Source organism: Lepus europaeus, chromosome 5, assembly GCF_033115175.1.
Source record: "Lepus europaeus isolate LE1 chromosome 5, mLepTim1.pri, whole genome shotgun sequence".
NCBI classification, from domain to species: domain Eukaryota; kingdom Metazoa; phylum Chordata; class Mammalia; order Lagomorpha; family Leporidae; genus Lepus; species Lepus europaeus.
Window position 1 is genome coordinate 38,218,329 of NC_084831.1, and position 63,647 is coordinate 38,281,975.

At 47.9% G+C, this 63,647-nt stretch overlaps 2 protein-coding genes across 6 annotated transcripts; one reads left to right on the forward strand and one right to left on the reverse strand.

Annotated features, from left to right (window-relative positions):
- Positions 1–11,281: 11,281 nt before the first annotated feature.
- ATPAF1 (ATP synthase mitochondrial F1 complex assembly factor 1) lies at positions 11,282–48,105 on the reverse strand. Of its 3 annotated transcripts, none has more exons than XM_062191250.1 (9): positions 47,756–48,105; positions 46,078–46,186; positions 38,890–38,940; positions 38,232–38,294; positions 32,948–32,998; positions 30,683–30,730; positions 24,351–24,446; positions 20,887–20,994; positions 11,282–14,175 (listed from the first exon to the last, which is right to left on the reverse strand). In XM_062191250.1, the coding sequence occupies exons 1-9, from the start codon at positions 48,088–48,090 to the stop codon at positions 13,981–13,983; spliced, it is 1,056 nt and encodes a 351-aa protein (XP_062047234.1). In that variant the 5' UTR covers positions 48,091–48,105; the 3' UTR covers positions 11,282–13,980. The 3 variants fall into 3 exon arrangements, with proteins under 3 accessions (XP_062047234.1, XP_062047236.1, XP_062047237.1); XM_062191253.1 differs by lacking the exon at positions 11,282–14,175 and adding an exon at positions 16,596–17,149; XM_062191252.1 differs by lacking the exon at positions 24,351–24,446.
- Positions 48,106–48,373: 268 nt separating this feature from the next.
- On the forward strand, positions 48,374–59,615 carry TEX38 (testis expressed 38). Of its 3 annotated transcripts, none has more exons than XM_062193323.1 (2): positions 48,374–48,605; positions 58,817–59,615. In XM_062193323.1, coding segments are annotated over exons 1-2 (606 nt in total). In that variant the 5' UTR covers positions 48,374–48,604; the 3' UTR covers positions 59,422–59,615. The 3 variants fall into 3 exon arrangements, with proteins under 3 accessions (XP_062049307.1, XP_062049306.1, XP_062049305.1); XM_062193322.1 differs by lacking the exon at positions 48,374–48,605 and adding an exon at positions 57,040–57,147; XM_062193321.1 differs by lacking the exon at positions 48,374–48,605 and adding an exon at positions 57,403–57,497.
- The last annotated feature ends 4,032 nt before the right edge of the window (positions 59,616–63,647 follow it).

A 63,647-nucleotide genomic window follows, 5' to 3' on the forward strand; every position in this document is an offset into this window, starting at 1 on the left:
CCATCTCTCATTACCTCTCGGGGTACACATTAGCAGGAAGCTCATTCCGAATCAGAGGAGCCGGGTCTGGGACCAGGCACTCTCCTCAGGATATAGGCATTCCAAGTTGTTGTCGTTGTTGTATAATAAAGAGAGCGGGAGACAGAGTGCTTCCATCCACTGGTTCACTCCCCAGCTGGGCACGCACACATGCTGGCTGCTGGCATGGTGCCCAACACAGCAGGCCCACAGAACGCCCTTGAAGGAATGGGTGCATGTATGAATGAGCGCATGCCAGCGATGGGACTCATGAGCTGAGCCTCTGATCCCGCCCAATGAGTGCTCAAATCCCAGACTTCCCCTCCCCAGCAGGCCCACCACAGGCCGGGCTCTCTTCTCTCCTCACCCCCTGCCACTCCTTTCCTAACACCAGACTCTTTCCCAGCTGGGCCCTGTCTGGAATAGCTTTTTCTCTTCTTTCTCCCACCCAACTCCAAACACCTCAAGACCTGATCTGCTCTGCCTACTTTTTGACCTGGGTTCCTTCCCTGGGGGTAGCCATAGCCCCATAGGTGTTCGGTGCACATCGTGGTCCCAGGCCGAGGGACCCATTGGCCTGCTCTGGCTGGGATGGGGTGGAATGGGGAGGTGTTTTAGGTTAGGCAGGTCAAGGTGGATTGCAGAAGCTGTCCTTTGGGTGGGGGGGGGGGATGAGCAGGTGCAGGTAGGGGACACCTGGAGGCTGTAGGTGGGCACTTACTGTGGCCCAGATGTCACAGTGGGCTCCCCTTGGGTCTGGGCCTTCTGCCTGCTTCATGGCACAGGAACATATTGGCATCTGAGAACCCCGCTCATAGAGCTGAAAACCCACTCTTTTGTTGAGGACTTATTTTTGTCCCAAAGTTCTCTGCATTTTATGTAAATCTTAATCTGCACCAAATCCTCCATGAACACTTGCATATGGCAGGATCTGGAATCTGCTTCTACTTAGGGTGAGATCCTAATCAGGGCTGAGCGGGATTGGCTGAAGGTCATCCCAGCCGTAACCTCAGGTGCTGGCCCACCCCCCCCCCACCCCCCACCCCCCCGGCTAACACGAGGTCAGGGTTCTGCCATCCAGGAGTGAGGGCCGGGTTCTGGACTGCTGGCCATGCAAGCTGTAAGAGCAGGAGTATTTTCGGAATCTAATGGAGGCCCTGGCGATAGGTGTAGTCAGGCTGTACAGAACCCAGCCAGCGGAAGAGCACAGGGCTGGAGAGAGCGGTGGGAGGCTGTCCACAGCAGCTGAAGGGCTGGGGAGGCAGGCAGTGGTAGAAGCGGGTGCTAGAGGAGAGGGCTACTGAGCAGTGCTGCGGCCCAAGGTCAAGGGGCGCGTGTACAGGGCAGGACTGGAGGTAACAGAGGGGCCTTCCCTTCTTTTCTCTCCTCTCCCCTCCCTCCCTTGCTGCCTCTCTCTCGCATCTGGCCAGGTTTCCCCGTTAACTGAATCCTATCAGAAGCCAGGGCACAGCACTGGGTGGGGGATGGAGAGTCACAGGGAGGAGTAATGTGGGGTCAGGGCTGACCTCAGAGAGGAAATGACTTAGAAACTGCATGCGCGTTCCTTATCGTTCACGTCCAAACGGTTCAGCACCCTCAGTGTCATTTCCCCTAACTCCTGGATGATTTGGAAGTGTGCTCTTTAGTTTCTCAGCCTATGGGGAGGCTTATGTTTTCTTGTTGACTTCTAATTATATTATCCTGCAGGCAGAGATCACAGCTGGTAGGATCCTTTGGAACTTGGTGTGACTTCCTCTGTGGCTTTGCACATGGTCATTTTCTGTACCTCTGAGCTGGGCTGCATAGGATGGATGAGCGTTTATCTGGTGAAGAGCAAAAAGCACAGAATCCTGCGCTGTGGGAAACACAAGGGACTTTGCAAGCACCTGTGTGTCTGCGGGAGGCTGGCCCAGACCCTGACACCTCTGACCTCTGGGCTGGAGAGACCATTATCATGCACAAGACCCCGCCCTCTCTGCGGGCGTGTGAATCTACGGCACTGCACACCTACACGGCACAGGCACTTTCCCCTGCCACTGTGACCCGAGGGTGATAGGTGGCTCCAGAGGGGCTCATCACTGAAGCTTGGCAGGCATCAGCGAGGACCCGGGGGAGGATGTGCCTCCCTGCTGGGAGCTCCCAGTGGCAGGAGACCCGGGAACCCCTGCCCCTCTCTAGCCCTGAATTTCCTCATCTGCTCCACATCTTCTAGCCACACTAAGCGCCTGCCAGAGCCAGCTTCCTGCCTGCTCCCTCTGACTCCAGTGACATGCAGTGACTTACAGTGACTCCTCCCTGGGACACCCCAGCTCTTCTTATGCCAGGAAAGGTGCCCTACAACCATTCCTCTTCCAGAATGAGCTACTGTATCCCCAGGGCGCTTCCCTGGGCATCTGGCCCCTGTTGTAGCCTGATAGGGCCATTCTCTCCTCGCTGTCACCCAAGGAAGTTTCCATTGCAGACTGCTCCTCCCCGCCCAGCAGGCAGACTCTCCCAGCCAGGATCTTCCATCCCCACCCACTGAGTGAGAAAGCCGAGGGCACTTCCACGGCTGTAGGAAGTTTGGCTTCCTTTAGCTTGAAGAAGACGAGGGTCAAGGCAGTATGACTGGGGAAGGCAAGGTCGATTGTGTGATCTTGGCCAAGGTACTTCTCTTCCCTAAGCCCATTTCCCCTTCTCTCCTAAAATAAGCAAAACCACAGCAACATCTGGCCCACAGAAGAGCTGCAAGGAGCCAGTGCTTGTGAACAGCACACGCTGTGGCCAGTCTGCTCCAGGGTGCTGCCTTCCAGCACCCAGTGGGTGTCTGTGTAGCGGGGGGAGGGAGCTTGGCCCTGGGCCCAGGGTAATCAGAGCTATCTGCGCTGCTTCTCGGGAGGGAGATGTGCAAGAGATGTGTGGCGCAGCCCCCGTGGCAGGGGCTGTGGTCCCTCTGAAGCTAGCAGGGCCCCTGTGCCTCTGAGAACCTCAGATCCCAATGTCCTCCTCCCTCCCAACTCCCTGCTCACCCCTTGAGTAGGGAGGCACCGCCCTCACCCCTCCAGGGTTAGGGTCTTCTGTCTGTGGAAGGAGACCACTGCAGGCTGTGATGAAAGCCTGATATGCACAGGTTAGGTTCCCTTAAGATAATGTCGGGCCCCCCAACCTGGCACTCAGCAGGACTCTGGGAGGCACCGTCCCCTCCAACCCAGTGGCACCCTGGAAATGGAAGGGATGGTTGGCCAGGGTGGTTGGTGTCAGGCTCAGTTTTCCACGGAAGCCACCACATTGCACAGGAAGTTCTGTGCAACCCTACCACCGTGATGCCTCAATTTCAGCCTCTGGGGCTGCCTTCCTGGAGCACCCCCAAACACACAGCCCAGCTCAAGGCCCTTCTCCTACAGGAAGCCGCCCCAGAGTTGCCAATCTCCATGGTGCCTCCCTCCTTCCTTCACAGCATCCTTTCTCCAGGTAGGTTCCCCATACCTGCCTCAGAGTCACCCCAGGGGTGGGAGTCCCTGACAATCGCCAGCAGGTTGGGTGATATTTTTAGTGGTAGTGGTAAATTAGTACAGTTTCAACATCTTAGAAATGGCAGCACAGTGGGGTGGACACAGCAGATCCAATTCTCTTTGGCTTGGCCATTCATTGTCTGAGTGTTTACGAAAGGCCCCTTAGGTTTCAGGCACTGCATTTAGGCCATGTGCAGCTCCTGCCCTCACCTTTGTCTTCTACCAGGCCCGAGTCCCACCTCACAGTGCAGGTAGTGGAGGCTTTGAGGAGGGGCGGAGTCTTTTAAATAGGAAAAGTCCAGGGATATCACTCAGTCTGATCTCCCTGAAATCTATGGGAAAACTGGGGCCCAGGCAGGGAGAGGGACAGGCCTAATAACTCATGGCAATAAAAACCATTCAGAGGGGCCGGTGCGGTGGCATAGCAGGTACAGCTGCTGCCTACAGTGCTGGCATCCCACATGGGCACTGGTTCGAGTCCCAGCTGCTCCACTTCCGATCCAGCTCTCTGCTATGGCCTGGGAAAGCAGTAGAAGATGGCCCAAGTCCTTGGGCCCCTGCACGCACGTGGGAGACCTGGAGGAAGCTCTTGGCTCTTGGCTTTGAATCAGCCCAGCTCTGGCTGTTGCGGCCAACTGGGGAGTGAACGAGTGAATGGAAGACCTCTCTCTCTCTCTCTACCTCTGCCTCTCTGATACTCTGCCTTTCAAATAAATAAATAAATACATCTTTTTTTTTTTTTTTAAAGTATAGCCATTCCGAGAACTTTCTTGCCTGTGCTGCGGATGCAGTCTCATTTGTTCTTCTCTGCAACCCAAGTGGGAAGGACCGCTAAGCTTTTTTCTTGTTTTTTAAAGATTTATTTTGTTTACTTGAAAGTCAGAGGGAGAGAGGGAGAAAGGAAGAGGGGGAGAGAGAGAGAGAGAGCAAGCGAAATAATCCATCCACTGGTTCACTCCCCAAATAGCCACAACAGCTAGGGCTGGGCCAGGCTGAAGCCAGGAGCCAGGAGTTTCTCCCAGGTCTCCCACATGGGTACAAATGACCAAGCACATAGGCTGTCCTCTGCTGCTTTCCCAGGCACATTGGCAGGGAGCTGGATTGGAAGTGGAGCAGCCAGGACTTGGAACAGCTGCCCATATGGGCTGCCAACATCACAGGTGTGGCTTCACTGTTACGCCACAGTCCTGGCCTCCTCCTAGAGCTTTTTAAGTGGGCCTTCCCTTCAGAGGGAGGCATGCAGGGCCGGGAAAGGGAGAGAGCGCCGCCAAGTGCAGGGAGGGGACTGGACACACGAGGGTACCGCCCCCCACTCAGCTCTGCAGTGTGCTCGGGGGCCAGCCGGGCTTCATTCCCAGGAGATGGGAAAACCACGTCTGCTGTAGCACTGGGCAGCAGTTCAGGCAGAGGTGGGGTCTGCACAGTCCGGGTTCCACACAAATACAGCCATGGCTGCAGTTATGTCTTTTGCCTCCTCTGTCCCATGTCGCCTGAGCGTTTAGCAGATACACTGTTTAAGAGCCATCACGTATGTCCTCCAGGAAGTTAGACAGAGGACAAACCAGTTTGAAAGGGGGCTGGACTCTCTTCTAAAATGTTCTCCTGGGAAAGTAGATGACAGCACGGGTATGTGTGCCTGAATCCACGCTGCACCACATCAGTGGTCCTCAGGAACTTCAACACCACCTCCATTTCTCCCTCCCCGCCATTTTTCTTTTTAAAAGAAGAAGAGGAGGAGGAGGAAGGGGAGGAAGGAGGAGAGAGGTGGGAGACAGAAGGGGGAGGGAGGAGGAAGAGAGATCTTCCATCCACTGAGCCACTCATCAAATAGCCGTAGTGGCCAGGGTTGGACAAGGCCAAAGCTAGGAGCCAGGAACTCCATTTGGATCTCAGATGTGGATGACAGCGGCCCGTGCATGTGGGCCATCCTTTGCTGCTTTCCCAGGCAAATTAGCAAGGAACTGGATCAGAAGCAGAGCAACCAGGACTGGAATCGGGGCTCCAATACGGATGCCAGTGTTGCACGCGGTGGCTTAACCCACTGCGCCACAGCAGCGGCCCCTTCCTCCCTCTTCTGATGTCCTTGCAAGATCCACTAGGGCAGGTCGGCATCCACACGTTCTACCGATGGCGTGCAAGGGACAAACTGTTCAGTGTGAGCAGTGGGTAGGAAAGGAGAAAGGGACAGGCAGAAGGGCAAGTAGAGAGGAGAGAGGGGTTCGGGAAGCAGGGACTGTCTGAGGGTCATCTGCCTCTGGAAGAAGGCCTGAGGCAGGCGGCCTCCGAGAGGTCCAGTGCCTCTCTGACCTTGACGGCAGTCTCCTCTCTGCAGGGGCGCCCAGAGGACAGACTGAAAGAGCGAGAAGGTTCCAGCCAATCAGTCCCAGCTCCAGTGGGGTGCAAACCTCCCAACCGAGTGAGCACTGTAGCTGAGTTTCCATCAGTGCCCCCACCCCCCATCTCTGCCTGCTTGGCTCGCCATCTATCATCTCCCTCTGCTGGCTCACCACAGGCGAGCATGGAGAGCTTCGGCAGGCACAGGCCACACACAATTCCCCGCGCAGCCAATCCTGCGCCACTGATAATCCAGCCTTTGGTTGCAGGGGTCACGGCCCGGGAAATTCTCAGCTATCAAAATCAAACGAGATAAAACGTGTGGACTGCAAGTCTGGGGCGGCCTCTCTGCTTTCCTCTCTCGCCCCACGGAGACCTGCTGGTCTTACTCCAGACATCTTCGCTAAAGGCGGAAAATAATCAAGTCCTGGTTTCCAGATACTTTCCAGTGTGGCTGCAGGGAGGTCACCCTACCTGTCTTGGGGCCTTTTGCTTCAGCTGTAAAAGAACTAGCTCATTGCTGGGGTTTCTGAATCAGGCGGAGCTTCTGAACTCCATGGAGAGTTAAAAGAGCCAAAGAACAATGGCTTCCCAGGCCCTGCCCCAAACACATTCCTTACCTCAGTGATGGGGCCCAAGACTCAACAGCTTTGACAGGTTCTTAGTGTTTCTGATCCCCAGCCAGATAGGAAAATGAGAAGATTAAAAGGACTTAGTCTCTTTAAGCTGTAAAGTTATGTCAAATGAGTTGACAAGGAGTTAAAAAGAAGTATTTAACCAAGAATGACTTAGTCTCAGATAAAGGATCCTCAAATAATCAGGTCTGCACCTTGGCCTAGAGCTCCAGGTATTACCGGGCTCCTAATCCAGATGCCAGCTGGCAGCCTCTGGGCCTGCTACCTGCCTTACCTTTCCGCTTCCAATGCTAATTAACTAAATTGGTAAGCGGGGCTTACTTCCACCCCTATGATCTGCTCTAGGCCAAATCCAGCCTCCTCTTCTCCGTCCCTGTCTCCCAGCCTGCGAACCCAGCCTTGAGACTTGTACTGCTCCCTGGCCTGTTGTGGCTGCCACTGTTAATGCCTCTTCATTCCTGGAAGAGAATTCCTAAAAATGGCAAATGGTGCTGGAAACAGAACAGCAGAAACGCGTGTTCTAGAAGTAGAAGGGCTCTACCTCCAATGCATAGAGGTGTCTCTTGAAAAGAGGAGGGACTTCATCTAACAGCTACGATTTTGCACTTTCATGATGTGTGATGTGTACAGCTAATTGTTCTACATATACCATATCATTTAATCTTTCGTTAACACTTGAGATAGGACTATTTCATTCGGAGATGAGAATACAAAGGCTCAGAAAGATGGATTAATTTGCCCAAGGCCAGCCAGCCAATAACAGACAGACCTGGGATTCGAACTTAGGCCTGATTCTTCACATCCACAATGCTGTTCTCCCCAGTATCCTCATCTGTAAAATGGGAATAATATTAGCTTTGCAGTATTGTTTCGAAGGCTTAATGAAGAAACTTAGGTAGCAGAGGCAAACATCAGAGTCTTGTGGGATCACACACTAAATGACATGCAGCACAGCGCCTCAGTGCTGTTCCCGCTCCCCTGCAAAATCATGTCAAAATATGAGGTCTGTCTGCTCCTCCCCGCGTGATCACAGACAAAAATGGGAAATAAATGTGGGCTGGAGAAACAAGAAGGTAGGGTGGGATTCAGCCCAAATCGGGAATGTAGGAACAACGGCAACAAAAATGAGCTGGGATCAAGCGTGTCCCAGCAGGGATGGGGGATGTTCCCCAGGGGTGGGGAACTTTTTTGCCAAGGGCCATTTGGGTATTTATAACACCATTCGTGAGCCATACAAAATCATAAACTTAAAAATTAGCCCGCTCAGGCCGGCGCCGTGGCTCAACAGGCTAATCCTCCGCCTTGTGGCGCCGGCACACCGGGTTCTAGTCCCGGTCGTGGCACCGGATTCTGTCCCGGTTGCCCCTCTTCCAGGCCAGCTCTCTGCTGTGGCCAGGGAGTGCAGTGGAGGATGGCCCAAGTGCTTGGGCCCTGCATCCCATGGGAGACCAGGATAAGCACCTGGCTCCTGCCATTGGATCAGCGCGGTGCGCCGGCCGCAGCGCACTACCGCGGCGGCCATTGGAGGGTGAACCAACGGCAAAAAGGAAGACCTTCCTCTCTCTCTCTCACTATCCACTCTGCCTTTCAAAAAAAAAAATAAAATAAAATAAATTAGCCCGCTCTAGGTTTATTGAATTCGGAGTCCCGCAGACCAAATGATTCTGGAGGCCTTACATGGCCCACAGGCTGGACGTTGCTCGTTGATTTTAAATCAGAGCAAGAATGTTTTTGGCAAGTGGAGAACCTGAAGCGACATGACTTACCTATGATTACTGCTGTGGCAGGTGAGAAGGTGACCGAGAAGTGAATACCACATCTGTCGGAGGGACTCTAGTTCTGGACAACAGTCAAGGCTCAAGGTAAGATGTAGACTGAAGCCAAACAAAGGAAATAGATGTATGTAGGGACCCCAAATTTGAAAGTTCCGGGCAGGCAAATCCATGGAAAGACAGCTGAGGGTGGGAGGATGGGGGTGGGGAAAAGGTGGGTGGAGTCAGTGGGAAAATGACTTCCAGGTGGGCCATGCTAACTTTAAGGGAGTGCCACCCTGAATCCACCCTGATCACATGACAAGGCCATCGGGGCTCAATTCCGGGTCCCAACTCCGAGGTAAGACAGAGGTTGTTCAATCTGCTGAGGACTCCACGGCAGCTGGAGAGCGATCTTCACATATCATCAGGAGACACTGTTAGGTAGAAGGCAAGACTTTTCTGGGAGGCTCCAGCTATGGCAGGCAGCAGGACGGCCAGTGAGGGTGGTGAGAGGAGGGCAGATTTCAGCTGGGGGCGGGGCTGGGGTTGGGGTAGGAACCTGCCATCGCTCAGAGCTGTCTCAGGACGACACAGGTCAGTCGGCACGGTAGAGAGCTCCCAGGCCCTGAGAAGTTCTCAAGCAGTTGCTCAGTGGCTTGGGAATGCTGTTGAGAGGGCTGCTATGGTGGGAGGTTTAGACTAGAACCAGGGTTTTCTCTGTATTTCTTGGAAACCGTTTCTTCAAATGGCAGCTTGTGAGAAGCCCAGTAAAGAAAACACTGCTTGTCTGGCTGAGCTGGGGTTAAGGGTCAGCCTCCCAGGGTCTCTGCCTCTAAAGTTTTGGGATTTCCTGAAGCACTGTTTGAAAACTGTGGCTGGACAACTGCGGAGGTCTCTTTAATGTTAAGGCTGGATAAGCCAAGACAAGAGCTTGAATGTTTAGGCTGCCACTCTAAAATAACCGAATTCCTCCCCAGAGTCACCATCTGCCAGCTCTTTCTGCTCACGAGCCCTGAAGCTGGCTGCCTCCTCCGGTGGCCTCTGAAACCAGAGCAAGCAGAATGACCACTGCCTGGGACTGGGACTGAACCACAGGTGTCCGCCGGCTGGATCTGGGTGAGCGAGGGGCACCTGGGACTCAGGGCTTGGAGCTGAGTGGCCGACTGAGAGGAATTGACTGCTCAGAGAACCTCCCTCATTTAGAACGACCGGCGCTAACAGATGAGCCTGGAGATGTCACCGAGCACCACACCCTGCAGCTCTCGTGAGCTGACCCAAAGTGACCTGGTTCAGAGTTCTGGGAAGCCTGGGATTCCTAAGTAGTTAGAGCCCAAGTTTTCCTGACAGATTTCCCCATTCCTGAGACCTGACGCACTCAGAAGTAGCCCTGTTTGGGTGAAGGTGAGGAAAGACCCCAAAGATGACACCGTTAGGTCTGGTGTGCGGACAGTGGCTGCAAATCCTGGCTCGGCTCTTGATGCGGACAGCAGCCTCCAGGTCATCTCTTCCCTTTCTGTTTCCGGAGTCTGTACTTCAGCAGAACAGGGATAAGGATGCTGCCACCTTGGGGCTGGCGCTGTGGTGTAGCGGGTAAACAATTTAAAAACAAAACAAAACAAAACAAAAAACTGTGGGGGCCAGTATAGTGGGTTAAGCCGCCATCTGCAATGCCAACATCTTACATGGGTGCTGGTTTGTGTCCTGGCTGCTCCAATTCCCACCCAGCTCTCTGCTGATGTGCTTGGGAAAGCAGTGGAAGATGGTCTGACTGTAAGAGGAGAGCGAGTGCGCGCGCGAGACAGAACACACTCCCCTCTGCTAGTTCACTCCCCAAATGGCCACAATGGCTGGGGCTGGGCCAGGCTGAGGCTAGGAGTCCAGAGCTGCTTCTGGGTTTCCCACGTGGGTGCAGGAGCCCAAGGACTTGGGTCATCTTCCACTGCTTTCCCAGGCAGGAACTGGAATGGAAGTAGAGCAGCCAGGACTTGAATGGGTGCCCATATGGGATGCTGTGTTGCAGGTGGCGGCCTTACCCACTACACCACAGTGCTGGCCCCACTATTTTCATAGCACTACAAGTACTTATCTGTCTTCTCCATAAGAATACAAGCTATGGGCCGGCGCCGCAGCTCAATAGGCTAATCCTCCACCTTGCGGCGCTGGCACACCGGGTTCTAGTCCTGGTTGCCCCTCTTCCAGTTCAGCTCTCTGCTGTGGCCCGGGAAGGCAGTGGAGGATGGCCCAAGTGTTTGGGCCCTGCACCCGCATGGGAGACCAGGAGAGGCACCTGGCTCCTGGCTTCGGATCAGCATGGTGTGCCGGCTGCAGCGCGCCGGCCGCAGCGGCCATTGGAGGGTGAACCAACGGTAAAAAAAGGAAGACCTTTCTCTCTGTCTCTCTCTCTGTCCACTCTGCCTGTCGAAAAAAAATAAAAAATTAAAAAAAAGCATATAAACTATGTGAAAACAGGAGTTTTACTTATCCTTTTCACCGCTGTATTTCCTATTTTTCATAACAGTACTTAGCATATAATAGATGTTCAATAAATATGAATTAATACTCAATGCTAAATCAAATGACTGTAGAAGTGGGCATTAGCACTTCTCCAATACTGAAAAAAGATCAGTATTGTGGCAAATGCAAAACACAGCACACGTGGCTCCATCTTCCAAACCAACTAGAGAAAAAGGAAGTACCAAAACGAACATCCTGAGAATGAGGCAAGGCAAGCAGTGACCAGAGGCTAGTGGATGAGGCAGCGTCACAGACGAGAGGAAATCAGGCAGTGGCTGACAGAGCCTGAGAGCAGGGATCACAGCCTAGCATCTTCTTGCAGCCAGCACTCAACACATCAGCCGCTGAGCGGGTGCTCGGGAGCTGCTACGGAAACGCACCGAGTCAACTGTCCACCAACATAATGCCAGCAGAGGCGAGACACAGGCTCGGTCTTTAATTTGGCATCTTGGTTCGCAAATATTCCTACTCAACAGATTTTTATCTATGGGGAAGATTCTCTTAAATCCAGAGTATTTAGATGGAGGTGCACATAAAACCACAAGATTAATGTTTTGGCTAAAATCCATGTCACTTATTTATTCAACAAACAACTGAGTATCTTCTAATGGTCCAGGCTGTATCCTTGACACTGGGAACAGAGATAAATCCTAGCTCTCAAGGAGCTAACAGATCTGTGTGTGTGTGTGTGTGAGAGAGAGAGAGAGAGAGAATCCAAATAAATACATACATACATACAATTAAGAATATGGAAAGGGGGCCACTATGGGATACAAAGAGCAGAAGAACCAAATCCCAAAGTCAATGTCCAAAGGAAAGGAAGACTTGCTTAGTGGATATTTTGCAAAGAATAAATAAGGCAACAGTTCTCAAAGTATAGCTGACTGGAACATGGATGAAAAAGTAGAGTCCTTTCACCTCGTTCAAACATTCTCATTCAGCAGGGGTGGTGTGTGTGTGTGGCAGGGGCACGATGCTGGCACGGGACTCTGCATTTTAGAGTGCTCTGGGTAATTCTGCTACGTCGTAAACCTTTGAGAATTGTTAACCTGAAATGGTACTCTGTACCAGTCTTCATGGAGGGGAAGGGGAAGGAGAGAAGAGGCAGGCAGCTGACGTGACTAAGTTCTATTGTCTTCTCTGTACGTTAATTTAATTCTCACAAAAATCCTGTGAGGTAGATAATTATTACCCCCATTTTTCAGATGAAAAAATACGAATCCAATTTGTGTAAGTAATCTGTTCAGCATCACAGCACTAATGAATTTGCAACACTGACATCTGAAGCCAGATTCACTTGACTCTACAGCCCTTCCCCTTTCCATAACACCATGCAGGCACCTGGTCAGATTCATTAATTAAAATATTACAACTTTCTTTCAGTTCTTGGCCAGATCTCTCTAGGTAAAGAAACACAACGGACAGCCAGATGGTACTTCAGTCACAACCAATGTAATTACTCATGGATACATCCTTCTTTGGCAAACAGGGATGGAAGGCAAAGCTGGGAGGAATACAATGAGCAGCCATTTATTATTTCTTTTCTTATCATTTTCTTCCCCTCTGGTGGAGGTGTATGAAAATGCACTATGGCTGAGAACCGAGTCCATTTGGAGGGAAAAGCAAACATAACTGGATACATACGAAAGCATCCTCACTTGACGTCAAGGATTCCTGAGACGCAAAACATCCAAAAGGCCACAGGGCTTTTAAGGAAAATGGCAGGGCTGATAAGACTCAAGTTTCTCAAAAGGTGAACTGTCAGGACCAAGGGCAGGTCCAGAATGTGTACTAAGAAAACAGCTCAACCTTTACAGAAATTGTGGAAGGGTGGCAGCTTCCCCAGGTTAAACAAATACTACCTGTTTCTTTAAACACAGACTCAGAGGTGCAACAAAATAGAAACAGCTCAGAAAATAATGGGAAATACAATCCTATTTAAAAGCCTGCGATCAGGCCCAGCCTATAAAGTCTTGCGTAATGAAGAAAACACACACACACACACAAACTGCAAATACGCATTGACTTCCACTCACCATATTCGTGGTCATCCAAGCAGATCTTGGGTAGGAGGAGTGTGTTAGATCAAGAAAAGGAAAGGCAGAGTGCAGGCAGGCGGGCAGGCAACAACACCCAGGGCATCTGGGGCCTCGGGTTCTGATGGTCGCTGTGAGACTACCAGCTCTTCTGTCACTGAGCGTAGGGCCACAACAGAGACACTACAAACTAAACTTGGGCTTCTAGCACTGGCGAACAATTTTCTTATTTCTGGCATTTCAAGCAAATTCTGAGTTCCCAGATGAGTTTTAATAAAATTGGCTCAAAGCACTGAAACTATTGATAGCATATAACTTAGATTTCACTATTTTGTATAATAAAGGTTGTAAACCAGGCTTTATTTTATTGCTACAATTTCCACAATCTGGAAGCATTTGCTTCTCTTCATTTTTCACATAATGCTTAGAGGTTTTTTTTTTTTTAAATCAGGCAGATCTGGATTTGCTCCTAACAAGTGTTTTCATTTACTTATACTGCACTGATTCACCTCCTTCAAACACACAGCTTCCAACAGGCGTGGATGGAGGAGTAGGGGACACAGGCTACAGCTTCATTATATGCAGGCACTGTATCAGTTTATCTAACTCTACCTAAAATTTGCTGACCCCCAACAGCCACACTAATGGCAACTCTGAGGGCTTCAAGGTGAAGTCTTCATGCTGATGGGAATGATTTCCTGGTTGTTTTAGAGTCTAAATGGGACATACAGGTTATGTCTCTGGCCAGCTTACTATCACATGGGAAGAGTATACAAAGCCCATACCTAACTATACAGTAGGTCTTCAAGCTTATTATCCTGCCACAGTTCATAAAGATGAAGAACTGATCATCTGGGAGCTATGAGGTCAAAATGCACTGATGAAACTGTGGGAAACCAAGACAATCCTGCAGGTCCTTGGTCTAGTGCTGGGACCACAAACATGTAAAAAGAAACCTCAAGTATGCTGAGAAGTATCATCAGAAGACTTGGGAATCTCTGTTCCTGAATATCAAGTAATAGGGCTCATCTCCACGGTCACTTCTTGCAACAAGCACACAGGGAAGTCACTAGAGACTGCTCGTTACAGATGCTGAGTCCTTGAATTCCGGGGGTCATGGGCTCTAGACGACCCAGCGCCAGGCTGACTCTGAGAAGGGCTCACAACCAGATCTTGGGTAGGCGGAGCAAAGACAGCTCTAAGTCTTATCTTGGTTCTGGGCACATTTCAGTTCTGTTCCAAGTCCACTTTGCTCCAACTCAGCGATGACAGACATATATTTGAACTCATTTGGTCTGAAGTTAAAGGTCTCCACTAGCCCGAAGGTCTCCTTCCGATCAGTGGCATAGAAGAGCTGAACTTGGTTGGCGATGCACTGCGCCTCAGCAACATTCTGTAAGGTAGAGAGAGCAGTGAGGTCCTTCCCTGACAGGGCCACAAAGCTCTTTGTGCTCTGTGGTGAGTGGGGCCCTCACGCAAAGTCACTGCTTCTAGAAAGCTTCCCTGACCTCCTGAGTCTTGGTCAGGTTACCCCTTCTGCACGTAACCAAATCATCCTGTGCCCGCCACCACCATGTTACTTATCAGTGTACTGAACAAGGAGACTGCAAAACATTCATGGAAAATGGAATTGGAAGATAAAAAATTGAAATCCATGCCTAGTTTTTTCATAATATGTATTTTCCATGAACTTTTTGAAGACCTCCTATATTAGTCCTTTTATTCCTTTTTCTTTGTCTTCCTCTGTATACATTCTTCAAAGATAAAACACATACTGCCCATTGGTGAGTGCTGAATAAACTAGTGCATATGTCATAATTCCTCTCTTCGTTCAGTTCCTAAACAACTATTAAATAGATCTTACAGTGTATGTGTTTAATGGGGAAGCATAGCTACCCAACCCAAGAACTCACTTGTGGATAATTCAGTTCTTGACCAACCATACACTTGAGGGCTGTACTCAGCAATTTGCTTCTAACAGACAATGATGAAATGATGGAAAATGACTTCACTATTAAGCCATAAAGATCGTAGCTTCTTTCTAGAATCACTTGCTCTGGGTATAAGGACATCAGTGACTTGCCATGATGTAAGGACATTCAAGTAGTCATATGGCCTCTGCCAACAGCCATGTGAGTGGGGCTGGAAGTGGAGTCTCGAGTTCAATCAACCTTTAGATGACCTTAGCCCTTGCCAACATCTTGACAGTACCTCCTGAGACTGAGCCAGAACTGACCAGCTAAGCTGCTCTTCAATTATGGACTCACAGAAACTGATAAGATAATAAGTGCTTATTGTTTTAAGCCATTAACTTTTGTTATTTTTTATACAGCCATTTGTAAGCAATACACCATCAAAGGCCCAAGCAGAGAAAGAGCTCAGTAGCAGAGAAATGGTGAGGAAACGAAACCACTCTGTGTAACAGGGGGAGGGGAGTTGGGACTCAGGCTTCATTCTCAAAACCCTACCAGGGGCCAGCACTGTGGCACAGTAGGCTAAGCCTCCACCTGCGGTGCTGGCATCCCACGTGGGCCCCAGTTCGTGTCCTGACTGCTCCTCTCCTGATCCAGCTCTCTGCTATGGCCTGGGAAAGCAGTGGAAGATGGCCCAAGTGCTTGGGTTCCTGCACCCACATGGGAGACCTGGAAGAAACTACTGGCTTCGAATTGGCCCAGCTCCACCAAGGTGGCCATCTGGGGAGTGAACCAGCAGATGGAACACCTTTCTCTCTACCTCTCAAATAAATAAATAAATCTTAAAAAAAAAAAAAAAAACAAAACAAACAAAAACCAAACCCTACCAAAGAGACCACCTCAAACAACTCTGACCTGTGCTTCCTACCCTTTCTGCAGTTACAAATGGTCAGAGGCACCTACCCACTACCACTGTGTTCATATGGACATCAAATCCCAAAAGACAATGGAAAATTCCTACTGAAAACCAACTGTCAAAAGCATGCTGTCTGACTACAGAATGATGAAGAGGGGTTTATAAACACCAGCAGCTGTGCTTCACCTCTATTCCCTCCGGGAATCTTTCAAGTTATTTCTCACCAAGCAAGCTCCTAATCTCTGAGACCAGATCTTCAATCAAAAGCCTTTTCTCAAAAAGCTGGCTACTTCAAATTAATGGAACTTCAGAGCTGGAAGGGGCCTCGGAGACCACCTAGTTCTCATTTACTAGGCCAGGAAAGCAGGCAGATGAGGCCCAGGGATGGGCCCAAGGTCATGTGGCTGCCAGTGGCGAAACCAGAATCAGACCTCTAGTTTCCCAGGCTGATACGTCCCCTACTTCACCATGTTACCGTCTCTGTGAGCCCATACAGGGTAGACTGACCAAGGTTAATAACTTCATCAATTCCACCTTTCTTAAACTCCAGCATGCCTCAAGAGTAAACCATTTGTAAAGTAAGTTAAGTGTATTACCGTAATCAGAGACAGAAGCCACTTATCAACCTTTACTTTAGGATTGAGTGGTGAAGGCAGGGCAAGTTCAGCTGTGTTCACTCGAGAACACTTTACGAGCTCTATGGAGGTGCCTCAGGGCCCTGCACCTGTTTTATACCCTGGGAGTCACCTGATACGATTTTGTTATTGATACCACCTCATGTGGGAGACCCAGAGGAAGCTTCTGGCTTTGAATCGGCTCAGCTCCGCCTGTTGGGGTCATTTGGGGAGTGAGCCAGTGGATGGAAAACCTCTCTCTCTGACTCTACCTCCCTCTGTAATTCTGCCTTTCAAATAAATAAAAAAATCAATCTTTTAAAAAATGTATATTGTATGGTATGCTGTCAAATGTTAAAAGGACAGGATATTCTTTTATTTTTTTGAAAGGCAGAGTAACAGAGAGGCGCAGAGAGAGAGAGGTCTTTCATCGCTGGTTCACTCCCCAGGTAGCCACAATGGCTGGAGCTGAGCCGATCTGAAGCCAGGAGCTAGGAGCTTCTGGGTTTCCCATGTAGATGCAAGGGCCCAAGCATGTGGGTCATCTTCTACTGCTTTTCCAGGCGCATTAGCAGGGAGATGGATCGGAAGTGGAGCGGCTGGGACTCGAACTGGCACCCATATGGGATGACCGCCCTGCAGGTGGTGGCTTTACCTGCTACGACACATCGCTGGCCCCAAGGATATTCTTTTAATGATGATAACTGCATAGCAGATTGAGAATACCAGAAGTGAGGTGGTAAAAATGGCAAAAAGCAGAAAGGACCTCTTTTGACCTCTATGACTCACTTTTGGACAGATGTTACACTTTGCTGAAGATCAGACAGTATTGCAGGGCCGGCGCTGTGGCGTGCCTTCATCCCATATGGGCACCAGTTTGAGTCCCAGCTGCTCCACTTTCGATCCAGCTCCCTGCTAATGCACCTGGGAAAGCAGCAGAGAATGGCCCAAGTCCTTGGGTCCCTGCACACACGTGGGAGACCTGGAAGAAGCTCCTGGCTCCTGGCTTCAGATTGGCTCAGCTCCAGCCGTAGCAGCCATCTGGGGAGTGAGCCAGCAGACGGAAAACCTCTCTCCCTGTCTCTACCTCTCTCTGTAACTCTTTCAAGTAAATAAAAATAAATCTTAAAAAAAAAAAAAAATTGTACAACATCTATGTTATTCCCACAGCTAAATCAAACCTTGCCATTATCAGTAATCTCCAAATCTCAATTTGAAAAATATTTATACTTTGCCTACTATATACTTTTTTTTTTAAAACAACTGATAGTTTATTAAAATAGTTGGCTTAGGCATCTACTATGTTGACTTCAACTTCAACTCCTGTCTCAATACTGATGGATGTAATTCGTTTAACAGTCTCAGGACTGTGTGAGTCACTGTGTTGCTGGTGGGCTTCTTACCTGGATCAACCCCACATCTTAGTACCTTTACTTTTTCTTGATTTGAGAAATCTTGGCAGGCACTTAACTGGTCCTTTCACTTTGAGATTCTTTTCCTTTGTGCCTCTGATCAAGTTAGCACACACCTTCAGGAATTTTACACTGTGGCTTGTCAGGGTAATTACACTTTGGTGAGTTGCCACGTCTGGTTCTTTAAAAGCTGTGGCTAAGGCAGGGCCTCCTGACTGACTTGTTTCTAGGTGAGAGTGAACAGACTAGAGGGAGGAGCAGGAGCGGGGGAAATGCTGTGCAGCAGGTGCTCTGGCATCTTCCAGAGATAAGCCATATCCTGTGTCTTTCTAGTTCGCTCCTGACTCACAATCCTTCAACTCCACTGGGACTCACAATGCTTACTGTCTCTAACCTCCCTTATATAGTCACTTCCCTCTTTACCTAGCATCTATTCCATGGTCAACAATTAGAACGATTCCTTTGTGTTCATCTTTGACTGCCTTGCCCCTCAGTTACTTTCTCTTCCATACTACTAGACTGAATGGCAAAAAGTTCCTGTAAACAATAACTATTTTAGGCTCTGCAAGATACAGCCTCAGTTGCAAAATGTTGCAATTGCTTAATTCTGTTGTAGAGCAAAAGCAGCCACAGATAATATGTAAATGAATGAGCATGGTTGTGTTCCAATATTTAATGTAAACTATTTATTTACATATACTTAAATTTGAATTTCATACACTTTTCACATATCATGACATATTATTTTTTGTCAACCATTTAAAGATGTGGAAAACATTCCTAACTCATGGCCCTATAAAAACAGGTAGTGGGTTAGATGTGGCCCACCAGCTTATTTGCTGACCCATCTTTGACAATAATGTCATACTTTTTTTTTTTTTTTTTTTTGGACAGGCAGAGTGGACAGTGAGAGAGAGAGAGACAGAGAGAAAGGTCTTCCTTTTGCCGTTGGTTCACCCCTCAATGGCCACTGTGGCCGGCGCGCTGCGGCTGGCGCACCGCGCTGATCCGATGGCAGGAGCCAGGTGCTTCTCCTGGTCTCCCATGCGGGTGCAGGGCCCAAGCACTTGGGCCATCCTCCACTGCACTCCCTGGCCACAGCAGAGAGCTGGCCTGGAAGAGGGGCAACCGGGACAGGATCGGTGCCCCAACCGAGACTAGAACCCGGTGTGCCGGCGCCGCAAGGCGGAGGATTAGCCTAGTGAGCCGCGGCGCCGGCCATACATTTTCTTTTTGATTGAAGGGTTCTTCAATTTTATCTTCATTATTTCCTTGGTGATTATGTGAAGTCCCATGGCTGTAAGTACGATCTGTATGTTGACAACTCCCATATTATATCTTTTCCCTGAATCCAAGACTATTTATCTGTTTGTTACTTGAATATTTATCTAACAGACATCTCAAGTTTAACGGTTTGAAAAATAAGCTCCAGATTTTCCTCTAAATCTATTCCTTCTCCAGTCTTTTCTACTGGCAATTCCTTATTTCTGGTGAGAATTTTGGGTGACCAACAATTGAGTGCGATGAAAGAGTTTCAGTGGATGGAAAAATGAAAGAAATGGGATGGGACAGGCCGGCGCCGTGGCTTAACAGGCTAATCCTCCACCTTGCGGCGCCAGCACACCAGGTTCTAGTCCCGGTTGGGACGCCGGATTCTATCCCGGTTGCCCCTCTTCCAGGCCAGCTCTCTGCTGTGGCCCAGGAGTGCAGTGGAGGATGGCCCAAGTGCTTGGGCCCTGCACCCCATGGGAGACTAGGAGAAGCACCTGGCTCCTGGCTTCGGATTAGCGCGATGTGCCGGCTGCAGTGCGCCGGCCGCAGCGGCCATTGAGGGGTGAACCAACGGCAAAAAGGAAGACCTTTCTCTCTGTCTCTCTCTCACACTATCCACTCTGCCTGTCAAAAAAAAAAAAAAAAAAAAAAAAAAGGATGGGACAGTTTCAGAAATAACAGGAAGCAAAGTCCCCACCATGTCCTGGGCTTGGGCCTACTGCTCTTGCGGGGGACTAGCTGAATGACATCACTTATTCTTCTCCTCTAAGCAGCTGGTAAGAGAAAGCAAAAATATGTGGGTGCTAATGAAAAATATCAGAGGGAAGAGGCTCTCAGGTGCCCAATATTTTGAGTACATCCTGAAGTTAACCTGTGGCCAACAGATGAGACTGAAATGAGCAAGGACTAGACAAACAGGTTATGTGGTAATCATAAAACTGCTTTTGGTACCTGGATGTGCAGAGAAGACAACGGGACTCATTAGCTAGGAGCATATGGTCCATGGTCTGTCCTAAGGATTCTCAATTGGGAATGGGAAAAGGAGAAAAAGAAATCACTACACATGATGCATGTTATACATGTGTACAGTATGGAAAAGATAAAGATGGAGAATTATTTTAGACTTTGAACTTCTCCCTACACTTAAAAAAGCCATTTACTTGTTCAAGGAGTTTCTTTCTTTTTTTTTTTTTGACAGGCAGAGTGGATAGTGAGAGAGAGACAGAGAGAAAGGTCTTCCTTTTTGCCGTTGGTTCACCCTCCAATAGCCGCTGTGGCCGGCACATCGCACTGATCCGAAGCCAGGAGCCAGGTGCTTCTCCTGGTCTCCCATGCGGGTGCAGGGCCCAAGCACTTGGGCCATCCTCCACTGCACTCCTGGGCCATAGCAGAGAGCTGGCCTGGAAGAGGGGCAACCGGGATAGAATCCGGCGCCCCAACCGGGACTAGAACCTGGTGTGCCGGTGCCGCAAGGCGGAGAATTAGCCTGTTGAGCCACGGCGCCGGCCCATAGGAGTTTCATTTCCTACTTGAAACTCCTATGGCTTGAGGCTTGGATTCAGAATTATGGGATTTCAGACAAGTTATAACTATAAATACTGTTAAACTGTATATTATGCAGCTCCCTATAATCCAACATGAATATTTTCCTAACAAAATGCATACCAAAGGGGATTAATAAGGACTATAAATGTCCTACATCCATTTAAGCTATCAAATGAGTTCAAGTCAGGAGACGTTTTGTGACCAAATGAGTATGAAAAACTTTGTTTTCAGAGCTGTGGATTTCAGAATTGTTAATAAGTGACTGAGAATCTGTACTAACTTCAACTTGTAAGAACCAGAGCAAAACACAATTATTTTCAGCTTTAAGATAAGAAACAATGTCTATGGAATTTTACCTCATGAGTTTTGAAATAAGTGTTAACACCATTCAGAGCATTAGGTAAATCCGCAGAGGTGAACACTGATTCTTACCAGAAACGTGGAATCCATTTCTGCTGTCATCAGCACAATGCCCTTTTCTTCCTTAAGCTCAGGGTAGTGATATAAAATCAACTGGCTGGCCGCAGCATCCCCTCGGGTCTGCAAGAAGGAACACTAATCAAGGCTCCACAAGGTACCACTACAGCAAACTGCAATTTCAAAGCAATACAGAGTCTGGAGGAAATTCTGGCTTGTAACAGCCCCTTGGGTGGCTAGTGGGTTAGTTGGAGGACTGGTATATTGGGGCAAAGACAGTATTGCAAAGGCGTGGTAAAACTGACAGTCTGCTGTGTTATTTGTGTCTTCAATTGGAAAAGGTTTGGCTTTTTTCCCAGAAAATGTTTAAAGTAGGCAGTGAATCCTTCATTGTAGCCATACATTTTATTTTATTTTTTTTATTTTTAATTTTTGACAGGCAGAGTGGACAGTGAGAGAGAGACAGAGAGAAAGGTCTTCCTTTTGCCGTTGGTTCACCCTCCAATGGCCGCTGCGGCCGGCGCATCGCGCTGATCCGAAGCCAGGAGCCAGGTACTTCTCCTGGTCTCCCATGCGGGTGCAGGGCCCAAGGACTTGGGCCATCCTCCACTGCCTTCCCGGGCCATAGCAGAGAGCTGGCCTGGAAGAGGGGCAACTGGGATAGAATCCGGTGCCCCGACCGGGACTAGAACCCGGTGTGCCGGCGCCGCAAGGCAGAGGATTAGCCTGTTAAGCCACGGTGCCGGCCTATAGCCATACATTTAAAAACAAAATGACACAAGCAGCTACCAAATCAAGTTCTAAAGAAAGCAATGTGCTTGCATAATTGTCACTCTAATGGGCCAGTGCATTTCACAGCTGAAATCTACTCCCCTAGGCTGGCTCTGAAGGGTGAGCTCTTTTAAACTATAGCAAGAGCTGGAGTGTCTGTACATGGGCCAGATTTGGAATTTGCAGTTCTAAAATATAATCCGGCTGGGGGAGGAAATGGAGAAGAATGAAAATACAATCTTATGAAGAATGGTCAGGGCAGTGGTTACTAGACCTCAAATCTAAACTAGGAAGAGAGGTTGGGTTAAGTGCTAACTCCCTATATAGTATAGAGGGAAACTACATAAAAAAAAATTCCTGCATCTCATGTTAAAAATTTCAGCAATAAATTATCAAATAATCTAGCTATTAATTATCAATACCAGGGGCCGGCACCGCGGCTCACTAGGTTAATCCTCCGCCTGCTGTGCTGGTATTCCATATGGGCACCAGTTCTAGTCCCAGGTGCTCCTCTTCCAGTCCAGGTCTCTGCTGTGGCCGGGGAGGGCAGTAGAGGATGGCCCAAGTGCTTGGGCCCTGCACCCACATGGGAGACCAGGAGGAAGCACCTGGCTCCTGGCTTCGGATCGGCGCAGCACCGGGTGTGGCGGCCATTTAGAGAGTGAACCAACAGAAGGAAGACCTTTCTCTCTGTCTCTCTCATTTTCTATAACTCTACCTGTCAAAAAAAAAAAAAAAAAAATCAATACCTAACCACTGCTAGACTGTTCTTAATAGCTCAGCTTCTCAGCTCTTTTTAAAGATTTATTTTATTTATTTGAAAGGCAGTGTGTCAGACAGAGAGGGAGAGAGAGAAAGAGACAGAGAGAGGGAGAGAGTGAGAAAGAGATTTTCCATCTGCTGGTTCACTCCCCAAAGGGTTGCAACAGTCTGGACTGAGCTAGGCCGAACCTAGGAGCCAGAACCTCCCTCGTGGGTGGCAGGGGCCCAAGTACTCAGGCCTTCTTTCACTGCTTTGCCTGGTTCATTAGCAGGAGGCTGGATTCAAAGTGGAGCAGCCAGGACTGGAAACAGCACTCTGATATGTGATGCTGGCACTCTAAGTAGCAGCTTAACCCACTGCATCATAACACCAGCCCCTTCTCAGTTTTTTTTTTTTTTTGACAGGCAGAGTGGACAGCGAGAGAGACAGACAGAGAAAGGTCTTCCTGGAAGAGGGGCAACTGGGACAGAATCCGGCGCCCCGACGGGGACTAGAACCCGGTGTGCTAGTGCCACAAGGCGGAGGATTAGCCTAGTGAGCCGCGGCGCCGGCCCTCTCAGTTGTTTTTTTTAAGTAATAAGCAGGTAGAATTTTAATGACAATTAATACACATATTGCCATTTTTGTTTGTACTCTATTACAATTATTAAAAGTCTATTTTTTGTGGTTAGTCATCCTACATAATAATTCCTCAAACTTAAAAAAACTTAAATTAAATGAAAATGACAAGGGTCCATTAATAAAATAATTATTTCTGACTCTACAGCAACCTTTTAAAAACAGCTTTGTTGTATCAAAAATAAAATTAAAATTTTAAAGATGAGTAATACTCCCCGCCCCCAAAACCTTTTATTTAGGAATACAACTTCATACATCTCATAATTACAACTTCAGGAACATGGTGATTCTTCCCACCGTACCCGCCCTCTCATCCCTCTTCCTCCTCCCACTCCTATTCCCATTCTTATTTTTAACTAAGATCTATTTTCAATTAACTTTATATACATATGATTAACTCTGTTAAGAGTTCAACAAAGAGTATATTTAAAAAAAAAACCTCAGTTCTCTTGAACACACTTCTTACAACAATCATTTTGATCATAATTCTATCATTACACCCATCATTTTTATGATAATTCTGTTTCTGGATCTTTCTCCTACATTTGGGTATGGGCTTCATTAGCGTAGCGATTTTGTCTCATAGATCTCCAGGTCCTAGCACAGTTCCCAACACAACCACATAAAGGTTAAGGTCACAGACTTTGGTGTCAAACCCAGTTCTAGCACTTAGCAGCAGTGTGAGCTAACTTCTTCAAGCCCCCTTTATTCACTGTAAATACAAATAACAGTAACCACCTCATGACACATTTGTGAGGATTAAATTACAAAATGTATCTAAAACATCTGCTACATAATAGGTACCAGATGGCCTAGCAGTTAAGACCCATTCCCACATCAGAGTATGGGGTGAAGTCCCAGCACCAGCTCCTGACTCCACCTTCCTATTAATGTAGAACCTGGGAGGCAACAGCGATGGCTCAAGTAACTGGGCTCCTGCCACTCACTCAGGAGACTTGGATTGCATTCCTGACTTCAGACATTTGGGGAATAAGCCAGTGGATGGGAGCTCTATTTCTGCCTCTCAAATAAATTAAAAAATAATAATCCTAACTTAGCCATATTTGTTAAGTGAAGTATATACAGTAAGTGCTATAGAGGCTGGGCGAAGAGATGAGAGAGAGCCAAAAGTAATCAGAGAAGCTGTTCTGGGTCTTATCTAATTTCTAGGCATTGAGCAGGGCTTAGGAAACTAACTTAACATACCAAGTATGACAACTCATCATTCCCACAGCAAAAACTACGGGAGCTAGTATTCTGTGCACCCAATCCTCGGTAAGTTTCCCAGGCTGACCCTTCCTCTAGGGGAGGGAAGAAAACCACCTACCTGAATATTTATAAGAGCAGTAAAGTGGAGTTCAGTGCCTGTCCATTGTCCTACAAAGAACTCATAACCTTCCCTTCTTGGTAGTGCACACAGAAACTGTGGGAAACAGACATACAAGGAGGTTGGTGAATAACTGATGTTATTTGCTCTGAGTTTAAGCACCTCTATCATTCACTTCATTTCTCAATGTTTGGCTTTTAAAACATTTTTTGAAGTTATAAAACTAATTTATGATAACATAATACATCTGCATGTGCTTCTCAAGCCACCAAAGCAAGCAAGCATCAGAAATACAATTGAGAATCTCTGTGTACCCTATTCCAATCCCATTCCACAGCGACCATCTATCCTGCATTTGGTTTCTCATTCCTGGTCAATTTTTACAGTCAACTTTTAATGTATAAGTGTTATAATTTATAAATGTTATAATATAAAAATTATAAATGTTATAATGTATAAATATTAAATGTATAAATAGCACTGTTTGCATGACTGAAAACTTCACTTATCATACCATGTCTTTATAAGTTGCTTTTTTTACTTCACATTATGCTTCTGAGATTTATCTGTGTTGATAACTCTGATCCATTAATTTTTTTCATCATCTGGAATTCTACTGTAAAAATTTATTCTTCTCGATGACTATTTGAGTCTTTTTCAATTTCTAAACTTTCTAATGTTGCTGAATTAACTTGTTCCGATTGCTCTAATCACTTCATATTCTATCAGCTGAAGCTAATATTGGAGTGCAGCTCTAGACTAACTACCAAGAAACATTAGATTTTTTTTTGAAAAACAATTGAAGAAACTACATTTTATTTAGCCTCAATCATTAAATGGTGCTAGTATTAAAAAACAATACATGATCTTCACTAGAGTGGTGGATTTATTTATTTATTTAAGATTTTATTTATTTGAGAGGTACAGATAGTGAGAGAGATAGACAGAGAGAAAGGTCTTCCTTCCATTGGTTCACTCTCCAAATTGCTGCAATGGCTAGAGATGGGCCAATTCGAAGCCAGGAGTCAGGCGTGTCTTCCCTGTCTCCCAAGTGGGTGAAGGGGCCCAGTGACTTGGGCCATCTTCCACTGCTTTCCTAGGCCATAGCAGAGAGCTGGATTGGAAGAGGAGCAGTTGGGACTAGAACTGGCGCCCATATGGGACGTCTGCACTGCAGGCAGAGGATTAACCTACTGTGCCATGGCGCCAGCCCCAAGAGTGGTAGATTTATGTAAGCCTAGAATTCCATGTTTCTCCTTACTTATATGGCCAAGGTTGATATTTGAGCTCTCCCTTTGAGTTTTTAAGATCAGTGAAATTTTTTTCCCTAGCTTTATAACATAATGTAACCATGACACTACATGATTATATCATCATTTTATTTAGTACAATTTGTAACTGTCAGAACTGAATTATTTATTTATTTATTTATTTTTAATTTTTTTAACAGGCAGAGTGGATAGTGAGAGGGAGAGACAGAGAGAAAGGTCTTCCTTTTGCCGTTGGTTCACCCTCCAATGGCCGCTGCGGCCGGCACATCGCGCTGATCCGAAGCCAGGAGCCAGGTGCTTCTCCTGGTCTCCCATGCGGGTGCAGGGCCCAAACACTTGGGCCATCCTCCACTGCACTCCCGGGCCATAGCAGAGAGCTGGCCTGGAAGAGGGGCAACCGGGATAGAATCCAGCACCCCGACCGGGACTAGAACCCGGTGTGCCGGCGCCGCAAGGCGGAGGATTAGCCTGTTAAGCCACGGCGCCGGCCAGAACTGAATTATTAAAAGAAATACTACAGGGGTTGGTATTGTGGCATAGCAGGTAAAGCCACTACCTGGGATGCTGGCATCCCATATGGGCACAGGCCTGAATTCCAGCTGCTCCACCTCTGATCCCCACGAATGACCCAGGTGCCTGGGCCCCTGCTACCCACATGGGAGACCCAGATGAAGCTCCAGGCTTTGGCCTGCTCCAGACCTGGCTGTTGCTGCAATGCAGGGCATAAACCAGGGACAGAAGAACTCTCTCTGCAACTCTGATCCTCAAACAAACAAATCTTCTTTAATTTTAATTAGTTTTTAACAGATTCAATATAGTTCATAAACACAATTCTAAGAATATAATGATACTCCCTTCCTCCCTACTTCCCCCTCTCTCTTTTCTTCTTTTTAGTTTTTGAGATAATATCTTTTAAATTTATATTACAGTAAAAAAGGTTTAATGCTTCACCAAATAAGAAGTTTAACAAGTGAAAAGCAAAAAACCTCCTAGTTTGGTGAGAATACAGACAACAGCTACAAACAATAGTTGAATACAAAATGACATTTTACCCTTATATAGTAAATTTTAAAGTAATCACAGATCTATTTTGATTTAGTTTTTATATGTAGTGTAAGGTTAAAGGGAGTTTTTTTTTTTTTAAGATTTATTTATTTGAAAGTCAGAGTTACACACAAAGAGAAGGAGAGGCAGAGGCAGAGGCAGAGGCAGAGAGAGAGAGAGAGAGACAGAGAGAGAGAGGTCTTCCATCCACTGGCTCACTTCCCAGTTGTCCGCAACAGCTGGAAGCTGTGCTGATCCAAAGCCAGGAGCCAGGAGCTTCTTTCATGTCTCCCATGTGGGTGCAGGGGCCCAAGGACTTGAGCTATCTTGTACAGCTTTCCCAGGCCATAGCAAAGAGCTGGATCAGAAGTGGAGCAGCCGGGTCTCGAACCAGCGCCCACATGGGATGCTGGTGCTTCAGACCAGGGTGTTAACCCGTTGTGCCATAGCACCGGCCCCAGGTAGATTTACTTTTTAAGCACATAGATAGCCAATGGCTTTAGCACCACTTATTGAAGATTATCCTTTCCCCATTTAATCACCCTGGCACCATGTTGAAAGACAACCAACCAATGTATGTTGGTCTGCTTCTGCACCCTGTTCCATTGATCTGTATTTCTATTTTTATGCCAATACAACACTGTTTTCCTTACTATATCTTTTATAATAAAATCAGAAAAAATAAGTCCTCTAACTTTATTCTTTTTTGAAATTGTTTTAGCTATTCCAGGTCCTCTGGATATCAAATTAAATTTTAAAACTAGCTTGTCAAAACTGCCCATTGAAATTTTGATTGAGATTTTTTTTTTTTTTTTTGACAGGCAGAGTGGACAGTGAGAGAGAGAGAGAGAAAGGTCTTCCTTTTGCCATTGGTTCACCCCTCAATGGCCGCTGCGGCCGGTGCGCTGCAGCCGGTGCACTGCGCTGATCCGAAGCCAGGAGCCAGGTGCTTCTCCTGGTCTCCCATGGGGTGCAGGGCCCAAGCACTTGGGCCATCCTCCACTGCGCTCCCAGGCCACAGCAGAGAGCTGGCTTGGAAGAGGGGCAACCGGGACAGGATCCGGTGCCCCGACCGGGACTAGAACCTGGGGTGCCGGCGCCGCAGGCAGAGGATTAGCCTAGTGAGCTGTGGCGCCGGCCGAGATTGTATTCTAAGTAGAGATTAATTTGGGAAGAACTGATATCTTAATAATTCTGAGTCATCCAAGCCATGAAATGGTGTATTTTTCCATATACTTAGTATTCTTTATTTCCTGTCAGCAGTGTTTGGAAATTTTCTCGAAAACCCCAGTAAGCATTAGTGATACCATGTCCACTAGTCTACCTCACCCATTCTCCTTCTCATAGCCCTTACTGGAGGTCATTTCTCCAGTAACAATCTCATAACTTCTTTTAGGTACGTATTACCAAGATAGCATGGCTAAAACTACAAAGAAAACTGGCCCCCCAAAACAGGGCCTTCCAATGGGCACTTTTCTGACAGATAAGCCCTGTAACAGAGGGGCAGGCATTTGGACAGTGGTTTAGCCACTGGTTAGCACACCTGCATACCCTACTGGAACGTCTAGATCCAGTGTCTGCCTCCAGCTCCTGCCTAACTTCCTGCCAGCCCCTGAGGGGCCAGTGGTGCTGGTTCAAGGATTTTGATTCCTGCCACCCACTGGGAGACCTAGGTTGAATTCCTGGCTCCTGGCTGTGGTCTCCCTTCACCTTTCCTCAAAATCTCCAGCCATTGCGGGCATTTGGGGAGTGAATAGGAGCATAGGAGCTTTCTCTCTATCTCTCAACTGAATAATTTAAAAAAAATTAGGGACATTTAGGGCTGCTGCCTGGGGCACCGGCATTCTTCATGGGTGCCAGTTTGAGTCCTGGCTGCTCTACTTCTGATGCAGCTCCCTGCTAATGCTCCTGGGAAGGCAGTGGAGGATGGTCTCTGCACCCACGTGAGACCTGGAAGAAGCTCCTGGCTCCACACTGGCCCAGGTTCGGCCATTGCAGTATTTGGGGAGTGAACCAGCAGATGGAAGACCTCTCCCTCTGTCTCTATAACTCTGCCTTTCAAGTAAATAAATAAATCTTTTTCTAAAAGAAATTAGGGACATTTGAGATAGTAGTTAGGATGTCACTTGGGGGGCTGTTGATGTGGCGTAGTGGGTAAAGCCCAAGCCTGTAGTGTGAGCATCCCATGTGGTTGCTGGTTCAAGTCCCGGCTGCTCTACTTCCAATCCAGCTCTCTTCTATGGCCTGGGAAAGCAGTAGAAGATGGCACAAGTTCTTGGAAACCCAAAAGAAGCTCCTGGCATCATATGGCACGTTGTGACCATCTGGGGAGTGAACCAGTGGGTAGAAGACCTCTGCCTCTCAAAAAAAAAAAAAAAAAAAAAAAAAAGCCTGCTTTAAAAAAAAAAAAAATGGAATTTGGAATTAGAAAAAGTACCAGTATTCAAACCCAGGCACTCCAATATAGGATGTGGACATGCCAGATGATGTCTTCCTTTTTTTTTTAAGCTTCTTTTTCTCTTTTAAAAGATTTATTTATTTATTGAAAGTTAGAGTTACACAGAGAGAGGAGAGGCAGAGACAGAGAGAGAGGTCTTCCATCCTATGGTTCACTCCCCAATTGTCCACAACGGCCAGAGCTGCGCTGTGCCAAAGCCAGGAGCTTCTTCCAGGTCTCCCACACGGGTGCAGGGGCCCAAGGACTTGGGCCATCTTGTACTGCTTTCCCAGGCCATAACAGAGAGCTGGATTGGAAGTGGAGCAGCCAGGTCTCGAACTGGTGTACATATGGGATGCCGGTGCTTCAGGCCAGGGCATTAACCCGCTGTGCCACAGTGCCAGCCCCAAAAGCTTCTTGTTAATGTACACTAGTGGGGGGCCAGCGCTGTGGCGCAGCAGGTTAATGTCCTGGGCTGAAGCGTCGGCATCCCATATGGGCGCCGGATCCAGACTTGGCTGCTCCTTTTCCAATCCAGCTTTCTTCTGTGTCCTGGGAAAGCAGTGGAAGATGGCCCAAGTCTTTGGGCCTCTGCACCTGCGTGGGAGACACTAAAGAAGCTCCTGGCTCCTGGCTTCATATCAGCACAGCTCTGGCTGTTGTGGACAACTGGGGAGTGAACCAGCGGATGGAAGACCTCTCTCTCTCTCTGCCCCTCCTTCTCTTTGTGTGTAACTCTTTCAAATAAATAAATTAATTAAAAAAAAATGTACACTAGTGGGAGGGCAGGTGATGACTCAATTAGCTGAGTCCCTGGCCGGTGCTGCGGCTCAATAGGCTAATCCTCCGCCTAGCGGTGCCGGCACACCGGGTTCTAGTCCCGGTCGGGGCACCGATCCTGTCCCGGTTGCCCCTCTTCCAGGCCAGCTCTCTGCTGTGGCAAGGGAGTGCAGTGGAGGATGGCCCAAGTGCTTGGGCCCTGCACCCCATGGGAGACCAGGAGAAGCACCTGGCTCCTGCCATCGGATCAGCGCGGTGCGCTGGCCACAGCGCGCCTGCTGCGGCGGCCATTGGAGGGTGAACCAATGGGAAAGGAAGACCTTTCTCTCTGTCTCTCTCTCTCTCACTGTCCACTCTGCCTGTCAAAAAAAAAAAAAAAAAAAAAAAAAATTAGCTGAGTCCCTGACACCCACCTGGGAGGCTTAGATTAAGTTCCTGGCTCCCAGCTTTGGCCTGGCTCAGCTTCAGCTGTTGCAGGCAGGCATCTGAGAAGAGAAACTGCAGATGCAAGCATTTTTCCTTTCTGTCTTTTGAAATAAATAAATAACTTTTTAAAAAAATGATCTACATTAGAAAGGGCAGAGATGTGGTAGCCAGCTAAAAAGGAGCTTTCTGGGCGAAACACTTATAACTTCATAAGGCTGAAAAACTCACTTATCCATACAACAACATGCGAGCATCTTTCTTAAATAAATAGAGCTCTGTAATGTGAGAGTGTACAGAATACGAGAGGATTGGTTGGAAACATTCTTGTTTGGCAGTACTGATAAACAATCTTTATATGGTCACCAGATACTTACTGTTGGACAGGATTGAGCCCGGTTCCAGATCAAATCAAATTTCTCTTTCTGTAAGTTGGAAAAGAAAAAAATTAACACACAAGCAGGAAAATACAAAAAGCTACAATCACATTTAAATTGACCAAGACTGAATTCCAGAACTGTAATACCACCAAAATAATCTTTCCTGTTCTATCATTTTCAAATCATTCTTATGATAGAAAGATAGGAAAACCCAGTCTTATGCTTTCCTGATCATTGTCAGAATTATGTTGAAGAAGAGGTACTTCAAAGCTCTGAACTATTCGGGGAACTCTGACAAGTGGCAGAGGCATCAGGTCATAAGTCAGTCTGAGGGAGAGCTGAGGAGGACTGTTCAAAAAATGAATTAGTATCAGAGATCTGCATTCATGAAAGGTATAAATTCTTTGGCTGCTAAACTTAAGATGGGTAAGGGTGCATATGTCCAAGAGGTTAAAAAAAAGATAGGAGTTGGTGCAACAGGTTAAGCTGCCACTTAGAATGCTGGCATCCTGTCTCTGAGTGCCAATTTGAGTCCCAGTGGCTCTATTTTCAGTCCAGCTTCCTGCTAATGTACCTGGGAAGGCAGCAGAAGATGGCCCAAGTGCTTGGGCCTCTGCACCCACCTGGGAGACCCAGATGGAGTTCCTGGATCCTGGTTTCAGCCTGGCCAAGCTCTAGCTATTGTAGCAATTTTGGGAGTGAACTAGTGATAGAAAATCCCTCTCTCTCTTTTACTCTGCCTTTCAAACAAATAAATTAAAAAAACAAAAAACAAAAAAAACCAGTGATGGGGCCGGCACTGCAGGTTCATCCTCTGCCTACGGTGCTGGCATCCCACTTGGGCACTGGGTTCTAGTTCCAGCTGTTCCTCTTCCAATCCAGCTCTCTGCTATGGCCTGGGAAAGCAGTATAAGATGGCCCAAATGCTTGGGCCCCTGCACTCACGTGGGAGACCAGGAAGAAGCTCCTGGCTTCAGATCGGCTCATCTCTGGCTGTTACGGCCAGTTGAGGAGTGAACCAACGGAAGGAAGACCTTTCTCTGTCTCTTCCTCTCACTGTCTGTAATTCTACCTCTCAAATAAATAAAATTTTAAAAAACAAAACAACAGGGCCGGCGCCGCGGCTCACTAGGCTAATCCTCTGACTGCGGTGCTGGCACCCCGGGTTCTAGTCCTGGTCAGGGTGCTGGATTCTGTCCTGGTTGCTCCTCTTCCAGTCCAGGTCTCTGCTGTGGCCCAGGAAGGCAGTGGAGGATGGCCCAAGTGCTTGGGCCCTGCACCCGCATGGGAGACCAGGAGAAGCACCTGGTTCCTGGCTTCGGATCAGCGAGATACGCTGTCCGTAGCGGCCATTTTGGGGGTGAACCAACAGAAAAGGAAGACCTTTCTCTTTGTCTCTGTCTCTCTAACTGCCTGTCAAAAAACAAAACAAAACAACAACAATAACAAAAAACCAGTGATACCATCATAACAACCAAAAGACCTGACTTTTTCTACCCACATGTTTTACTCCTTAATCTTAGAGTTAATCATAAAAGTTCAGTATATATTTGTATGCTTGATATAAATTTAACCTAAGCCATTTCCTCTTCAGAGAAGAATAATGAAAGAATTAGTTTAATTTTTCAAATTCCAATACTTCAAATGCTTTCTTATGGTGGAGGTGAACAGGACATTAAGCCAGAGAAGCCAGCAGCATCCCCTCCCAGTCACAAACCTTAATGGTCAGGCAATGACTGGTAACCAACTCCAAGACAGCAATTTTAGGAAGAGGAAAACCCAAGAAAATGCCACTTGATAAGGGGCAACACCAGAGAAAGGAGAAGGCTCCAGGTTAGCTCTGGTATAGGTCCCTTTATAGACAAGAAGAAAGCAAGCTATGTTAGAGATGCTGTCTTAAATTCCAACAGCCTGTTTGGAAAACAGGGCTCCCCCCTCAAAACAAACAAACAAACAAACAAACAAACCAAAAACCAAAAAGCACCTGGAAATTATTCACCACATGAACTTATACCATTCTCCGCTGTCAGAGACTTGACTCAGAGACATTTCTAAACCAGAAAGAGGGAAAGCAAGAGCCATAAATATAGCATATGAAGCTTCCAACCTTTGGTACTTAGGGCATAATAAAAACCTTCAGAGTTGTGAAACCCAAGTTCTCAAGAGGCAATAAACACAGGAAAAGCAAAGGAACTGCCAGCTAAGGTAGGAGCACTGACCTCCATGCTGTAACACTTTCATTTTCCCCTCCAAACTACTTACAGGAATAACTGCGAAGACCGTATCTTTCGCTGCAAAATACTGCTGCCAAATCTGTAAAACAAGAGGCGGTGTCTGTGACATGCAGGTGATCTGTAACCCGTGCCAAGAAACGCTGACAGCTTTCTCTGCTCACAGTAGAGTCGCATTTGATACTGGGGAAGAAAAGCCCAACGCAACGCTTTCATTACTAGTACATGATTAGAAAGATCTAACACGATACATTCTTCTGGATGATTAAAATCTAACTCTTAATAACATATTCCTGTCAGAGAACTGATTCTATGACCTTTTTCATCATTCTCAATATGTGCCTGGTGTGTGATAAGACAACTTTTTTCTCCCCCATATCTTGCCTCCTCCCTCCCCAGCCAGCTGTGGGCTTCTGAGTGAGGGAGGGCACTGTCAGTAAAGTACAGGGTCTGTAGTCAGGTGGACCTGTATGCAAATCCCAGCTCTACTAGGTGCTACCTTGGGCAAATTACTAAGATGCCCCAAATAACATCAACAAAACAGCAACAGTCAACTTCATAGGATTGTCAGGAAGACTAGCTGAAATAATGCAGTCTTACGCTTAGCACAGTGCTTGGAACAAATACTACAAATAAAGTTAACTTTATTCGCTAATATTACCATCCTATAGGCAGCTTTTCAGATCTTGCTTCCAGGCCGGCACCGTGGCTCAATAGGCTAATCTTCCGCCTAGCGGCACCGGCACATCAAGTTCTAGTCCCGGTCAGGGCGCCGGATTCTGTCCCGGTTGCCCCTCTTCCAGGCCAGCTCTCTGCTATGGCCCAGGAGTGCAGTGGAAGATGGCCCAAGTGCTTGGGCCCTGCACCCCATGGGAGACCAGGAAAAGCATCTGGCTCCTGCCTTCGGATCAGCGCGGTGCGCTGGCCACAGCGAGCCGGCCGCGGCGGCCATTGGAGGGTGAACCAACGGCAAAGGAAGACCTTTCTCTCTCTCTCTCTCTCACTGTCCACTCTGCCTGTAAAAAAAAAAAAAAAAAAAAGACAGATCTTGCTTCCAGAATGTCTTTCATAAGAGAAAGAGATAAGAGTGTGTTGGAGTGGACTATGGTACATACTAATCAGAAGTCCTAACTATTTGGCACCAAAGAACAAGCAGGTCACATTTTGACTCTTATGATGTAAATATCAAAAGGTAAGGAATAAAAATTTATAAGAAATTAGAAAACAGGAAAAGGACAGAATTGTTCCTAGTTCTACCACCCTAACAGAATCATTATTATTTTTGATGTGTCTGTTTCCAATGCATATTAATAGTATTTTTTCTTAGACATAGATATAGCCTATTGTGGTATTGTGTCTTGCTTTTTATATCATTTCACTTATCATATGCATACTCTGTGTTCATATCTTTTATTACCATTACTTTGCCTTTTCACAAAAAAGTGTCACTTCCCACCTCTGATCCCCAAACTCTTCTTGTTGCTGAAGCTGAATTTATATCACTCTCCTTCCACACAGTCTCCCTTGACCATTTCAGTCAGAAGATTTGCTATGAATTGCTTTTGTACTTTATATTTCTCTAAAGATGCCTAGGATATGCCATTTCATAATAAGGTCCATTTACCAATGGATCCATCTCCCTCACTACTTTGCAAGTTCCCTGTAGGTACGGTGTATGCATATGTTTCAACGTCTTGCAACACCAAAAGTGTTCAGACATGCTGGCTGAGTGATAGATGACTGTGACACAGTAAGAAATATATATTTGGTCTCTGCTCTGGTTTCTTTTAGGTGCTTTTAAAAGAGACACTTAGGGGTGGCACAATGGCGTAGTGGGTAAAGCTGCCAACTTCAGTGCTGGCATCCCATATGGGTGCCGGTTCGAGTCCTGCTCCACTTCCTTTTTTTTAAATTTCCAAATTCTGCTCTGTAAGAGTTCATATACTTTTGTTAAAAAGACATTTATTTTTAAAGATTTATTTGAAAGTCAGAGTTACACAGAGAGAAAAGGACAAGCAGAGAGAAAGAGAGGTCTTTTTATTTATTCAAAAGTCAGAGTTAACACAAGAGAGGAGAGGCAGAGAGAGAGAGAGAGAGAGAGAGAGAGAGAGAGAGAGAGAGATTCCATCTGTTGGTTCACTCCCCAGTTGGCTGCAACAGCTGGAGCTGCGCTGATCTGAAGCTAGGAGCCAGGAGCCTCTTCCAGGTCTCCCACATGGGCAAGGGGCCCAAGGACCTCGGCCATCTTCCACTGCTTTCCCAGGCCATAGCAAAGAGCTGGATTGGAAGTGGAGCAGCCCGGACTTGAACCGGCACCCATATGGGATGCCAGCACTGCAGGCAGCGGCTTTACCCTCTACACCACAGCACTGGCCTGAGCTGCACTTCTGATCTGGCTCTCCACCACGGCCTGGGAAAGCAGTAGAAGATGGCCCAAGTGCTTGGGCACCCTGCACCTGGGTGGGAGACCCAGAAGAAGCTCTTAGCTCCTGGTTCCTGGCTTTGGATAAGCCCAGTTCCTGCTGTTGCAGCCATTTGGGGAGTGAACCAGCAGATAAAAGACCCCCCACCCTGTGCTTCTCCTCTCTGTAACTCTTTCAAATAAATTTTTAAAAAATCAATAAATGTTAAAAAAAAAAAAGAGGCACTTAGCTCAGGTTAGGCAAGAGTGACAGAGGAAGGGACACTTGAGCTGTATTCTGAATAGAAAGATGAACAGGTAGGGCAGGAGGAGATAATGACACATGTTCTAAGCAAAGAATAACAACATTAGCAAAAGCACAAAAGTCAACATAACACAACCAAAGTGACACCTGAGTGAGCTGATGTTGAAGAACGGGTGCCCCTTTTTTAGAGTTGCTCCATTTTGTAAACATACTCATTAAAATGTGGAGTTCCAGGGGCAAGGGTCTGGTAGTGGTTAAGATGCTGCTTGGGATGCCTGCATCCCTTATCAGAGTCTGTGTTCAGGTCACAGGTCTGCTTCCAATTCTAGCTTCCTGCTAATGCACACCCAGGGCAGTAGCAAGCGATGGCCCAAGGACTTGTGTTCCTGCTACCCACATGGGAGACCTGAATTGAGTTCCAGGCTCCTGGTTTGGCCTGGCCCAGCTCGAGTTCTTACAAGTATTTGAGGAATAAATCAACAGTCAAAAGACCTATTTTCCTCTCTGCTTTTGCTTTTCAAATAAATGAGTTAAAGAAAAGAAAAGCAAAGCTCCAGCTGAGGACACTAATTAAAGTGTGACCTATGTAACTAATACAAAGCACAAAAGGACTATTACTTTTTAGGACCTAGGCAAACCACCACTGCAGCCCAAGGTGGCTTGTTATTTTAAAGGATGTCTAAATATGGTCTTCTCATTTTAAAGACAGCATATTCTGATTATTTTAATTTATAATACAACATTAGCAGACAGCTTATAAATAAATTGACATTTATAAGACTGATAGGTATTTCTTAATGTAATATAGCTGACTTCAGTTACTCAAAAATTATTTTGGGGGCCAGTGTTATGGCATAGAAGGTAAAGCCACAGCCCGTGATACTGGCATGCTATCCCATATGGGTGCCAGTTTGTTTCCCAGCTGCTCCACTTCTGATCCAGCTCCCTGCTAATGGCCTTGGAAAGCAGCAGAAGATAGTCCAGGTATCTGGGTCCCTGCCACCCTCATGGGAGAACCAGATGAAGTTCCTGGCTCCTGGCTTCAGCCTGGCCCAGCCTTGGCTATTGAGGCCATTTGAGGAGTAAACCAGTGGATGGAAGATCTCCTCTAATTCTACCTTTCAAATAAATAAATCTTAAAAAAATATTTCAATGAGCATAAATATTTTAGGTCTAAGTAACACTTGTCATATGACCTCCTGGGCCTGGCTTGTTTCTCCTCTAAGACAACATGCTTGGTGTCCATGCCCCTGGCACTTCTTCTCAAAGGCCCTGAGTTCTCCCTGAGACTTTGTGTAAGCCTGTCTTACCAAAATTTAGAGCACTGTTTTGACCTTATTTGTGTTTGTGTTTGTTCTTCCACTAGGCTAAAACTCCTTGAGGGTAGAGGATTTTGTCTGGCACACAGCTGACATTTAGTGGGTATAGAATAAACACTCACAAAAATAAATGATATAACAACCAAAGGAAACCCGTGGCAACTGGTTTCACTTCCTGTATGGGTATATGACAGAGTCAAACAGACACAAGTCTGAGACCTAGCTCTACCACTGACTCAAGTACTTAATCTCTTTAACTTTCAGTTCTTCAAATAAACTGGGAAACAACAGCATCTACTTCACAGGGTAGTAATGAGAATTAATGAAGTAATATACGAAGCACTAAGCATAGATACCTGATACACAGGATGCTGCGTTTATTATTATTGTGATCCTCTCAGGATACCTCAAATAATTCATGGAGCAATAAAGAGTGCCAATAAACAGCTAACTACAGTCTACTGAGAGAGGAGAGAATCACAGACATGAAAATGTGAACAGCAACGCAAACCAAGGTACATGGAACGGCCAAACAGGCAGGAGAGACTGCGCCTGGAAGGAAGGGGTCCAGGAAGCTTCCTCAGAAAGCGTTAATGAAGTGGACTATGACGATCAAGAAATGGAGTATGAAAAGTCACTGAACGTTTCTGAGCAAGTTCCTTATTTTTATTCATTTATTTAAAAATATAAAGGTAGCACTTACTTTGTTCCAGGCACTGTTCTAAGTGCTCTGCAAATGTTAACACTCTTAATCTTCTAAATAACCCTAGGAGGTTAAGTATTATTATTATCTCCACTTTTCAGTAGAAAACCCAAGGCCCACAGAGGTTAATTAACTTGTCCAAGTTATAAACTAGTAAGTGGCTGAATTAGGACTTAAAACTGACAGTGTGGTTCTCCAGTCTGTTCTTAATGAGCACGCTATGCTTCTCTTAATGAAAGCAAAACTTTAAGAGGACTTAGCTGGTGAGGATGTGATAGGGAGAGTGGCAGAAATGGGAACAGGAGGAATGGGAGTGGGGATGTCTATTTGGAAAGGCTGTATAGGAATCCAGGTATAAAGTACTGATGATTTAAAGTAGGATGCAGGAAATAGGAATGGAAATGAAAGGAGAAACACAAGCTGATTAGACATACATGAGCAAGGCTGAGAAACACAGGTTTTTTCATCTCACTATTTTTCACGTAATTCATCACTTTTGTCATTTCTTTTACTACCTTTCATTTTGGCTACAGAGAGGTGTCAGAAAATATATGCTGTCTTCCCTCAGATTTGATTCAGAAAACACACATTTTTCACAAGTTCTGCAAACCCATTTTCATCGATTACCTGTTTTATTTCTTCTGCAGTTTTTTCTTTAACCATCTCAATGTTAAAGATTGAACTGAGAGTCTTGAAAAAGAAAATAAAAAAGCAATTAACAGCTATAAAAAACAAAACAAAACAGCTTAACTCTACCTCTAAGCCCTGTGACAAACAGTATGTTAGGTAGCTGAGTAAGGAGAGAACAAGTATAGGACAAGCTCAGAGACAGTGAGCCCCCAAGCCCAGGCAGGTTTTCACAGTTCTATTCCCGGGGAGTATCTATTAGTCACTCTGTACTTTCCCAAGTATTTCACTGTCACCCATGAGTCCCGAAGCATTTTGCAGCTAGGAGGAGAAATCTTTGTTATTTTTTAACTTAGCAGCTATTCTACTAGGGGTAGCAAATTAAATGATAGACTAAACATGCTTTATTTGACTTTCTAAATTGCTCCCTGTACAAAGATGGAGTGTTACTGCATTACCTCCAGGACTCCCAAGACCCACACTTTTGCGGGGGTTACATCAAGAACACAAAATTCATAAATATTGTTCATCTCTACAGCTGGAAAATCACAATACACAAAATCACTAAGCTGCAGCAAATGTGTTCAAATTCACAGCCTCTCGTTCCAGCTGTCCCATATGACGCCAGACTTGGATTTCTGTTTAATTAGAAACTTACCTTGTCTTTTGTGAATCCTCTACTCGTAGGCTGTTTCCCCAAGGCATCTGCCTAAAATATATGATGAGACAGGATATTAATCTACACTTTACTCATATGAAAAACACCACCAAACTAGACAAGGGGCCCAGTCTCATTAATTTTGCATTTGAGAACTTCCTTCTGTCCATTCCACAGTGACTGTGCACACTGTTTTAAGAGCTACTGTTCATGAGGCCACTTTCCTTTGATTGAGATTCGGAGCTGCAGAGATGAGGAAGGATTTGTCAGTAACTACCAGCTGTTAGTACTGAGATAAACACCTTACACTTGCCTTGGATATGAGGGATTCTGTCCCCAGATTAAGTCTGCTTGAAATTCCTATGCTCTGCTCTCTGACCGGTTCCACACTGAGCCACAGAGGTGGAAAGGGAAGGTCTTCGCCAAGGCTGCTGCTTACCCCTGACAGCACTTCTGATGACAGGCAGCCTCAGACTAGTTATTTATTTATTTATTTTTTAAGATTTATTTATTTATTGTAATGTCAGAGTTACACACAGAGAGAAGGAGAGGCAGAGAGAGAGAGAAAGAGAGAGAGAGAGTCTTCTATTTACTGGTTCACTCCCCAGTTGGCCACAACGGCCAGAGCTGCACTGATCTGAAGCCAGGAGCCAGGAGATTCTTCCGGGTCTCCCACATGGGTGCAGGGGCCCAAGGACTTGGGCTGTCCTCTACTGTTTTCTCAACCATAGCAGAGAGCTGGATTGGAAGTGGAGCATCCGGGACTCAAACCAGCGTCCATATGGGATGCCAGCACTGCAGGCAGCAGCTTTACCCACTATACCACAGCACTGGCTCCCAGACTAGTCTTTTTGAGAACTCAGTCTTAACATTGCCTTCATTAAATTAGATTTCTCCTCAAAAGAGGCCAAGAAAAATTGAGAATGAGTATTTTCTGTCCTATGCCACCATCTCTGACAGAGACCAAAGCCAGGAAATTCTCTTTTGAGTTGTTTCTAATAGTAGAGATGGTTGACAGATGGCTGATAGATGTTATGAATCTTCTGTCCAATCTCTAAGTTCAAGACCATGCCTTTGAGGAAAGAAACATAGCTTATACATGGAATTCTGAGGCTGAAAAACACTTTCTACATAAAATCATGTCTTTCATTACTTTGTGCTTTAATGAATCCAAACCTTTCACAAGTGATACCCGTAAAACTTGTACCCACAAATTATACAAAAGCTTGGTACAGAAAAACTTGTTGGATACAATGGTCTTTTTGGATATAGCACAAAAACATCAGCAGCATCCTACTATAGCCCTTCATTCTTGCATAAATCATCTAAACAGGGAAGAACTGATTTCATGTCCATTCCATTCATTCTCAGGTCTACCGTGAAAACAAACAAAACCCTCCACTTGCACAGGTGTCTTTACTTTCTGGTAATCAAGCACTGGCCAATGCTGTGGCACAGAAAGTTAAGCCTCTGCTTGCAATGCCAGCAACCCATATGGATGCTGGCTGGAGTCCTGGCTGCTCCACTTCTGATCCAGCTCCCTGGCAATGGCCTGGGAAACCAGCAGAGGATGGCCCTAATCCTTGGGCCCCTGCACCCTCTTTCTCTCTCTCTAGCTCTGCCTTTCAATAAACAAATAAATCTTTTAAAAACAGTCAAGCCCTGTGCATTCTTTCCTCACAATTTCTCTATAATCTGTTCTGCTTCTATTTTAACTTACAGAAATAAAAAAAATTTAAGCTACATGTATAAGCTTATTGTATTTTACCAAATCTAAGACCCCATTGATCAAGATTCACCATTATCATATGTATCAGAAAAGCCAGTTAAATGACAGACCAACACTTTCATAAAACATCAGTTTTGGGACAATTTTGTAGATGTTAAAATGTAAAAATAATTGGGCTTTAAAATTGATAAAGTAATTAAAATAGTTGAAACTATATGCCAAAAGTATTAAAAGTACTTAATAAAAAATTTTAAATTTATTTATTTATTTGAAAGGCAGAGTTACAGAGAGACAGAGAGAGAGAAAGAGAGAGAGAGAAAGTCTTCCACCCACTGGTTCACTCCCCAAATGGCTGCAGCAGTCAGAGCTGTGCTGATCTGAAGCCAGGAAGGAGCCTGGAGCTTCTTCCAGGTATCCCATGTGGGTTCAGGGACCCAAACACTTGGGCCATCTTCTACTGCTCTCCCAGGCCACAGCAGAGAGCTGGATCGAAAGTGAAGCAGCCAGGACTCAAACTGGCGCCCATATGGGATGTCAGCACTGCAGGCAGCGGCTTTTACCCACTATGCCACAGTGCCAGTCCCAAAAACACATAATAAAAATTTAAACGATGGGGCCGGCGCCATGGCACAGTAGGTTAATCCTCCGCCTGCGGCGCCAGCATCCCATATGGGTGCTGGTTCTAGTCCTGGCTGCTCCTCTTCCGATCCAGCTCTCTGCTGTGGCCTGGGAAAGCAGTGAAGATGGCCCAAGTGGGAGACCTGCACTTGTGTGGGAGACCAGGAAGAAGCTCCTGGCTTCTGGCTTCAGATCGGTGCAGCTCCGGCCATTGCGGCCATTTGGAGAGTGAACCAATGGACGAAAGGCCTTTCTCTTTGTCTCTCCCTCTCACTGTCTGTAACTCTACCTCTCAAACAAATAAATAAAATCTTTAAAAAAAATTTAAACGAGTCCTTTTCCACTATGGGCACCTGAGAAATAAGTGGGGATAATTTTTTGTTGTTACAATAATTAGATAGTGACATCTGCACCTATGGGAGGGGTAGGGTACCATATGAGCTGCAAGTTTTCAGAGTTCTACCTAGTATAGAACTTTCCTCCATCTTGCAAAACTTCTTAATGTCTAGCCAGACATCCTTGTAGGTAAAAACCTGGGCCTAGAACCCACACAGCTTTCACAAAAAATGCATTTTATAGAAATAAAATGACTATACAACTTTACAGAAAATTGTACACTGTGGAATCTTAAGTGATTTATAACACTGTGGTTTTAGAGTTTTTATAATTACCAATACAATATCCATGTACCAGTCAGCATTTGTTGCTTATATGCTCACAGCACTTCACAAATTAAGCGAACACAACTGAAAAATGCAGGTCTCAAAACAGAGTGCTGGTGCCGGCGTGGTGGTGCAGTAGGTTAATCCTCTGCCTGTGGCGCCAGCATCCTGTATGGATGCCGGTTCTAGTCCTGGCTGCTCCTCTTCCAATCCAGCTCCCCACTATGGCCTGGGAAAGCAGTAGAAGATGACTCAAGACTTTGGGCCCCTGTACCCGTGTGGGAGACTGGAAGAAGCTCCTGGTTCCTGGCTTCGGATCGGTGCAGCTCTGGCCATTGCAGCCATTTGGGGAGTGAACCAACAGATGGAAGACCTTTCTCTCTGTCTCTCCTCTCACTGTCTGTAACTCTAGCTCTCAAAAATAAATAAAATCTTAAAAAAAAAAAAAAAAAAAAGAGTTGTGCCCAAGAATTCACACACTAAAATATGTATTTTACTAAAAAATACTTCCCTTTGTGAGTTAGGGCATTACACTGACATTGCCCTCAAAATTATGTATACAGGTAGGTTCTATGGTCTATCAACAATGTTTAATTTCAGGATAAAGTGAGAATAAAATAAAACTTATTATAAAAGGGGGCTGTTAAGTCCTATGTGTTATGGAATCAATGACTCAAAGTAAAGTAAAGGCTTTACGTAAATATGAGTAGCTACCTAAGAGTTGCCATAATTTAAATCCAATTCTTACTTTTCATTTATCATCATAAAGCTGAATTTCTATATTTGTTTACAAAAAAGGGACACAGAGCTTCTTCATACAAAATTGAATGTTTGTAACACAGTAGTATTTCCAGGAACTACTGACTTGTAATCTTGCTACTATAAATGTTTACTATAGGAAAAAACTATGCTTGTCACAGAAGTTTAATTTGCTCTCCAACCTCAAGATTATGCACCCACTATTAATCTTGTTTTAAGTAAACTAGTTAAAACTAAGTAGATTCTCTTAAAATGCAGAATTATCTATGTCAAAAAAAGTTATTTTCCAAGTATAATAAACATCTCTAGTTTGACTTTAAAACTCATTGTAGAATCCCAACTTTTCCCTGTAAAGGTATTTCAAGCTCTCTGAAGCCCACACCTGGATTACTGCATGTCTTCCTTGGTTCTGGCCTCTTTCAATCTAATTTGTTCTGTGCTCTACTCTAGATTACTATTTTTCAAGGCATAGGCTGTGAAATTACTTTAGGGGATCATGGGCATGTTTTTTACAAAATGAAAAAGAATAAAAAAAACCAAGAACACAGGAGTCAGTGTTGTGCACAGCAGGTTAAGTCTCCACTTGAACTAATGCCTTCAGCCCATATCCAAGTCTCTGTTCGAGTCCCAGCTATTCTGCTTCCCACCCAGTTCTCTGTTAATGTGCCTGGGAAGCAGCAGATGATGGCTCAAGTACTTTAGTCCTGGCTGCCCACATGAGCGATCTAGATGGAATTCCTGGTTCTTGGCTTTGGCCTAGACCAGCCCTGGCTATTGCAGCCATTTGGGGAGTGAATCAACAGATGGAAGATCTCTCTCTCCACCTCCCTATCTCTTTTCTTTTTTTGAAGATTTATTTATTTATTTGAAAGTCAGAGTTACAGAGAGAAGGAGAGGCAGAGAGAGAAAGGTCTTCCATCTGCTGGTTCACTCCTCAATTGGCTGCAACGGCCAGAGTTGCGCCAATCCGAAACCAAGAGCTCCCGCTGGGTCTTCCCACATGGGTGCAGAGGCCCAAGGACTTGGGCCGTCCTCTACTGCTTTCTCAGGCCATAGCAGAGAGCTGGATTGAAAGAGGAGCAGCCGGGACTCGAACCGGTGCCCATATGGGATGCCGGCACCGCAGGCAGCGGCTTTACCCGTTACGCTATGGCACCGGCCCCTAAATACGTAAATCTTAAAATAAAAAAAAGTACTGCGGGGCCAGTGCCGTGGTGTAGTGGATAAAGCCGCTGCCTGCAGCGTCGGCATCTGATATGGGCACCAGTTTGAGCGTGGCTGCTCCACTTCCGATCCAGCTCTCTGCTACGGCCTGGGAAAGAAGTAGAGGACGGCACAAGTCCTTGGGCCCCTGCACCCATGTGGGAGACCCAGAAGAAGCTCCTGGCTCCTGGCTTTGGATCAGCGCAGCTCTGGCCGTTGTGGCCAATTGGGGAGTGAACCAGCAGATGGAAGATTTCTCTCTGCCTAACTTGGACTTTCAAATAAATAAATAAATAAATCTTAAAAAAAAAAAGCACTGCAAGCATTGTTTTGTAAAAATTTTGTTTTTTATAATCATATATATACTGAATTTCAGTGTAAAATGTATGTGTGTGTCATGGTCAAAAAGTTGGAAAAACATTGTATTAGATTCTTTTTTTAGGATTATTCTCATATGGGATGCTGGCATCATAGGTATCAGTTTAACCTGCTATGCCACAATGCCTGTATCTAGATTCATCATTTTAGTCACAGCTTTCGATATGCTTTACCTCAGCTTTGTTTCTTACTTAAGGATAATAATCTTTAATATGTATTATTACCTACCAGGGCCTATGTTAGAGTTTTACATGACATAATCTCATTCAGGGCCAGCATTGTGGCATAGTGGGTTAAGCATCCACCTGAAGTGCTGGCATTCCGTACGAGTTCCAGTTCACATCTTGGCTGTTCCACTTCTGATCTAGCTCCTTGCTAATGGCCTGGGAAAGCAGTGAAAGACTGCCTAAGTGCTTGGGCCCCCATACCCATGTGGGAGGCCCAGTAGAAGCTCTTAGCTTCCGATCAGCTCAGATCCAGTTGTTGCAGCCAGCTGGGGAGTAAACTAGCAGATGGAACATCTCTCTCTCTGTCTCTCCTTCTCTAACTCTGCCTCTCAAATAAATAAATAAACCTTTAAAAAATATCACTATGCAGTAGGTAGTTATTATTCCCCTTTGACAGAAAAGCAAACTGAGGTTTAGAGATGTCATACAATTTTCGCAGAGCCACCTAGCTAGTAAGTGGATAAGCTAGGACTCAGTACCTGGCAAATGGTTCCAGAGTCTATCCTCTTAGCAAGTAAGTTATCTTCTCCCTACTCCTTAAACCCAAATGCCTCAGCTTGGAGGTTAATGCTGAACCCATTTCATTAACCATAACACTTCCCTCTCTGTTTTAATGGGGCAAGGTACCTTACTGTGTCTCATAACACCCCCTTTACTTTCAATGCACTCCCTCTGTTTATGCTAATTCCTGAACATCAGGAGTTGGTGGCTGATTATCAGTAAACTAAATGCCGCTGGCCAGTGATGTTTATAAATAAAGTTTTATTGGAACATAAACACATCTGTTCTTTACTGTGTACGTTTGCTTCTGCACTGTAAGATTAGAGCTGAGCAAGAGAAACCATATGACTTACAAGGTCTACAATGCTTACCATTTGCTCCTTCCCAGAAGTCTGATGACCCCTGTCTATACTATATCAAAGTCTCACTCCCTCCTCTGCTAAATGTAAATCTTCTATATCCTTCCTGGCCTAGGTCAGGTTCTAGCTCCATCTGACGGCTCACTGCCACATGTGCCTTGCCTTGACTGCCCTCTGGGAGCACAGATTGCCCTTTTCATGCCTCTGCATCGCCATCCAGGACCACAGAACCCTGCCTGGAGACGGCAGGATACACGTTTTTGAATGGACACTGACAGGCTGTGTTCAATTCATCTAGCTCAAGCAGCAGTGAGTCCACTTTTATCAGAATAAGAGGCAGAGTAAGTGGGGAGGAGTACAGGTTGGTCAATAATACAGAAAGGGCGCTGGCACCACCATGGCTCACTAGGCTAATCCTCCGCCTGCAGCACCAGCACCCCGGGTTCTAGTCCTGGTCAGGGTGCTGGATTCTGCCCTGGTTGCCCCTCTTCCAGGCCAGCTCTCTGCTGTGGCCAGGGAGTGCAGTGGAGGATGGCCCAAGTGCTTGGGCCCTGCACCCCATGGGAGACCAGGAGAAGCACCTGGCTCCTGGCTTCGGATCAGCGTGATACGCCAGCCGCAGCGGCCATTGGAGGGTGAACCAACGGCAAAGGAAGACCTTTCTCTCTGTCTCTCTCTCTCACTGTCCACTCTGTCAAATAATAATAATAATAATAATAATAATAAAAAACCCAGAAAGGGGCAAGGCTTACCTTCTGCTCCACACATTTGATAAAATCACCTTGCCTGGAGTACCCTACTGGCTGCTTCCGAAACTCGCTGCGCTTCTCCAGGCGGGACTCAAAAGCAGCTGGATCAGTCCTGACCAAAGAGAAACCAAAGGGTAAACCACGGGCCTGTTCACTTCTGAAATAACAAAGCATCACGTTCCATCTCCACAAGGAGAGGACACAGGCGTCCGGAGAAGCTGAAGGAGCTGCCTTCAGTGAGTACTGCCTGGCACAGGCCTAGAAATCAAGAAGGCAGAAGAAATCCCTTTATTCAGCACTGCTAACCTTTAGGGGCTCTGTGAACACTTTCCCTCTGCAGGCCACTCCTCAGGGTGACACAGCTTTGTTCCTCAAGGTCACTTTGAAGTCATTTTGCTGGGTCACCTCCTCAGGCAAAAACTACAGCATCCCTATTAGAGGTGTCAAGCTTTTACCAGTTTTTCCACATCCCACCCTACCCTCGTCACACATGCATTTTATTCAGGTCCTGGGAACTCACAGGCACCAGGCAACCATTTTGCAGACTGAGCACCCGAGTGTCTCCCTGGCCCATCCTCCAAAGAACTGACTCCTACAAACAGAACATTAGAACTTGTCTTTTATGTAAGAATTCTTCAGAGGGCAGTCATCTGGCCTAGTGGTTAGGCCCACTGCACCCCGTATCAGAGCACCTGGGCTCCACACCTTGCTCTGGCTCCTGACTCTGGCTGCCTGCTAATGCAGGCCCTGGGAGGCAGCAGCGATGGCTCAAGTACTATATTCCTGCCACCACCAGAAGAGGGGTCCTGACTGGGCTCCCAGCTTGGGCCTGGCCTAGTTCTGACTGGTGGGACATCTGGAGAGTAAACCAGAAGACAGCTTTCTCTCTACCTCTCAAACAAACAACTAAAATTTTAAAAGCCTATTTTAAAAAGAAACAAACAAACAAACAAAAAACCTCGTTTCTCGGCTTTTTGGGTAAGATCAAGTGTAAAAAGAAAAAATATTCTTCAGGCTGTGTAGCGGATGATGGGACATGTGGTTTCGGGCACTCTGGTGAAGGTCTCGCAGGGTCTCCAGCTCCTGGGCACAGAGACTTGCGGCGTCGTGAGCGAGGTCTGCAGGACCCAGGGGCATCTCGGCTACCCCCCTGCTAGACCTCCCCATCACGGTATTACAGGGGTGCTTCTTCCAGCACCACTTCCTTCCCTCCATAGTGCGCTAGCTCCTCCTTGGAGAAAAGCCACACTTGGGGTTCCAGATCACTGGGGCACGCTACACCTGCTGGTGGCCACAGCCTCCCTCCCACTCCCAATCTCTCACCCTTGCAGCTACGGCCCTGAGCTAGGAGTCTGGGAACCCTAGCTCCGCTGGGCCGGGTTCAGCTGACTCAGTATGACCTTGAGGCAGTCAAGTCGCTTCTTCGCCAGGCTGCACTTCCCCACTTCTGTAATGGGCACAGGGCTCCCAGCTGCCTGCCTCCCAGGGCTGTCCCGAGCTCAGGAGAAGGCGCCAAGACTGGGAACTGCGCAAAGAGCCAGCGATTTGCAGGAGGAGGGACGGCTGTGTGACCCCAGGCCAGTGAGCCTAGGCGCATCATCTGAGCGTGGGGACAACCCCAGGCCCACCTCGCGCGGGCCGCGGGCGGCCCCTCTTCCCCCTCCCCGCGCGGGGCCCGCACCTGCGCAGTTGCTGGATCTTGTCGCGATAGCGGTCGTAGTAGGGGTTGGCCTCGAGGTCCGCCCCGACCCCGTTGTCGCCGGCGCCCCCAGCGGGCCGGCCCGAGCCGCGGCGCACAGGGAATACGCGTAGCTGTGCGGGCGACACAAGCCCCAGGCCCATGGTGCGGCTGCGCACCGTGCACAGGCCCCGGTAGAGGCCGGCCACCTGCAGGACGGCCGGGCCCGCGCTGCCCGCCGCCGCCACCACGGCCGCCATGGCCGCCCCCGGCGCCTCCTCCTCTTCCTCCTCTTCAGGCGCGCCGGCCTCAGCCAGGGGCCCGCGCGCCCGCTCCATCTCCCTCCGGGTCCGCCGCGCCGGCGCTCCGGCACCGAGGTTCCGCGCGCACAAAGTTCCGGGCGCAGGTGAGGGGCGAGGCGTGGCGGGGCGGCGGGGCGGCGGCGAGGGAGCTCGTCGCTACGGCCGCTGCCCCGCGCGCGCGCTCTCTGCCGTGTCGGTGTGTGTGCCGGGGCCCGCCTCCTCCCTGGAGGCTGCCGGGCTTAACGCCCTCCCTCTTGGGACCAGCAGCCTCTGCGCGCCTAGTCTCCTCTCCAAAGCCGGCTGGGACCGCGGTTCGTCACGGGCACTCGCTGTACATAGCACTACACCCTCATCATCCAAGGCCCCTTCATGAGCACTCTTCACGGGAGCAGCTTCTCCTGGCTGCTCGGAGGCGCAGGACGCTATCGGCTTTATTACCCTCATGTGACGGATGAGGAGACTGGGGCTCTGACTGCAGCTCTCAGGATGCCGGCCGCCTCCAGACCCAGGTTTCCGTCTGCTTCTGACACTCGGGCCAAACGCCAGCAAAAGTAAACTACCCTTCTCTCCCAAAAGCGACATCAGGATTTGTCCTGGACAAGTCTTTCTAAGGACTCTTTAAATAAAGATTTATTTATGTATGTGAAAGGTACAGTTAGAGACAGAGGAGCAAGAGAGATTTTCCATCCCCAAAGAGCTGCAGCTGCCAAGGCTGAGACAGGCCAAAAGCAGGAGCCTGGAACTCCCTGCCTCCTACGGGTGTAGGTAGGGGGAGCAAACACTCGGGCCATCTGCTGCTTTCCCAGGTGCACTGGTAGGGGTCTGGATTGGAAGTGGAGCGGCTGGGTCTTGAACCGGTGCTCATGTGGAATGCCAGCATTGCAGGCTGCAGCTTAACCCATTGTGCCAGGGTGCTGGCCTCTTCAGGCTCTTTTGGGTCCCTGGAATGCTCTCTCCCTCTCTCTCAACCCCAATGAACCAGTGGTGTCGCCCACATCCCTGGGTCTCACCTGGAGTGGGCTCTTCGGTGATGGCAGCCGTGAGTTTGCCTTACGCGAGGCTCACCACCTGAGGCAGGAACAGCGCCTTCAGCTCTGCAGAATCCAACCCACGCTCAGGGAGCAGGGCTGTCCACCCTGCCCTGTGTTGGGAACGATATAGAGGAGAGTCAGTAAGTCGTGGAGTGGCTGGGGCCAGGTTCCTGGCTCTGAGGTAAGAAAGCATTTGAGACCGAGAGGTAGGTAAAGGGTAGCAGAGAAGTAAGATTTATTTGCGTGCAAAGCACAAGCACGCTGTAGAAGGAGCTGTGTCCAGTGAGGTCTGGGGCCATCCCTCTGTGGTCTGGAGGCACAGTGGGTAGTGTCTGGAGTGAGGTTTAACAGACTGCTCTCAGAAGGTAGACTTGGGGTGGAGTTTAATTGAATATTCGTGGGCAGCAGAGTTTGGGGCAAGGCTTGAGGAGCGCTGACTTCCTTTTCAGAAACTCTCGGAAGTGTCACGGCCTCAGGTGTAGTGTGTGATGGGAGGAGTGTCAGCCATAGTAATTTATTATGATGCTATTATTGATATTATAATTGATCAGTTTATATTGATATAATGATATGCACTATATTATAATGATATTGTAAGTAGCTAAAGGCCATGGCAGGGGTGCAGCTGGCAGCTGTGTTGTTTATTTTGGGCTGGCACTAGTTCTAGGCAGTAGTTTCTTGGAAACTGGTTTCTTGCAGCATATACCTGGTGGGCAGGGAGCTTGGGCCAAGCAGGTAGAGCTAAGGGAGGAGCTGGAGACCTCAGTTCTTCCTTAACAGCTGCCTCTGCCTACCTCCTCTTTGCCCCCAGAGATTTCTGTCCCTTAATGTTTATGGGAGGTTGAAGGAGGAAGGCCCATTTTTTGTGACTTCTTCAGGCTGTGTCAGGATGCCTTCCCCGCCTATCCTAGGAAGAAAAGCTCCTGCTAACTGATGTAGAATTTCCCTTGCAGGAGCTGGAGGGTTGTCACTGGTTAATAGTGATGGCCAAAGTCCCCACGTGACCATCATCTTCACATGATACTGCTGGGTTCTGGAAGAGACAGATTTATTGTTAGGAATGAGTATCCATGATCCAAAAAGGCGCAAGGATAAGAGCTATGTCAGAGAAGAGAGAGTACTTTTTGTTTCTTCCTAGGTGGTGGAAGCTGAGGGATTTCCCATTCCGAAATCATAGAACAACTTGGCTTGATCATAAAGCCCTCCGATACCTTCTTCCAGAAGCCCACTGTTAAATCAGTGCAGCATGTTTTATTAACCATTGCACATATTCCACACTGCTCTGCAGCAGGTACTCTAGGGCTGGTTGGCTAGCCATGACCACCTTAGCCGGGGAATATGAAGAATCCTGCAGTTGCTGTAGAGCCTGGCCAGTGATCTGGGCTTGGTTGCCCAAGGCAGCAGACAGGTTTCTTAAAGCAATGTCATGGTATGTGGTAAAGTCCTCTCCTTTCGTTATTATGATGGAAAAGTTTACTAGGATGTTTTTCTGCCAATGGCAGTTTCCCACAAAAGATGAGAGAAGTAGGAGAGGCATGTCATCTGGGAAGTGAGATGACCTGAATGTCTCCCTCTCTCTAGGGAGAAGTTGATGGCAAAATAAAAAATTTTTCCTTATCTTTAAGTCTTTTGATTGTAAACTTGAGGTCCTTAATTGGCTCACAGGAATAGGCAAAATTATCCTCTGGGTATGTCTATGAAGACTCAGGGGATAGAGGTTTCGTTCTTGACAGACATACCCAGCTAGGAATTTGCTGTAATATAATTGCATAGGAGTGCTAGGTGGCACCTGGTAGGGTCCCTTCCGTTCAGGCTGTCATTGGTCAGAGGAAGAGCCCTTTTTCCAAGTTTTAAGTAAACCTGGATATCCTCAGGAGATTGGTTGTGAGCGACTTGGAGTCTGGTACCGGGAGAATCTTGTTGCCATGCTGTCAGAGCCTTCTGCACCTGGCCTAACTTGGTAATGTGCTTTATCACGTTTTGGGTGCCTAAGTCAAGGAGGATGTCAGAGGCGAGGAAGGGCCTTTGATAGACCATCTCCAAAGGGCCAAGCTGTGAGCTAGTGTTGGTGCTGTTCTCATCCTAAGGAGGGCAACAGGTAATAGCTTAAACCACGAATATGAGATTTTGTGGCACAGTGTGACCAGAGTCCTTTTAAGAAAATGGTTGGCCTTTCAACCCTGCCTGAGGACTGGGGCCTCCAAGAGGCATGGAAGTGGCAGGTTCCCAGAGGGATGGCTATCTGCTGAAGTGTCAGGGTCATTCTAGAGGGACCTGAGGAGCCCAAAACATGGGATTATTTGTCTTGATAGAACTTTGATTCTTCTTGTACCTTTTGTCTTTGGGTTGGAAATGCTTCTGCCCACCCAGTGAACGTGTCAAGGCAGGCATGTATGTTTGTGACCATTTGCTGGGAACGTGCTAGGGGAGCCGGTCTGCCAGTCCTTACCGGGGTAGGTTCCTCTCCTTTGTAGCAGAAGCATGGTTTTGTGATCCAAAGCCCACAACCCATTGAGATTTTTAGTGTTACCTTGTTTCTGAGCCCATTCTGTCTCAGGCGTGCTATAACAGGGGCTTCCAACGGTCTCTAAAGGCTGGGGTGTTAGCGCCGTTTCCGAAGCCTCCTGAGTGGCAACCTTTCTTGCTGCCTCTGCTAGTGCCTTTCCTCCGATCGCGTGGCTCTTCCTGTTCTGGTGCCCCTTGTAATAAATAATCGCCACCTCAGAGGGCCCAAAACTGCCCGAAGAGAAGCCAAAATCACTTGGCCATGTTAAGTGTTGTTTTTGTTTGTTTTTGCAGTCCGTAGGCCTCTTTTTCTCCACATTGCCCCGTGTGCATAACAAAGAACACATATTTGGAGTCTACATAAATGTTGCCTTTATGGCTTTTCCCAAGGTTCTAGTCAAGATGAGAAGTTCAGCCTTTTGAGCCAGTGTTGGGCAGTAATGCCTGGGCCTCCACCACTTGGGCGAGACACAGTGTGGCGTATCCTGCCTTTGTAACCTCTTCCTTCATGACACTGGTGCCATGAGAGAACTGTTCAGTATCCAGAGCCTCTAGAGGTCCATGGAGTGGACCTGCTGTGGTCTCTACACAAGAGTGAGCTCGCAGGGCTGGTGTGGTGCAGCAGGTTAAGTTCCCACCTGTGATGCTGCCAGCTCCTACTGGAGCGCTGGTTTGAGTCCTGCTGCTCTGCTTCTGATCCATGTCATGCCATCCACATGGGAGACTTGCAGGAAGCTCCTGGCTTCAGCCTGGCCCAGTGCTGGACATTGCAACCATCTGGGGAGTGAGCCAGTGGATGGAAGATCTCTGTTTCAAAAATAAATAAATAAATAACTCTTTAAAGAAATTAGGAATCCCTGGTTCAGAGTCCATTGTCTGCAGACCCTTGGTATATATTTTTTTAAGGATTTATTTTATTTATTTGAAAGAGTTATAGAGAGAGGTAGAGACAGAGAGAGAGAGAGGTCTTCCATCCACTGGTTTATTCCCCAAATGGCCGCAACGGCTGGAGCTGAGCCAGTCCGAAGTCAGGAGCCAGGGGTGTCTTCTGGGTCTCCCAAGGACTAGGGCCCAAGGACTTGGGCCTTTCTCCATGGTTTTCCCAGGCCATAGCAGAGAGCTGGATTGGAAGTGGAGCAGCCGGGACTCGAACTGGCATCCATATAGGATACCAGCACTGCAGGCTGGGACTTTAACCTGCTATGCCACAGTGTGGCCCTGACTCAATCTTTTGTAGGGCCTCATGTTGTTTTCCTGTCCATTCATGTGGGTCAGTATCAGAACCCTTTGCAGGGGTGGGAGTGTCCAGCCTGTGGCTGTCTATGGCCCATAAAATCATTGGTCTGGCCCCGCCAAGGTAACCACAGGCAAGACCTGAAATTAAGTAAACCTGGAACTGGGTGATTTTTTAATGTGATAATTTTGTATGGCCTATGAATGATTTATAAATACCCAAATGGCCCTTGGCAGAAAAGAGGTTCCACACCTATGCTTCAGGGCCTCATATAGGGATTTGCTATCAACATGAATCCTGCATTCCAAATCCCGTGGAAGCCTTCATTCCCAGGAATGTTCTTATCTGTTTCTTCCTGACAGTCCTACCTACAGTGTAGCTTTCCTTTCAATTAAGCAAGAAAGCAAATGGCCGCAATGGCTGGGGCTGGGCCAGGTAGAAGCCAGGAGCCAGGAGTGTCTTCTGGGTCTCCCACATGGGTGCAGGGGCCCAAGCACTTGGGCCATCCTCCGCTGCTTTCCCAGGTGCATTAGCAGGAAACTGGATTGGAAGTGGAGCAGCTGGTTCTTGAACTAGTGCCCAAATGGGACACTGGCATTGCAGGCAGAGGCTTAATCTGCTACACCACAACACCAGCCCTAGATAATACATTTTTTATCGCAGCCACCAAGCAGGTCTTGGTGACCTGAATCCTCATGACCTCTTCAATGTTCCAGTTAGGATCTGTCTGTGGGACCACCGTGGTTTCCCCGGCGTATCAGCTGGGATGTTGAACTGCCAGGGAATCAGCATGGGGCTTTGATTTTGGCCCAGATTTGCTGATTTTTCTCCATGGTGCAATGGGTACGTTGCACATTGATAATGTGTAGGTCATCCCAGGCCATGTTAAAGGCCAGAGTTAGAGCCTGAAATTCCTCAGTAAATTTTGTAGAGTCTTCTGAAAACCTCTGTATTGATTTACATCAGTCTTGGAAAAAGAAGCATGCATGCAGTGTAATTGTCTCAGTATCTCCCATCATTTGGCCCGGTTGTCCACAACCCCTCAGGCTTTCTGTGAGGGAGGTTATGGGTTTGGTCATGAGAGATCATAGGCCTCATTTTTAACATTTTAGCCAGGCATTAACCTGCCTGCTACTTCAGGCCCAGCCTTCCCACCTCCAGCAGTTGCTGGACAGAGTAGACATGGTTAGGTTAAGAGGAGTTAAAAGGCGTTAGTCTGTAGTGGGCCAGAATGGAGTGAAGAAAGAACTACACCAAGTCTATCAAGTGCAAGGGAGGCGAGAGTCGGGAGAAGGATTCATTGGCTGATTTCTAGGAGGTGATGGAGAAGGATTCATTGGCTGATTTCTGGGTGGGCTTCCACCTCCTGGCTGGCTCAGCACAGATGTTGTAGGATGACTGAATATACTTTCTTCTCTGTGGTGCAAGAAAGAATTTGATGACCAGATGGATGTGAAGGTTAACAGAGGAATGAAGTTTATTTGTAAGCAAAGCAAAAATATACACTTGAGAGGGAGTGTGCGTACACTTGAGAGTGAGTTGTGCCCCACGAAGTTTATAGAATTTGGAAGCGTAGGGGGTGGTGTCCAGGGCAGAGTTTAATAGGATAGTCATAGGGGGCAGAGTTTGGGGTGGGTACCACCTGTTTGAGTACCACCTGTTTCCTTGCCCTTTCTTTTGGGAATCTTAGAGATATCATGGCATGAGGTACACGATGGGAGTAGGAGTGCCAGCCCTACTAGTTTAATTATAATGCTATCATTAGCTAAAAGTCATGGTGGAGGCACAGTTGGAAGCCATGTTGGTTATTTTTGGCAGCCCAAAAAGTGGTTAAGATATGGTTAAATCTGAGTGAGCTGGTGAGATGGAATGTCACTGCAGGTTTTGAGCATAACGTGATGTACTGAGGGATCATTTTGGCTGTTGGTGGAGTTTAGGGTATGTGGGACAAGAATGGAAGTTCTCCCAAGGGTGACTAATTTGTCCTAGCATATTTAGGAATTTCTTGGTTTTAGCACAGAAAACCCCATGTGTTGAGAACCCCTTTACCCTCCAGTCCTGGAATAACTGGGATGGTTTTTCCACCCTATGGGAAGACCAGCAACCTAGGTGAAAGACGGTGGTACTTGGACTAAAGTGACAAAGGGGCTGGTGTCATGGCGCAGCAGGTTAAGCCTTGGCCTGCAATGCCATCTCTGATCCAACATCCCACATCGGAGCGCCAGTTTGAGTCTAGGCTGCTCTCCTCCCCGCCCCGCTTCCCTCTCCCCTTCCTTCTCCTCCTCCTTCTCCTCCTCCTTTTTGAAATATTTATTTATTGGGGCCAGTGCTGTGGTGTAGCGTGTAAAGCTGCCACCTGCAGTGCCAGCATCCCATATGGGCGCCAGTTTGAATCCTGGCTGCTCCACTTCTGATCCAGCTCTCTGCTATGGCCTAGGAAAGCAATGGAAGGTGGCTTAAGTCCTTGGGCCACTGTACCTGTGTGGGCCGATTGGGGTGTGAACCAGTGGATGGAAGACCGCTCTCTCTCTCTCTCTCTCTCTGCCTCTCTTTCTCTCTCTGTGTAACTCTGACTTTCAAGTAAATAAATAAATCTTAAAAAAAAAATTTCATATACTGGCAAGGAGGGATGTCAGCTAGGCTGTTGGATATATGAATCTAAAATTCTAGGCTAGGGGCCGGTGCTGTGGCACAGTAGGTTAATCCTCTGCCTGTGGTGCTAGCATCCCTTGGGGATCCGGTTCTAGTCCTAGCTGCTCCTCTTCTGATCCAGCTCTCTGCTGTGGCCTGGGAAAGCAGTAGAAGATGGCCTAAGTGCTTGGGCCTCCGCACCTGCGTGGGTGACCCAGAAGAAGCTCCTGGCTCCTGGCTCTGGATTGGCTCAGCTCCGGCCATTGTGGCCGTTTGGGGAAGTGAACCAACAAATGGAAGACCTTTCTCTCTGTCTCTCTCTCTCTCTCACTGTCTGTAACTCTACCTCTCAAATAAATAAATAAATAAAATATTTTTAAAAAATTCTAGGCTAGAGACAGAAAGTTGTGAGTAGTCAGCTTATGCCTGATCTTCAAAGCCATGAGTGCGGATGTGATCACTGAGGGAATGAATGCAGGTGGAGTGCTAAGTAGGGACTGAGCCCTGGTGCACGCTAACATTTAGAGGTCAAGGAAAGAGACATCAGCAAAGCAGACCGAAATGCAGGAGAGCCAGTGGTAAGCAGTCCGTGGAGGAAACGCCGTGCTAAATAGTTCCCTAAGTCATCCACTGGGGAACTATAAAGAGAGGATTAATTAAATGGTCCCAAGAGACTGAGCTAGGACCTGTGGTTCAACCTACAGGGAGGGGGACTTGGGCTTAGGCTTAATTATGGAAGTGTTTTCTGAGTTGCCCATAAACAGAGTATCTCAGGAGGTGGTGAGCAATCCCTGACTCAGCTGAGTCTTGGGGGGCAGCTGTTGGCCAGGGAAGATCTACCCCCAGGACTGTAGCATCTGCTGGAAGTGGGACTGGACAACTCTCCAGATCCTTCAGACTGGAGGTGATGTGATTCTGGGAGAGAAACTGGAGGACGGTTTGGGGAGGGTTGAGCCTTGGAGGATAAGCAAGGTGGGGAGGAGCACTCCTGGAGCTGTGTGAGCTAAACTCCGGAGAGGCAGGCAAGTAGGGCCCTAGGGAGTCTGGTCTGGCTGTAAGGGAAAGGGTGTGAAGGATGGGAGGGAGGTGAGGTTGGGAAGAGCCCCCCCTTCAGGGCCTAGTGGCCGGGGTGCACACTTGCCACCTTTTGCTGAAGGGAGGCAGTGGAACAGAAACATAATAGGAGAAACATAATAGAAAGAAACAGAAATAGGAGCCCAAGGAGTGTTGGCCAGCTCATTCCCATGAACAAATTTTCTCCTGACAACTTGGTCAGAGATGTCCTTTTTTTTTTTTTTAAAGTTTGATTTATTTTTATTAGAGAGAAAAAGAGTCTTCCACGTGCCGGTTCACTTCCCTAAATTCCTGCAACAGTGAGGGCTGGGGCAGGCCAAAGGCAGGAGCCTGAAACTCCATCCCTGTCTCCCGTGTGGGTGGCAGGGACCCAAGTATTGGAGCCATCACATGCTGCCTCCCAGGCTGAGCACTAGCAGGAAGCTGGCTCAGAGGAGAGTGGGGACTTGAACCAGGCACTCTGGTATGGGATGCAGGCAGCCATCTGCTGCACCAGAGCACTGCTCTGCTCAGAGGTTTCTGGAGGAAAGGGCGCCTCCATGCTTCGTGTGCTTCCTGCCCCAGCTCCCGGCTGGGGACAGATATCCATCGACGACCTCCTACAGACTAACTACACAGGTAAGCCCCGAGAAAGTGAGGGCGTTTTCCTGCGGCCTGCTTTAGGGCTCACTACAAGGGGTGGAGGGGACAATGTAGGGAGTGGGCCAGTACTTGATGGAACGGACAGACACCATGACTATAAGGCACCATTTCCATCGAGCAAGGGCCACTCCATAAGCCACCCATGGAACGTCCAGTGCTCAGAACCCAGTGACCTCTCCTTTAAGGCACAATGGGCCCTGGCCATTCTGGGGACCCCTATTGGCTGGACAGATGAATGAGTGAGTTCTCTCTCCTCAGAGCCATCGGCAGGGCACCGAGGCTCAACCTTATGGATTCGCAACAGGAGGACCTGAGCCTCCCTGGTGGTAAATGTCCTTCCCATCCCTGCCCCTTGCCTTGTGCCCATGGACTTGGGAGTAAACCCACAGAGAACAGCCTTTGGTGTGAACAGGAGTCATGGCCTGTGTGGAGGAATGCTGATCACTTAGGAGATAGCCTACTCTAGAAACCTCAGGAGTCCCTGAGGGCAGAGGCCATGCTCTGCCCAATCAGGAGTTCCTGTGGGTGGGACGCTGGTACCGCTGTCACCTGCCTGACTGTGTGTGACTGCCTTGATGGCCTTGCCCGTAGGGAGGCTGACCTACTGGATGGGTCTTGGCCTGGGAACCATCAGCATGGATGAGCCCAGGCAGGTCATGCCCTGTCTAACCTAGCTTTCTTTTCTTTCTTTTTCTTCCTTCCTTCCTTCCTTTCTTTCTTTCTTTCTTTCTTTCTTTCTTTCTTTCTTTCTTTCTTTCTTTCTTTCTTTCTTTCTTTCTTTTTCTTTTTCTTTTTTTGACAGGCAGAGTGGACAGTGAGAGAGACAGACAGAGAGAAAGGTCTTCCTTTTTGCCGTTGGTTCACCCTCCAATGGCTGCCATGGCCGGCGCACGCGCTGATCCGAAGGCAGGAGTCAGGTGCTTCTCCTGGTCTCCCATGGGGTGCAGGGCCCAAGCACTTGGGCCATCCTCCACTGCACTCCCGGGCCATAGCAGAGAGATGGCCTGGAAGAGAGGCAACCGGGACAGAATCTGGCGCCCCAACCGGGACTAGAACCCAGTGTGCCGGTGCCTAGTGAGCTGCGGCGCCGGCCCTCTTTTCTTTTAAGATTTATTTTTATTTATTTGAAAGACTGAGTTACTGAGAGAGGTAGAGACACACACACAGAGAAGTCTGTAATCTGCTGGTTCATTCCTCAAATGGCTTCAATGGCTGGAGCTGAGCTGATCCAAAGCCGGGAGCCAGGAGCTTCTTCTAGGTCTCCTACGTGGGTGCAGGGGCCCAAGAACTTGGGCCATCCTCCACTGCTTTCCCAGGTGCATTAGCATGGAACTAAATTGGAAGTGGAGCAACTGGGACTCGAACTGGCACCCATATGGGATGCCGGCACTGGGCTTTAACCTGCTGCACCACAGCACTAGCCCCAAAGGTGGCCTCTTAAGCTCCCTGGGAATGTAGCTTTGACTAAATGAGAAAATGATGTGGCAAGTCAATGAGGAAGGAGGGAAGGAATGGAGAGTAAGTAGTTAAGTGGATGGAGTGATTGATGAATGGGTTAAGTCAAGGAGAAGAACGCAAAACAGCTGTGGCCCCACATTAGCGCTATGGGCCATCTTGCCTTTTTCTCTCTTTCTTCCTGCCTTAGTGTGGGTCTCACTGTACTTTGGATTCCTGGGGCTGTGTTCTGTGGCAGTCGGCAGCTGCATTCTCTTTCTGCACTGGAGGAAGAACCTGCGGCGGGAACAGCGTGCCCAGCAGTGGGTGGAGGTGATGCAAGCAGCTACATTCACCTACAGCCCTCTGTTGTACTGGATTAACAAGCGCCGGCACTACGGCATGAACGCAGCCATCAACACGGGGCCTCCTCCTGCCATCGGCAACCCTGAGACTGCCGTCCAGAATCCAGATCCTCTGTGGGAGGCCAATGTTCCTGAAGGCAGGGGCCATGCTGTCCAAGCCGGTGCCCCCAGGGTGGAGGTCCCTGCTCCCCTGCAGCCAGCACTCGTGGTCCCACAGCAGCCCCTACCTTCCCCAATGCCACGGCCCCAGGCCAGCTCCCCTCTCCCGATTCCCACCTTTCAGGAGGTTCCCTTTGCCTTATCCCTCTGCAACCTTCCTCCTGTGGTGAACCACTCTGTCTCCTACCCTTTGGCCAGCTGTCGTAAGATAAATGGCCGCTTCCATTCTCTCCCCACACTGGCCCATGGAGACCACTGCTTCAGTGCCAAGCCTTTTGCTTCAGAATTGTAGCCTCCTCTTACTGAGGGTGGGAGCTGCAGGGATCGGGTAGAATAGGAAATGGAGACATTGGATACAAGCGGCCAGGTCCATCTCGATGTCACATTGTGAAAGACCAAAATAAATGTTCCAGACTCCCAAATGTCTCATTTACCATTTGGAAGGCGATGTCCATTCCCTGTCTGATGGGGCACTTTGCTAAACAAGTTGGGGACAAATTGGAACTGGAGGTTTGCTGTGAGGAGACATAGAACCCGCACTTGTGGGTGGACTCAACATCCCTCCATCCAGTATTTATTAAAGACCAAAACGTGTGCCAGGTTCTGGGCTTGGTATCCAAAGGCACCGCCACCCTCTAGGATATGGAGGGTATGCAGACTGGCAATGCACCGTGGCTAATTTACAGACCAACCAAGGCACCATGAGACTTGCGAGCCACACTGCACTACAGGCTGAACTGTGTTGTTGGTTCCATGATGTGTTCTTAACTGGGTTGTCTGTACATCATCTCTAACGCCAGAACCTTGCCAAATGGCTATGAATGAGCTTCCTCTTACAGATGAAGAGGCAGATTCAAGGGCACCTGCCCTGTGTCTAGTGCTTTAGTTCACATCTGTGCTGCATGGAAGTTCCCTTCCCTAGCAACATCTCGGCGGATGCTTTAGTGTGTGTAGGGTGCTCACTTGGTCCAGAGATTGGCTTGGAGGAAGGATTGGTCTGTGAACCCTCTACAATTATACAGAAATATAAATATCCATAGTTTACATGAGGGTACTCCAAAAAAATTCATGGACAAATGGAATTAAGAGATGCTTATTTTGGTGCAGAAATTTTGAAGCCCATGCAGTTTTTTCTCAGAATGGATTCTTCATGAACTTTCTGGAAACCCCTTGTTATCCATCTTCTGGGCCCTCAGAAGATGATTCACTGCATGGGAATGCTAGTTATTTTTGTACCTTCTAGAAGTCCTAAGAAAGAGACTAACGTAATATTGGTGATCTAACCCCAGTTTAAGACAGCCCAGCTCTCACAGGATATACATTCTTCCTTTCACTGTATTGTAAGTGACCCACTTTTAAGCTCTGTGTGTAGTCCTCTGTGTGTGCGCGTGTGTTAGGCATGAGGGGTGACGCCGATGGGAAGGGAAACAGCCAGCAGTGGGTGCAGGGTGGCCCTCTGGAGCACCACCATCACCAGGACCACGTGTTGGTCCCTTCTGTCAAAAGAAGGACGGAGCCCACAAAAATAGGGTTCAAAGCAGATTTTTCTTCTTAGTACCGAGGAGGGGCTGGAGGGAGTCTTCAGTCAGACACAGTGAGAGAAAAAGGAAATGTTTTATTTAGATAAATTTGTAGGGAACCAGACCGGAGGAACCGTGCCCCTAAGATGGCGCCGACTCCCTGCTTCCGGGTTCTTCCTCATCTCAGGGAGTTCCCGCTCTTGCTCGCTCCTTCCCGCCTTAGATTTTCCGCTCTAGCTCGCTCCTTCCCGCCTTGCCACGAGATTGTCCTATCCCCGCGCTTTTAGCCTATCACCTGATTTGTGACGTGTATTGTGCATATAAACCCTTGCTACGCGGGTGTAAGGGAAGTTCCTGCCCAGAAGAGATCGAAGCTGGATCTCCTGCTTGCCGAGCAATAAAGGAACCCCGTGCAAAGTGTTCGGTCTCTGTCTCTTGCTGGACGAGGACGGCGCCGAGCAGCTGGTGGCCCGTACGGGGAGCTTCCTCTACGTTGCCCGGTAAGTAGAAGGTAAGCGAGGTCAGTCTTACCGTCTGGGCCCCGCGAGTGAGGTATATCTCGTGGTTGGAGGGTGGACGCACCCTAAGATAGCGGACGTGTTTCCCCGCTTTAAACTGAAAGAATAGCAGACTTGTTTCCCCGCTTTAAACTGAAAGAATAGCAGACTTGTTCCCCCGCTTTAAACTGAAAATAAGATAGCGGACGTGTCTTCCCGCTTTAAACTGAAAATGGGAAATTCATCTAGCCATTCAATGTTGCTTAATCCGTTAAAAGCATTATTGCGTAGCAAAGGGATTAAGGTTTCTAAGACCACACTTGTCAGGTTCCTTGGAAGTGTTGATTTCTTTGCGCCGTGGCTCACCCACGAGGGCCAAATAACTCTTGAGTCTTGGGAGAAATTAGGAAAGGATCTCCGGCGCACAGTTAACGATCCCCAGAAACCCGATATCGACCCCGTTGTTCTCCCCTTATGGGAACTACTGCGGGCGTGCCTCCAAGAGGAGAGGTCGGTGGGAGCGGACCGCCCGACTCTTATGGCGGTTCGCGAGGCTCTCGAGGAAGTTCGTTCTCAGAGCTCGGACGGCGCCCGGGACCTCATACAATTTAAGGACACGGGATGCCAGACTTCCTCACTGGCCTCAGGCTCCGAATGTGGCTCCGCCTCCTCTGAGTCTGAGGGGGAAGGGGACGGCGATCCTAAATCCCCGCCTCCTACGTATGCGCAGCTGCGGCAAAAGTTAAAAGATGCCTGTTTACGCCCTCTAGTGCCTACGGCTCCTCCTATCGATGTCGTGCCCGCCCATCAGATTAAAGACGCAGCGCCTCCTACTGGCGGTCATGTAGGCGTGCCTCAGCCCCATCTAACACCCGTGCCGCCATGGCCATTAAACGTCCCAAATGTGCCACCTTTTTCAGGCAGACAGTTTCATCAACAAGCCTGGAAACAGTTGCAAACTGGCGCTCCCGCTGCCCCCGCTCAGGCTTACCCTGTTTTGGCTTTGGGCACGCGAGAGGCCCGGCACGAACCATTGGACATGACAGTATTAAAACAACTTAAGGCTGCGGTCCATGACTATGGACCCACAGCCCCATTCACATTGTCACTCCTTAAATTAGTCGGCCAGTCCATTTTAACACCTAGCGACTGGACCCAATTGGCTCGGGCCTGTTTAAGTCCAGGCGGCTTTCTTTTGTGGCAATCTATAAATACAGAGTGCTGTCATGACCAGGCAGATAAAAATGCTGAGGACGGCCACCCTACGTGGAATGCTGATATGCTTTTAGGGCGTGGACCTTATCAGGCTGACCAGACCCAATTCCCTAAACAAGTATACAGGCAAATTTCCAACTGTGCCCAACGTGCGTGGAGACAGGCGTCCAATCCAAGTGACTCAGCTAGCCACCTCACCAAGATCGTTCAGGGCACGGCCGAACCCTTCGCTGATTTTGTCGCTCGCATACTTGAGGCTGCGTCGCGTATTTTCCCTTCCGAGGTTGACGTTCAGCCACTGGTCAAACAAATTATTTTTGAGCAGGCTAATAAAGAGTGCAAAAACATTCTTCGACAATATAGACATAAATCTCTGGACTCCTGGTTAAAATACTACAGAGATACCGGTGGGCCACTTACTAATGCGGGCCTAGCTGCGATGCTGACAAAAGTCAAAAAAAACAGTCCAAAATCTAAATCAACCCAACCCCCCATATCTTCAGGACTTTGCTTCCAATGTCATCAACCGGGTCACAGAAAACGCGATTGCCCCAATCTCAGCCATGGGTATTCCACGGCACAGCCTTCAGGCATAGAGCCTTGTCGCCGTTGCCGCAAGGGCCCTCATAGGGCAGAGGTATGCCGTTCTGCTTTCGATATCGATGGCAACCCACTTACAGGTAGCGCCCAGGGGCCAAAAAACGGCCAGAGGGGGCTCCCCAACCCAGCGAGGAGCCCCCAAAATCAAATCTACTCTCAGGTTCCACCTCCCGTGTCTGCGCTACACCCAGTGCACCCTCAGCCCGTGCCACTCACGGGTCCGCAGGCCTGGACCTCCGCGCCACCTCCCCTCTCCTCTTAACTCCGGAGATGGGGGTACAATTAGTGGAGAGCGACTGCTCCGGTCCTCTGCCCCCGGATTCGGTTGGATTAGTGTTGGGTCGGTCCTCCGCCGCCCTCCGAGGGCTAGCTGTGATCCCCGGGGTAGTTGACTCTGATTTCACTGGTAAAGTAAAGATCATGGTTCAGGCCCCTCAGGGACCTTTAGTAATCAATCCTGGAGACCGTATCGCACAAATGTTATTACTGCCCAGTCTTCACTCTTTAATCCCAGCTAAAAACCACGTTCGCGGCGCTGGTAACTTTGGGTCCTCTGGCATTAATTTTACCGGCTTACATATGCTTTTAAATAAACGTCCCACTTTAGTGTTGCAGATTAATGGCAAGGACATTAAGGGACTTTTAGACACAGGAGCCGACAAATCCATTATAGCAACAAAGGACTG

Bases quoted from the DNA above. Each gene is read 5' to 3' on its own strand.
- TEX38 (XM_062193321.1), top strand. From the start codon at position 57,407: ATGAGTGAGTTCTCTCTCCTCAGAGCCATCGGCAGGGCACCGAGGCTC. The intron at 57,498-58,816 runs GTAAATGTCCTT...TTCCTGCCTTAG, and splicing joins GGACCTGAGCCTCCCTGGTG to TGTGGGTCTCACTGTACTTT.
- ATPAF1 (XM_062191250.1), bottom strand. From the start codon at position 48,090: ATGGAGCGGGCGCGCGGGCCCCTGGCTGAGGCCGGCGCGCCTGAAGAG. The intron at 30,731-32,947 runs GTAAGTAGTTTG...TCCAACTTACAG, and splicing joins CGGTCTTCGCAGTTATTCCT to AAAGAGAAATTTGATTTGAT. The intron at 24,447-30,682 runs GTAAGTATCTGG...TGTTTCCCACAG, and splicing joins GGGCTCAATCCTGTCCAACA to TTTCTGTGTGCACTACCAAG.